Source organism: Gymnodraco acuticeps, unplaced genomic scaffold (assembly GCF_902827175.1).
Source record: "Gymnodraco acuticeps unplaced genomic scaffold, fGymAcu1.1, whole genome shotgun sequence".
NCBI lineage: Eukaryota > Metazoa > Chordata > Actinopteri > Perciformes > Bathydraconidae > Gymnodraco > Gymnodraco acuticeps.
In genome coordinates, this window is record NW_022991154.1 from 4,527,177 (window position 1) to 4,599,265 (window position 72,089).

Consider the following 72,089-nt stretch of genomic DNA (forward strand, 5'->3'; position numbering starts at 1 on the left):
ATTGTACTAATTAGTTTTACTCACGAGCGTTTTTGTCAAGATAAAGGGATTCAGTAGCAGCACTAGCACATCGAAATCGTAACGATTTGTAGTCTGTATGTATGTAATGTCTGTCTTTCAACAGCCAGTCAATTGATCGACAACACAATTGAGGGGTGTCTTGTTGAGGACCAAAGAAAAGTGCCTTAAGAGACATCTAAGAGACATATTTGTTTATAGTACAATACTGTGTAGTGTTTTGAGAGGGGACCAAGCTAAAGTTGCACAATATGTCATATCACAATATGCGCATGCACAATACAGGATTCTGGTCTCAAGTTAAGCAATATTAAATGACTAATCTCCAAGAAGAGTTTGTTTCTAGTGAGGGACATGCAAAAAAAGTGTTGCAATGTCAGTAGTGTGGATATATTGTGCTATAGTTAGGATGATGTTGACAAAAATACCGCAATGTCATCAGCACAAGATAAATGAGGACTCGCCTCAAACACTGTATCAAGTTCTCTTTATACATCTATGGAGGGGACCCCTAATAACTTTAACACTGCCCACCCACACGTCGGGTACAGCTCCCTCTCTTACCCTTGCCACTGTAAATTCAAGATGAGATGAAGAAACAGAGATCTGCGATGTTACTCTGTAGAACAGCAATACAACCGTCTAAACAAACGTTTTGTTTTCAGGAAATAGCCTGGTCATAAGGATCTTTATACTCTAGCAACTATATCATGGCAGTGGACTGCTCAGGGCCAAAATAAGTGCAGTTGGAAGTTCTTTGGAAGAGCGGTTCTCCGGATAAAGTTGCAAGCAGCAATACCACAGGCCAAGCATGTTCTCAAAAGCATAAAGAGTGAACGTCATCGATACACTTCATGTGTCTATTGGCTGCATGTACCGACATGAACCAGGGTCATTGGGAAAATCAGCTTGGCTATCTTTATACTGTACTGACTTGTATGAAATTAGGCTTGTTTACACAGCCTATGTTGCAAAGCAGCCTAGTGGCAGAGCAGCAGCTTCAGTCCTACGACCGGGTCTATACACAATCCATTAAGATGTTTACAAGGGTCTTCTGTGAACCATAAATCCAGTCAGCGTGTCAAATTAAAATCAACAACAGAGAACGAGAAAATAAGTTCTGCATTAAAAAAAACTTTTCCACAGTGCTGACAAAGTAGATCAAATGTCTGTGTTCTGTTAAAAACTGTACTTAAAGACACTGCACAGACCACAGCTAATGAGGTGACTGATGATATGCACGCACATCCTGTACTCATTTTCTGTCTTTGCAACGAAAAAACAATCTGAACGTTTTTTAAAACATCTATGAATTTGTTTCAATGTTGATTCAAGAATATGTTTGTGTGGTAGGCTACTGGCAAGTGAGCGGCCAGACCAAATTGAGGAGGCAGAACGTCCAAATACAACCCGGTGTGGGCATTTATTAATCATTTGGTACATGATTAACCAGGGTATATGCAGGAATCCTGAAGTCAAATTGAATACCTTTTAAGACCTTTTTTAAGACCCTTTCCATTAGGGCTGCACGGTATTAAAAAAACTGACATCGCGGTTTTCCCCCCCCCTGCGGTATATATTGCGTTTTTTTTAACCTGTTAAACCCCAAAGTCCCGGCGGGTACTTTACTTTTTTTTTTCACGACAGTGTCTCAGGGGATCGTAATATTTAAGAACCTTTTAATGTGTTATACCAGATTAACGGAAATAATCTCAGCTAATTGACGATACAAACCATTTTATACCAAAACAAAACACAAGTCTCATAAGAAGCATCTAAATGACCCCTGAGCGAAAAATGCTAACGCACTTTGGCACAGAACTCAAGATAAAAGTACCCTTATTATTACTTATCGTAGCTGCACTTACAAGATATCCGATTAAAGCTGAGGTTCCACAGATTATTTAGGTATATAGTATCATCACTGAGTGATCTGAACTCGGACAGGGGAAGCAAACACAGACATCACAACACGTACCTTTACGTAGCTTCGAGGGGAGATGTCTCACCGTAGCTGTCAATCTGATCAAAAGACGTGTTCAATGGCATTAAAACGAGAAAGAAAAAACGCGGCTGAATCGGTTAATCCATAGGTTTTTAACGTCTCTGTATAAAAAAATGATTTAATTTATAATCCATAATTCCATTTTTATGTAAATATCGCAGAGCAAAAGTTAGCTGCTAATGGTAGCCACCAGAGTGGCTGCTGCTTCCGGTCTTGGCTATGCGGAAGTCTCTCACACACACATTACCAAATAAGGACTGTGTGATTTCCCCTCGATTCCATTGGCTCTGACGGTCAGAAAGAGATGTCACATGACAAAATCCAGCAAGGTGGGCCAGAGATATGGAAAATCCACCCAAATGGCCCCAAAAGAGGGTTTTTTTTGTGCTAAATCTGTCTAAAAAGGTCAAATATCAGGGGAAGTTCTACACACACCAACACATGAACAAATAAGGAGTGAGAGTGACGACGCGTAGCCAAAACCGGAAGCTGCATACCACCAAGGTGGCTACCATTAGCAGCTAACTTTTGTGATCCGATTTTTACATAAAAATGGAATTATGGATTATAAACAATTGCTTCAAAGCCACAGATACATTATCAACCTATGGATCAACCGATTCAGCCGCGTTTTTTCTTTCTCGTTTTAATGCCATTAAACACGTCTTTTGATCAGATTGACAGCTACGGTGAGACGATCTCCCGTAAAAGCTCCGTAAAAGGTACGTGTTGTGATGTCTGTGTTTGCTTCCCCTGTTGCAAGATCGGATCGCTTAGATACTATACTTAAATAATCTGTGAAGTCTCAGCTTTAATCAGATATATTGTATGTGCAGTTTCGATAAGTAATAAGGGTATCTTTATTTTGAATTCTGTGCTAAAGTGCGTTAGCATTTAAAAAAAAATATGAATAAAACCGCACGTCCCTGTGGTGTGAATGCCGCGCATGCGCATACCGCGGTTATCGCCATGACACGGTATATCGTTCAGCCCTACTTTCCATACATTTTAAGACCTCATCGCAACTTCGAGTTCTAACCGGTTACATTGGCGACACACTTTACCTCACATTTACTATATTGATTGTAAGATAGCACAACTAAACAGAGTGCAGACAGACTACTGAAGCCTCCTCTCCACATGAACTTCAACCTCTCTGTGAAGGTCAGGTTTAATGCAGTATGCTGCTTTGTTGCTTCTGTACTCTGTGCTCTTTCATTCCAGTAAAACTCCTCAGAAACCATTAGAAACCAGTATTTGACCAATAAACAAAACAATTGACAAAACTTTGAACTATGAAATATATTAAACTTTGGTGAGCTTCAGCGGGGTAATGCCATATAGGAGCTCCCTCACAAATACCCAGGGGTTAAATTGGGCTGGGGCTGTCCGGGGCTAAGCCCGGCACATAGGACGATGCTCTGACGTCATCACCCTCACACATTTGTCATATGTTTACAAAAAACGATATATATGTTAAGACTTTTCTCGTTCTTAATTTAGACTAAATTTAGGGTCGATATGTGTTGACCTTACTTTAAAATAGCAGATCTCTGTGACCGGATATAGTTTGGCTTAGACCCCGGCCCCGCGAGGACGCATACAGTAAAACGCATACGCAAACGCAAAAAAGTCTTCCGTTCACACGCATTCGATTCATTAACGTGTTCGTTCACACTAGACCGCTGGAAATGCTGGAAACGCTGTAGTACATATGCCAGGCCTGTAAGTGGCGCTGCTGCCGCCACAAAATACACCAAAAGCAGCGAAGAAGACCCCGGAGCATGGTTGTCATGGTTTCCCTTCTGTTTATTCTCCGCGGTGGACGGCGTGTTCTCCTGCTGTATATCTCTCAGGTAGTCCACCAGCAGTCCACCCCCCCCCCCACAGAGCGGAGCAAGGCAACGAAACTTAAAATAATGCCCCTTTCACACCAACGCGTGTTCAGCTCGGAGCTGGAGCCTGAAAAGTACCGGTTTTTCCTGTTCACACCGCAGAGGCGCCGCCTCTTAGCTCCGGAATCCGGTTCACTTCCAACAACCAACAACATCAATGTACACGATATAAAACCACCCCTGCCTCCACCCTGCTCAATAACCCCACCCAGAACGATAAAAGAGGGTTTGCAGTTTCCCCGGGGACTCTTTACGGTGACAGACCTTGGGACCGGAGACTGTGGCCGTTTCTCAATGTCGAGTACACATGCTGCAGAACCACTATTTCAAGTATACTACGTCATAGAGTGGCGCAGAATGCTGGGCATTTAACATGCATTTAAACAGTCCTACTCAATGACGTAGTATACTTGAAATAGTGGCTCTGCAGCAGGTATACTCGATATTGAGAAACGGCCAGGGGGTGTTTCTCAATCTCGAGTAAAGCTGCTCCAGAGCCACTATTTCAAGCATACTACGTCATCGAGTGCCGCCGAAGTACTGTTCTAATATCCAGCATACTTAGAATTCTACCGAGCCCGGCGTACTTCGTTTGGAGACATTTCGAGGCTGCACATGTGTAGACTCCGCGGTCGTAAAATCCCCACAATGCTTTGCGCACGGACCAATTTCCCCAAATCTGTGGTGGAAAATGTAAGGCGGGTCCTCTCATATGACGCACACCTGCACACTTGCTAGCCTGTTCCACCCTTCGTTTTCCGAATGCTAGGAAGTATTCTTGCCTCGCTTCTGAAGCAAGACGCTCGGAAGACATGTGCTACCAAGCAAGCATACTCGACATTGAGAAACGGCCAGAGGGTGTTTCTCAATGTCAAGGAAGGCTGCTCCAGAGCGGCAATGGCCGGCGGTGGCCCAACCCCACATTCCCCTGATAGGTGGAGAGTTGGCCATATAGGCGGAGCACCACTTCTGTGACGGAGAAAATAATTCAAATCTGTATCAGTCTGTATCAGATCCGTTGCAGCCCCGTTTTTAAAGATTTGGGTATGGAGGAAAAGAGAGAGGGTTGTGTTTTCTGACACTTGGTGAGTTCCCTGGAACACCGGGGACACATATTCATGTATAAAAGACATAAAGTGCATTTTGCATGATAGGTCACCTTTAATATAACTCTTCGCGACTCTGGAGTCCTGCAGGAATCCGGAGGACAGTGAACAGGAGTGAGAGGGAGCACACTCCTAAAAAAATCTCCCCCCTTTATTTAAATAAACCTCTTACTGTGTGCGTCACTGTAATCTGAAATCAAACGCACTCAGTGGCTTTCTGAGTGTTACATCCCATCTGTGCTTTTCTTCTTGTGAGATGTAATTGTTTTAAATATTAGTAATAGCCTGCTGTCCTCCAAAGTTATGAATTCTCAAAATATTATATTAATGATATTTTTGTGGAAAGATTATGTATTCATGCTCGTCTCTTGTCCTGGGTGGCAGGGTACGTCACTTCCGCCTAAAACCCAGGAGGTATACGATCTAGCACTAACCGAGAACAGGTGGAGGTGAGTGTTATGATGTTAACTACTGCAGGGATGATATGACAAATATATAACAGAAATGTATATTGCTTAGTCTAAACAGCTTATAAAATACTAGAATCGCTAATCACACTTTGTTCACCCGTGTTGGTGTGCCAATCCAGCCTCCCGACATTAAGGATTCATATGTGTTTCTCATACTGACGTCAACCATTCAATAAAACGGGTTTGAACCATAGGCTGTATATATAAAGGTTTGAACGCCACACAAGCTCTTGTCATCTTTTATACATCAAATGCTTCCTGTGAAATGTTTTACCATGGAACAAATTAATATGCTTCGCCAATACTGAAGCTATATAATACGTAACGGAGACCGAGATCTACGGCCCCAGATATCACCTCCGTTACAGTTTGATAAAAAGGTCCAACTGATACTAGACTTTTTGCCGTTCTTTGCTTTGTGTTGTTTTTTGCGATTTTCAGTATTTTTGCTTGCAGAAAGAGAAATGGAACGTCAAAGGGACAAAGTAGAAAAACCACACAAAATGAGTAAATCAGCAAGTGGTTAGGTCCAGCTACAGCCTAAGTCGTCAGACAGACCGCAAGAACTCCGTGTGATGGTTCACGGCCACAGACGCTCGACTCGGCTTGGTGTACAGGCCCCTAAATAAATCTAGTTGACTCTGGTTTTGAACGGGAGAGCTACAGTAAAGTGGATGAGCCTTTGAATTCAGCCCATAAACATATGTGTCAATAAAGTGAAACTCCAGAGTTTCTCAATGGTTGATCTACCCTAATACTCAATACTCACACACACTTCCAGCCTCTCCGGTTAGTACACCACCAAACACACAATCAGACAATCTGCAGACGTTGCAGCTCTGCCTCTTGGTGTGAACGGCCCGGCTCCGAAGCAACATGTACTTTTGTGGCAGAGAGCGGCACTTTCAACTTAATGAGGCCATGTACTGCCTGATTCATTTACTCTAAAATACATGTTGTGGGGACGGGAGCAGTGTGTCATTAGAAATCACTTGACGGGCACCCAGAAACAGACACTTTTTCTTCTCATCGACACGAGAAAGAGATGAAGACAAAGAGAAACAGGAAGAAGGAGAGAAGAGGAGGAGGATTGAGAGGGGATGAGGGGTGTCAGCAAAAGTGTGAACTCCTGCTCCTTTGTGAACTTTGTTAAATTCACTCAGTGAGCATTCAGGGTCAGCGAGGACGAAGGAGGGAGGGGAATCCGCTCTTTCTCCGCTCGGCAGGGAACAGCTCATGCTTGACTGACTCTTTGTATCCTCACTGAGCCAATTTATATGTTCTTTCTTCTGTATCTGATTCTGAAAGTGTGTCAAAGCCAATCATTATGTTTGTTTCAGATATCATTGACCTCTGTGTGTGTGCGCGATTCCGTGAGTGCGTGGGTTTGGAAGGGAAACCTCTGGGCGTTTTTTCTCATGCACCGGCCGTTCAGCATCATACCCAAACCGCACTGCAGAGCCTCTCTGGGAAGCACAGTGTTGCTCGCCGATGTGTTTGCGCTGCATGCAGCTCCAGAGGTCTAATTATGCTCGGTTTGAAAGCACATACACCCCCATGTCAAAGGCAGACTTATATAAATCACACACAGTCATTAGTGGGAAAATATGCTTTTTTTCTATTCTTTTGAGGGCTTTAAAGCCATGACAAATAAAAGCAATAAACTATTTATTGTCTCAGGGTAGAAATTGTTACATCTCTCCACACATACAGGAATGGCATTTACGCAAACGAATTGGCTGTAAACGCTTTTTATTTGAAACCCAGGATATAATTAGAAACTTGTGGCTTTCCAAGAAAGGATAAGTATGTGCGTTTGAATGTGTGTAGTGCGTGTGTGTAAGCGTGCATGACGCTCTCTCACTCGCTTTCACTCCTTCATTATGTCAAGTAGCTCCCAAATATTTTGTGTCAGAAATAAAGTTCACATGGGGAATTTCACAGGTGGTCGTGGCAAAAATACATTAGACTATATGGTCAGGAAATATGAATCTGACGTGCACCAGTTGTTCAGCACGGACAGAAGCGCTGAGGTTTTCTGAGTGCAAAGTCTGCGTGTGACCTCATCTGAAAGTGCATTTGTAAACAAGACATTGTATTATGCATTTCCTAGGGCAAAATACTTTTTTTATCTGGGTCTTACTTCGATTTCAAGAGTTTTCATGTCGACTTTGACCATTTGTTAACCGTTAATTGAATGCACACCGATACAGGGTGTAAAGAGAAGCCAGAGCATATGCTTATATTACATAATTGCGTAATCTCACAGCTGAAGCAGGGCATTTAACTTAAAGGTCACATGTCATGGCCATTTCCACTGATCATAATTCCATTGTTGAGGTCTACTAGAATAGATTTACATTGTTCAATGTTCCAAACTCACATTGGTTTCGCATTCAGCATCTCTGTATGGTATGTGTATTCACTCTCTCCACTAAACGGCTCGTTGCAGCTCTTGCCCCCCCCCCTCCCTGTGAGCCCAGTGTGCTCCGATTGGTCGGGACCAGTCGGGACGTTGTGAATCGCGCTGAGCTCCGTGGAGGTGTTATTTCCTTGTTTAGCGATACACAGCGAAACACAGCCAAACTCACCCTGAGCACACACAAAGTCACAGCCGAAGTAAAAACAATAAGTGTGGCTTGATATTGAGTAAGAAAAAGGTTGATAAACGCGGTGAGAATGGGTCTGCAGAGAGAATTTCGCCGCGATCCCAACTGTGTGTTATCAGCCTGCAGCCAGGGAGGAGAAATCAGCAGAGCTGCTTGCACTGAGTGTGTGAGGAAGTCCGTGGATTGGTCAATTTGGACCAATCAGCGGGGGCTTAACGTAACGGCTCCGCGGACGTAAAGTAACGGCTCCACGGATTGGTCCATTTCGTTCCGGGGACGACATGACATCATGATGTCCCCGGAAGAATCAAATGGACAGTGACGTATCTCCAACGAGGCGTTTTGGGGAGGTATTTTCTGTTTTAGAGTTTTACTCGCTACATGGTGTACTTTGAGGGTTTTGACTCTGCACACCGTTTACATGCATAAAAACCTTCATAACACACAAGGGGACAGGTAATAACCGGAAAAGCATGACATGTCACCTTTAAGTATTACTGTGACAACGTTGTGTTCTTGTGTCTTGTTTATTAAGAAAACCCGGACACCTATAGTGTTGTATTGCAATACATAGGTTGCTCTTCACTATGTTGCGATTCTGACAGAGTAGCGTGTTTGCTGCCTCCAGTGGCCAATACAGTTTCCCTCAGGTGGAACAGGGACCTTTGAACACAGGTGTTGCTGTAAAGCCCTGAGTGTTTCCAATAAACTTGTTGAATGATCCAAAATGTTACTCTTTTAAAAGAGGCTGAAATTGATGCTTTTCTCAATTTTCATACTTCAAGAAATGACTCTCTCTCATAACGTAACATCAGATTTTTTTTTTTTTTTTTTAACTAAATGCCAAGGGTGAAAAGCAAAAAGATCAGTTGTGGCCATCACAAAAAGCTCAACATTTTGTGGTGTGATATATACGATACAATAACGATATGCTATTAATTTATTGTAAGATCAAGTCTGAAATGTAACCCGATCACAGCAGCTCCATTTGCAACATCAACCAAGGAGAAATATTAAGACACAATACTATACAAATAAACATTATGCACACATCACCATCAATGAAGAGAAACCTCTATCATACATTTGATCCGGAATTTAGCTCTGTATTTAATTTGAGGATTGACTGTTGCTTCAATCTTACTTTATTACGTTATTATATAATATATATATATAGTATCTTCTCCCACTTAATCATTTGAAGGAGTTGAAATGTCTGCAAAACGGGCACTTACTGTATAAGGGTACTTTTGGCTTATCCATATTAACACATTCATAATGTGACGGGAACATTAATCTAGTTGTGTCTCCACTGTGAAAAGTAATATAGTTTGTTCATAGAGCTTTAAGCATTGACATCTCCATCGGAAATCGTTTCATTTTCCACAAGGTTTGTGTGAACACCAGCCTCTCTCCAGCAGCACTGCAGCCTTGTAATGCAAAGCAGGTGGTTTGAGAACATGACCTATAGGAGGCAGCCCTTCAGAGAGACATTGTCCCAGGCGAAGATATTGCTTTCAGTCCCGGCATCTTTATTATAGCTCCCCCTCCCCACAAATCAGTCGATATGATGCACGCACTGAGCCTTTCCTCCCGTCTCCCCCCTGTCATCCCTTTGTCGCCGGACACCCACACAGCGTTCCCGGAACTGCGAGAGAAACCAGGATGTGACCGCGCATGAGTTACTCAAGATGAATCTGCCATTTAATGGGAAACGTGTTGTTCTCAAGGTCTTGCAGGGGAGACAGATTTAAAAGCTGGAGTGAGATTACATTTTCATTATTTTCTCTTTTTCCACTGCTGAAAGAGGAGCACTGTGTATTTACTTTACCAACCTTCACTGCCACCACCACATCACTGCTGCCTCACTCTGCTAAGCGATAAGCAGTGGGGGAGCCATTAATTTCTCCCCCCACACACCCTCACTCTCTTCACTTGAACAATCGGCTGAGCTCCACGTGCCCTTTACAGAATCACTGATGTTACATGTGTTTGAGTGTGAACATACACTAAGCACATACACTGAACAAAAATATAAATGCAACACTTTTGTTTTTGCTCCCATTTTTCATGAGATGAACTCAAAGATCTAAAACATTTTCTATATACACAAAATAACCATTTCTCTCAAATATTGTTCACAAATCTGAAAAAATCTGTGATAGTGAGCACTTCTCCTTTGTCGAGATAATCCATCCCACCTCACAGGTGTGGTATATCAAGATGCTGATTACGTGATTAGACAGCATGATTATTGCACAGGTGTGCCTTAGGCTGGCCACAATAAAAGGCCACTCTGAAACATGCATTTTTGCTTTATTGGGGGGGGTCTGGGGGGGTCCGAAAACCAGTCAGTATCTGGTTTGAGGGGTAGGGTTAGGGTTAGGGTAATGTTGTGAATCGAGTGGCCTGTGTTCGTCGTCAATAACATACGCCTGCCCATACCATAACCCCACCACCACCATGGGCCACTCGATTCACAACATTACCCTAACCCTAACCCTACCCCTCACACCAGATACTGACTGGTTTTCGGACCCCCCCAGACCCCCCCAATAAAGCAAAAATGCACGTTTCAGAGTGGCCTTTTATTGTGGCCAGCCTAAGGCACACCTGTGCAATAATCATGCTGTCTAATCAGCATCTTGATATGCCACACCTGTGAGGTGGGATGGATTATCTCGGCAAAGGAGAAGTGCTCACTATCACAGATTTTTTCAGATTTGTGAACAATATTTGAGAGAAATGGTTATTTTGTGTATATAGAAAATGTTTTAGATCTTTGAGTTCATCTCATAAAAAATGGGAGCAAAAACAAAAGTGTTGCGTTTATATTTTTGTTCAGTGTACATACAATGGGTCAATTAAAGGTCACATGTCATGGCCATTTCCACTGATCATAATTCCATTGTTGAGGTCGACTAGAATAGATTTATACTGTGCAATTTTCCAAACTCACATTGGTTTCGCATACAGCATCTCTGTAAACTACGTGTATTCACTCTCTCCACTAAACGGCTCGTTGCAGCTCGTTGCAGCTCTTGCCCCCTCCCCCTCCCTGTGAGCCCAGTGTGCTCCGATTGGTCGGGACCAGTCGGGACGTTGTGAATCGCGCTAAGCTCCGTGGAGGTGTGATTTTCTTGTTTAGCGATACACAGCGAAACACAGCCAAACTCACCCTGAGCACACACAAAGTCACAGCCGAAGTAAAAACAATAAGTGTGGCTTGATATTGAGTAAGAACAAGGTTGATAAACGCTGTGAGAATGGGTCTGCAGAGAGAATTTCGCCGCGATAACCAACTGTCTGTTATCAGCCTGCAGCCAGGGAGGAGAGATCAGCAGAGCTGCATGCACTGAGTGTGTGAGGAAGTCCGTGGATTGGTCAATTTGGACCAATCAGCGGGGGCTTAACGTAACGGCTCCGCGGACGTAACGTAACAGCTCCACGGATTGGTCCATTTCGTTCCAGCGACGACATGACATCATGATGTCCCCGGAAGAATCAAATGGACAGTGACGTATCTCCAACGAGGCGTTTTGGGGAGGTATTTTCTGTTTTAGAGTTTTACTCACTACATGGTGTACTTTGAGGGTTTTGACTCTGCACACCGTTTACATGCATAAAAACCTTCATAACACACAAGGGGACGGGTACTAACCGGAAAAGCATGACATGTCACCTTTAAAGGAATAATCTAGTGAACACTTATTTTTGGGTGTCAAACAGTCTCCAAAAAGGGTTACTCTGTGTTTCCTTGCTCCTTGATAGAGAGTCACAATTATAGCAACCAACTACGGTGGCCCTGAAGTGCAAGACACTACAGCATTTCAGAAAACACAACAGCATTTCACAAAACACTACAGCATTTCACAAAACGCCACAGCATTTCAGAAAACGCCACAGCATTTCAGAAAACACAACAGCATTTCAGAAAACACCACAGCATTTCACAAAACGCCACAGCATTTCACAAAACACAACAGCATTTCAGAAAACATCACAGCATTTCAGAAAACACCACAGCATTTCAGAAAACACCACAGCATTTCACATTGGACGGAAAGGGTATTCCTTTAGGGAGAACACTTCTTGTTTGTGATTGGACAGAGCCAGCCATAGAAGCACTGCTGTGATTAGTTGTTTTTGCTGCCAGTCAAGAAATGACGCTTCGTGATTGGTCAACACCCGACAGCGAAATATGTCCCAACACATCAGCCGTTAGCACACACTCAGAGCTCACAGCTCCTCATATCTGTTCAGAAACTGGACAAAAGTTAAACATGTACAAACCACAGACTGTCTGTGTCATGGCGAATACAGTCGCTGCTTTATTTATGTCTGTATGACGTTGTTGTGAGTGTGGACGGAGCAGCTACAGGTTAGTTTAGCCCAGGGGTACTCAAATACAAATCTTAAAGGTCCAAAATAAATGTTTCAATAAGACAAAGGTCCGTTTATTACGGTCATTCAAACTTTTAAACAATTGCAACAAGATTCTTAACACGAGGTTGCAAAAACAAAAATAATCTGTATGCAGCAGTTTTCATTGTTATTGTTTCTGTGCTTGATCCCTCAGAGTCGCAGTGTAAGAGCTGCACAGTTAGGAATAAAGGCAGCTGCACCCTTACCTCTTTCATTCAGCATTCCCATTATTGCTTTATAAATGTCTTGCCCCCTTGTGTGTCCACTGAGGTTCGTCAGGCCCAACACATCTTCAACAAACTCCCCCTTTGCCTCATCATAAAAACTCACAAACACCAGCAACTGAGCATTGTCAGTGGTGTCAGTGGACTCACCCACAGCTAAGGAAATGCACTGTGCATTTTTTATTCCATCACAAAGCTGATGAATCAAATCACCAGCCAGTATTTATGTTCTTCTGGTTGCTGTGCAATCTGAGAGGGGATTTGCTTGATTTGACCTGTTATTTCCTCTTTTTGTTTGCCTTCAACATGGTCTCCATCACTTCAGTCATGCATTCTTTTATACTTCAGTTATGATCCAGTGGAAAGTCCTTACCTACTGGCCTAGTTCAATCAAAGTTGTTACTTTTTTTTGGCTGGGCAGTGTAGTTTTAAACACCGTCTTATTTGACTTTCTCAGGACTTAAAACAGTTTTTTGGGGGCAGACCCCCTCAAAGAAAACAATATATTTACACACGTAAGGTCATCATCTTAATAGTTTTGTATGCTCATCCGTGAGCAGAGCATCAAGTTGACATGTCTATTACAGCTGAATGCGGCGATTACCATTTTGTTCAGCGAAACGCCTCACAAACGTATTAAGATCAACAGCTTTAGTGCGTTTTGATTCAATGCTGAGTACAGTCAAACTGACAGTCTCTTCTCTGTCATTGTAGACCGCAAATACCTCATTCCTTCAGTGCTTGGGTCCGAATGCTTCTCGTTTTGCGCCGTCCAGTTAAAAATGAAATCGCCGCCAAATCGTATGTCCACGCTCGCGCCAGGACCGGGGGAGGGGTTACATGACGTGCATCTTGTGCTGCATTCACTTGCACTCGGACATTAGAGACTTTCTCTCATAAATGTCCGATGAGCCACAACTTTTCTTTCAAAACAAAGCTGCCAACTGGGGTGGCAGCTGGGGTGGCAAGGCCTATTTTTAGGGTGTCAGTTGCCACCCCGGTAGGTGAAACTAGGCTACTAGCTACAGTACAGATGGAACTAGATGAGCTGTTAACTCTCGCTCTGAATTTTTTTTTTTTTTAATTCTCGCTCTGACTTAGACAAGTTGAAAGAGACACACACATTTCCCCCCCCCCCCCCGCATTGCGCGAAGACCCGCCCTACTGTGCCTCTGATTCGCAGATTGTTTGGGGGAAAAAAACGCTGACTGGATGCTGAATGTGATTGGACCAAAGCGTTGACACACACAGGTGGAACACAGTGGAACAGTCAGACATGCAGAGCGCTGTTTGCAGTGGACATAGCGGAGAATTTTGACTCGTTGCGAATCCGTTGTGGCGATGTCTCACATATAATACAGAGAGATCATACATATGAAAAGTATAATTTGCTCAGAGTCCGGAGACAGTGCTGGTTCGGTCCGGATCCGGACCAGAGTCCGTAGTTTGAGGATGCCTGGTTTAGCCTGATGGATCCGATTCCATTCAGAAAACACGCATTTTAAAAGCTTTTCGCCTGCCGTCTTATCTGCAGACTTGTCAAAGCGTTAATTTATGGTTTTTTACTAACCGTTATCAGTATGTAGTTACTTCGGCATCACTTTGAAACGTGTATTACAATTAAATCACGGTCAAATATGTTCATTTTGTTGTAGTTGGTATCTCCCATAGGATTTACATGGAGATACGCCCCGCCCCCTCTCAGCGCCTCTTGTTTGAATGACAGGAGCAAACACAGCTGACAGCCGCGGTGAAACTCGAGCGATTAGAGCGATGCGAATATTAGGTGGTCTACCATAGTATTTACATGGAGATAAGCCCCTTAAAAACCATGAATTAATAAAGCATTAATTCTGTGTTTACTCCTGTTATTCAAATAAGACGCTGGAGAGGGGGCGGGCCGTATCTCCATGTAAATCCTATCGGAATCGGATCGATCAGGCTAAACTAACCTGTAGCTGCTCCGTCCACACTCACAACAACGTCATACACAAATAAAGCAGCGACTGTATTCACCATGACATAGACAGTCTGTGTTTTTTATATGTTGAACTTTTGTCCAGTTTCTGAACAGATATGAGGAGCTGTGAGCTCTGAGTGTGTGCTAACAGCTAACGGCTGATGTGTTGGGCCAATCACGAAGCGTCATTTCTTGACTGGCAGCAACAACAACCAATCACAGCAGTGCTTCTATGGCTCTGTCCAATCACAAACAAGAAGTGTTCTCCCTAAGGAATACCCTTTCCGTCCAATGTGAAATGCTGTGATGTTTTCTGAAATGCTGTTGTGTTTTGTGAAATGCTGTAGTGTTTTGTGAAATGCTGTGGTGTTTTCTGAAATGCTGTGGTGTCTTGCACTTCAGGGCCACCGTAACCAACAGCACTAATGATGGATTAAATAGCAATTCCAGTTCCAATAAAAGTATCAAAATGTCCTTGTAAATTTCAAAAACAAATCCCATTTTCGGCTAAATAGGTCTTAATACAGAGTCTCCAATTTAACACTGGCTTGGTTAGGTGTTAACTGTGATCAAAAGCAGTATGTTAACATAAATACATGTATACAATATATTAGGTTTGCTTATTATGTGTTGAACCATTTACTTTGCAAAAATGTCGCTTAGGAGTGTTCACATTTTTTTTTTTAATGTATGTTTTTCTTCTATTCTATTTGACATTAGTGAGTCTGAAACCAACATTACAAATCCACAAGTGGTGAGTCTTTGATTCACAATTCCAAGGCTGACACAATTGATTCATGTGTGCAGATGAACTAATCAACAAACCCGTTTTGATAATCTTATCAAGCAAATATGATAAACAATTGATGGCTTTTGCTTCTCATATTAGATAAACTACTGCTTTAATCTGAGCAGAGAATTATATGCTATGAGTCTCGTGATGTAAGTTGAGTTAAATAAAGCAATAACTCTCGTAACTGATAATGAGCGTCCATTGTTGAACCATTATAGATTGCCTTGTTCATATTGTTTGTTTTGCTAAAAAATCAGGATCTGATAAATTAGGGGTTTAAGAGGTGGCTCCATACACCATCTCGAACGTCGAACATCATTGCCACATCTACATTTTCCTATACAGACTGTCAACCCTTCCACATATACGACACGGAAGCCATCCATTAGGCTATAAGGCTAGGTGCTGCAGGGTGCAGCTGTTAGCCGCCTTGAGTGCAGCAGCTAAGAAGCGTTGTGGTTGAAGGGCTCCACATCACAACCTAATCAGTCACCCACAATCCAAACAGCACATCAGGCGCGCAGGTTTAGCAGGCTGCAGGGTTCAGCCAGAGCCACTCTGCAGCTGGTGTGCAGGACATGTTGCATTTTAGCCCATTCTGGCACACACCTGCTCAGTGTCAGGTCAGGATCCAACGTGTGTCAAAATATACAGGGGTTACATTCATACATAATGGGCTGTGCTCTGGCCTTTTTTGGCTGAACTCTCTGCAGCGCTTACACACCTGTCCCTTTATTAAAGAAAAACAGAGTTTTTTACAGTGCATTGCCTTGTATTTATTGGGCTGCGTCTTTTATCAAAATCGACCTACAATTATTGCATATAATCATGTGGATAAAACCCAAATTGACCCATGATTTGTGCAAGTATGAATTTCCGTGACGTAAACCTACATAACTCGTTTTTTTGCAACTTGGGCGCAGCAAAACGTGCTGCTAACAACACAGTGTCATATTATCACCTAAGGCAGGGCTATTCAATTGGTGATATTTACTGGCCTTTTGAGTATAATGTTAAAAAGTGATTTACTTTTTTAAATAAATGTTTGGGCCAGAGTGCCTTTATTCCAGAGAGGGTGTTAAATTGAGAGATAGAGGGGAAGACAATGCCTGAAAACTTCTGCGGGCTCGGGTTTCGAACCCACCTACTAGCTACTGTAGTGACAACTCCTGTCATTGCATCTCTGCGTGAATGATTAGATAATGTCACCTAAATTAAATCAAATTAAATTATGTTGATGGTTAAATTAGCTTCACATGTAGGCCTACTGAGTTCTGAACTTGCCATTTAGATCTATAAAGGCCTTGGCGCTATGTTGTTTGATTTAACACAATATATGCACTCCACTATGCTGTTGTAGTATTTACATTACATTGCATTTAGCTGACGCTTTTATCCAAAGCGACTTACAATAAGTGCATTCGACCAAGAAGATACAAACCTGAAGAAAACAGAATCATATAAGTATATCAGGTTTCATAGAGCCAAACATTTCAAGTGCTACTCAACTGGCTTTAGATAAGCCAGTCCTTTATTAGTATATAAGTGCTTTGTTAGCAATTCTGTCGCTCGAAGTGGAGTCGAAAGAGATGAGTTTTACTGTATCTGAAGCTCTTAATATGAAGCCATCTTTTTCCCGGCCCTTTGCTTTGGATCATTTTCATCAACCGGCCCCCATTCCAAACTAATTAAATAGCCTTGACCTAAGGTTTTGGCTTCTGGGTCAGTTTGTAAGCAAACTGTTCCCTACTCACAAATCCAGCTGACGTATAGCAACATAAGCATTCATTTGTACCCCTAATGAACGTAAATCAATAGCCCAGCCTCTTTCCACCAGCTGGTTTTTTACTTCGTCTGTTTGCCATTTGATGCAGGGCAAGTAGTGCAAAGTGTCCAGAACAATAAAGTTGGGTACCGTCAAACAACAAGAGATGAAACAGGCTGAGAAATTAAGGGGAATCACATAACAATGTTCTTCAGGTTTGTCTCAGAGAGCGAACTATTCACATCAGATTTAGTTATTTCATCTTTTGTAAAAATAAGAATATTAATAGGATAGGGGTGTAACGGTTCACAGAAGTCACGGTTCGGTTCGTACCTCGGTTTGGAGGTCACGGTTCGGTACGGGTTCGGTACAACAAGAAAAAGCAAAAAACAGTCCCAAATGCATAATTCCAGGTTTGTTGTTATTTATGTTTGAACAGTAGTGCAAGTTTCAGTTTAAAAAGAAAGAACTCTGACATTTTGAATAATGAACTGTATTAAACAGTTAAAAACAAACCATACACAGTACACTCAGATGGCCATATTATCTATAATGGCTGATGTCAAACAAAAAGGTTTCATCAAGCTGTAAAACTAAAAAGAATGTCTTGAAAATATTACATCATAAATAATAAGAAAGTGTTTCAAGAGCGCAAAGTCGTTGTAAAACATATGCCAAAAGCTTCCGTTATTTATTTTGGTCTCTCGGCTCTCATGTCTATTGGCTTCTTAAAAACAGCGGGGATAAGCTGTTGAACTGCTGTTGTCTTTTGCCGGGCTCCGGTGATTGGCAAATCTGGGTGATGCCTTCTGATATGATTTAGCATGTTTGGCGTGTGTTCCCATTAGCATACTGCACTGCTATCGAACAACGCCGACACACCGTCCTCGTCCAATCCACCACTCGCACACTTCATCGTTATTGTAGTCCACAGGGAACCCGAAATGTTCCCACACAGCTGATTTAAAAGAAGCAGGTGGGTTCTAGCTCCTGTGTGTTATCTGAAATCGCCATACTAACTTTTCTTCTTCTTGTATTTTGTTCGTTTTGTTGTTGTGTTTCTTCTTGTTCTTCATTTGTTGTTCAAGGGCGGCTGGCAAACAGCTTTTAGGCGCAATACCGCCCCCTGGATTATATATAGTGTAGTGGATACTGCCCTGAATGACAGACTTTTTTCCCACTCGTAAAAAAAAAGGTGTATTCGTCGTGTGACTGCGTGTGCAGAACCGTGACGTCCGAACCGTGACGGTACGGGACGAATACGGATACCGTTACACTCCTATAATAGGAGGTTTGCCACTATCATAATACAGGATCCATTGACATTCACACACCTCCGGAGGTGACATCACTACACGTGTCCTTGGTTCAAGCCAAGATTAGACACCTCTCTGTGTCTCTATCCCCCCACTGTGTACTGCTTTTCTTCTGGCTGATCTTCTTCCTTCAGTCTTTTTCCATCTCATTTCACAATGCATTCCATCAAATATCATTTTCTAAACAACTCTGTGACCCAGCCACAGCGAATAACCTTGGATAAGCGTGAGAAATTGGATGGATGGATCTATTCTAATCTGTTTGGAGTTGTATGAACCACACAGCTGGCCTTTTCCTGCTGCCTACCTGCAGTTACAGTTAGACTTTGTGAGAGTTAGGTTTAAGATCTCAATCCTCTTAGTGAGTACTTTGCAGCGACACACTCTTTGATCCCATCCACGCTGCAGGGCCGCGTGGCTTTTAGAAAGCGTGAAACAGTGACTAAAGCGGCTGTGCCTGGTGAGCAGCAAGCCTGAAGACTTCTGAGTGGTGCTAGCTGGGTATGTGTGTCAGGACAGGAAGGAAGAAACTGATCCTCTTAGCAACCTGGAATTGGCCGACTCTCAGGAAAGTGTCACTTGAGTTGGTCAACCTGAGAGGGCCAGGCGTGATTGTTAAGCCTTGTATCTCCTTTTCCTCCTTTCGTGCGGCCGGCCGTGGGAGAACTGCTGACCTTAAGACAGTCGATGACTGCGAGCCCGAGACTGTGATCTTTCCTCAGTATGCTGCTAAGTATGCCATACCTGGCCTCCAGGCATGAGTTCAATCCGAGGTGCCACACTGCCTTTTTTGACCAATTAGAGTGAGCTTCTGCTGGGCAGGGCTCAGACCTCCAGCTGGGAGCTGCCAGGCATATCTAACTGCAGCCCAAACAAACGGCACAGACTTCACCACAAACACATCATAACATGTGTTAGAACCCTAACCTCTTTGCTTCTCCTTGCTCCCATATGCAGCTGTCTTGATTAAAAACCTAGATATAGTTAACTTTTTTTTCCTCCCTTCACATTTCTAGCTCTACACATTCCTCTTTCTGTCTTCCTCTTCTTGCCTCCAGATGTTTCTCTAACCATGTCATGCAGACACTGACAGAGAGCGGTCAGGCTGTGTTCATTCCATCCATTTATTGAAAACAGATATAACAGGAAGAGTTCATTCCTGTAGAGCAGCCCCCCATTACAACAATCAATAAACAACGGCTGGTTTTAAAAGCATGTGTGACATTTAACAGATTTCAATAAAAAATGCACCATTACCTCTATAAAAAAGGGTAACAACTTGTGATGTATAACTCTCACATATTATAGAGGGAACACTTATAGTTTCTGGAACATTTAGTCAAAAATCAGCACTTTGCTTTCCAAGAAAGTACAAGTCACTATGACGGCGGATGTGGAAACATTCAGAATTAACCCAGTTGGAAAACACATAAAAACTTAACAGGACTTTATTGACACAGTTGTTTACCTGCCTCATATCCACAGAAAACTTGAAGGGAAATTCTAACAGTTTCAGACACTGTTGGGCCTTGAACTTTCTGGAAAAGGACTCAACTGTCAGTCCTAACCTCAAAACAGCCAAATGAATGGGGTCTGAGGATGGTAGTTAACAAGGCAGATGTCTACCACCCAAGTGGGCATCCTACATATGGTTGTATCCCATCCTCTTTTCTCTACTAAAGTAAAGGAGCAAGCATTAGTATGAATAGTAACATTTCAAAACTGATGATAGAACTCGCAGATTTCCAACATCCATTAACTAATCCTTCAGTTTGTGTAGTGCAAGTTTCCCCATATTTTAAAACATGCTTTAGAGCTTTGTTGTTTATTAAAGGCTCCAAAGCAGTTATCAGCCTTCAGGAATGAACCGGCTTAATAAGCGTATCTTTATGTTCCCCCATGACGGACGAGACCTGTCATCACTGTCAGCACCCCGGCTGAGTTAAGGAGCACCAAATGATTTTCCATAACACGATGCTGGCAGCACATTATTATTTATGCTTTTTTTCACCCCATAAGCCACAGTCAACATCGTTCAACAAAATTGAATTTTAATCGTTCTCCATATAAGAAAAGCAACCCAACTGCACACAATTAAAGCAGTGAGACACAAAGCAGACTATGTTGAAACATTTGGGCTGCATTATGAGGATGTTTACAAAGTTGAAATGGGTTATGTTTATAAGAAAGGCCTTCGTTTGGCTGCTTTAAGGAATGTTTAATTAATTTCAAATCCGTCAATCCTTTGGAATGTGCTCAATCATGTACGAAAAAAGTTTTAAAAGAAAACATATGAGGAAGCAGTCAACAATCTTTTACAAACTAGTTGACAGTAAACATCTATTTAAGGTTTCAGAGAAACTTTTTGAATGAACTTTGTCTGCTACTACTACTACTATTGCACTGAGGAATAATTTTGACCTTTTAGTTGCACTCGTTTTTAGTTTAACCTTCAGATAAAGTGGGTTCATCAAACATCCTTTTAGTCACAATATACTGGCATCTCATAATAAATGACTTATCATTAAGTGAGGAAAAATAATGGAAAAATACATACTTATTTATTATCTCCTGTTCTTCATCAGATAGAGTTTGCTTGGTTGTCTTTTAGGTCTCACCGAGGCCACGTAAACACATGTATGTCTGTGGCAACAGAGCCAGCTTTGTCCATTGATGAAGACTGTAAGATGTGATTAGGCGCTTTCACACCGGAGTACTTTTCCCAGGAATAGTTCTTGAGATTTTGCGTTCACACCAAAAAAATCTGGAACTAGAACTTAGTTCATGCGAACCTTTTCACCCCTTTTCAGTCCCTGCTAGAGAGCAGGTACTTTCCTGGGGAGGAACATTTTCCAATTTCTGATTGGCTGGGCGAATTGCAAACCACGACCCGTAAAACTCCCAAAACATTTTGTGAAGCCGCCATTTTATTTGCTGGAATTAGCATTATTAGCATTAGCCCAGCGCAACAACGGAGAGAGACTAACTTATGGCAACACAAAATAAAACGTGGGAACGGTGGAGTGATGAGGAGGTGTCTGCGCTTCTGGCGATTTGCCCGGGACTTCGGGAGACTCCAGGACTTCGGGTGGCTGTAAACGGCGTGAAGTTGTTTGCGGCCTGCCAGTAAACCCCAAACAGAAGAAGAAAAAGTGACGTCAGCGGCTTTATTTGCCTAATCCTCCCTCAGGAAGTTATTTCGGTGTGAACGCAATTTACTAGGACAGTTCCGGGACTAAAGAGTTCGGCGGGACTAAGTACTGGGAACTAAGTACGGCAAAGTACTTGGTGTGAAAGCGGCCATTGAAAACTCTGGGAAATGCTAGAAGACCCTGACTTACGGCTCAAACGTAGTATCAGGGTCCAAACTTAGTTGTTGAATTGGAAATGATGAGTTAACTGTTTAATGTACAGTATCACACGTAAAAAGAGAAGAAATTCATAATTATGATAAATTATTAGCATTTTTGGGTAATTTTTCATTGAGTTGCAGATTGACCAATGAAGAATGTTGTGCCATGCTCTGAATATAGTGTATTCTATATAATAACTGTTACTCTTACGGTTTAAAAACAGCAGGACAAGACCCTCTTTAAGCGCATTGTGGTAAACGATAAAGTCCAATCGACAAAAAAAACACATAACTGTGCTGTTAAAATTCCTGTTATTTGTAAGATGGGATATGCAGGTCAGAACGTGGTCTGCCAGCGTGATGCGTGCTCATGGTACATGTATGGCTCACATATGAGTACAGCATATGTTGACAGCAAAAACATTTGCTGCTCGAATTACTTGCGGAGGAAGGAAACAAATAAATCTGTCCAGATCCTTGTGTTCCCACAAAACCTCAAGTTATAAAGTGCATTGTGCCAGTGTTATGTCGTGCCGTCAGCGTCTTTGAGTTTGCAATTAATGATTTACGGTCTGAAATGTGCTACATTGTGGCTATGTCATGCAGAGGAATGTTGACTGGGAGAGAGACTCTGTAAAGAAGGACAGATTAATAACTAGATCATATCAGTTTCCTCGAGGGGCTAAAAAACAAAGGTGCACACGCAAGATGAAGACAAGCTTGTTGAGTAAGACAAATAGTATCTCTTATTGCAGTTTGCTGAGACTGCAACAGAGGCAGGTTGAACATGTGGTTCGGGAAATGAGACGTACAGGTTTGTGCCAGCAGTTGTCAGATTTCATTTTGTCTTTTAAACTGTCCCGGGGCAAATTACAATACACTCTGTTTTGGAGGATCCCAACGGATGTGCAAAACAGGGAGAATGTTATATTATCGCCCCATTGGTTGACTTTCATCAAGCTATCTATTCTACGATATCTGATCAAGCAAAAATGTCATAAAACTTGAGAATGTCATATCCATTTAGGCTGTTTATGTATTGTCTGAAGACTGGTTTAGTAGCTGTATTCAGCCAAGGAAACAATAACAGCATATCAGGATGAACCCTATCACAAGGTGTCTTTTTGCTGAATTTGTTAAAACAACAAGGGCGCTTTAGGTAAATCCTACACTGGATACATGGGCAGACAATAAACAAGCCAAAGGTCAGAAACTGAATATTTCAGACAAGGAAAAATGCAGAAATAGAAGAATCAAGTCAAGTAATAAGAAAACTAATATTAGCCGAGTCGTATTCTTGCTATTCCGGGGTGTTTCCTTACCCTCTGCTTGTTTTTCATAATGCAGTCTCAACACTTTTTCTGCTTCTGTGGTGGAAATCACACAATGGCCGATACTGATTGCTTTATTTTCTCAGTGTGTACCCCCCTCTCGCGTTTGTTATTGCAGAACAGGAGGATATGCCGGACAGGGGGGCGATGCTGAGCCTGCAGAATCCGAACACGTATTTTAATATAATAATTTGAAATCCATGGGGTTGAAGGGGGGCACACTGGAGGGAAGGTGCCGGGGGTCTGGATGCTTGCCGGGGGAGAGGGATGGGAGTGAGGTGCCGGATCACCAAGTCTGCTATGTATGTGAAAGGTGAGCACTGCTTCTGAAACTGCTTGAACGAAGGGTTCAGGTATGCAGTCTGGCCTGCACGTGCGCGCTAACTGTGGCCGATGTTGGACATGTGCACCCCAACACTGCAGCTTTTGCAACCCGCAACAGTCAAGCAAATCTCTACGGCTAAACCCACCACTGAGCCAGTGGTGACACAAGTTATATGCAAAGAAATTATTGTTTTAGTGGGTTAATATGGAGGCCACCTACACACCTGCCCAGAGGAATGTTTATCAGTATTGCATGTGGGGGGTTCCACCAATGGCATTCACTACATACCTATGATTCCAGCCGGGGATGTGGCCAGTGGTGCGGAAACCTCCACAGGTTGAGGAACAGTCAACACAGGAGAAATCTTTCCTGGTGCAGCATTTTTTTCTTCTCGTAGAAATCTGCATCTGTGCATTTAATCTGTAACATGTAAAAAAAGAAAGAAATATAACTGCTTTCATGCATGTCATCTGCAGCTCACTTTAGACAAGGATTTTCCAGATTGAAATGAACACCTTTGCTTTTTCTTATCAGAACAGAGTGAGCATGAGAGAAGAAAAGGGATTAAAAGTGTTGAACGTGTGCGCAGCTCTCTCTCTCTCTCTCTCTCTCTCTCTCTCTCTCTCTCTCTCTCTCTCTCTCTCTCTCTCTCTCTCTCTCTCTCTCTCTCTCTCCTCTCTCTCTCTCTCTCTCTCTCTCTCTCTCTCTCTCTCTCTCCTTTCAGACTGGATGTAGCGGTCCCTCACATCGGGGCTCTCCGTTTACATTATTCATACGGAGGAGGGTGTGACTTGTTGGCCCTTTTTTCCGCCTGTATAAAACGAGAAGTTCGCGTAAAAGAAAATACAGATGGAGAAGGCTAGCCGGCTCGCTGTGTCACATAGAGTGCCCTTAAGCCAACGTGACAACTCACATACTGTCCCTTTGTGACCAGCTTCATAGGCAGAATGCCCGGTATCTGCGTGCTTTGTCTGGCCGCCGCTCTGGCTGCGTTCACCCGGCTGGCCGGAACGGTGGGGCCGGTGGTCCGCTGTGAGCCGTGCGAAGCCAGGGCGCTCCTGCAGTGCACGCCGCTGCCCAAGGACTGCACGGAGCGGCTGAGGGAGCCCGGCTGCGGCTGCTGCATGACGTGCGCTCTCGGTGAAGGACAGGCGTGTGGAGTGTACACAGCGCGCTGTAGCTCCGGCTTGACCTGCCAACCCCAGCCGGGGGAGAGCCGACCCCTGCAGGCTCTGCTGCAGGGACGGGGAGTGTGCTCCAGCGCCGCGTCCAAAAAACTCAACAACATTCTTATAACGGAGCAAAAACAAGGTAGGCTATAGGTGTTTTCATTACATTTTTAATAGTTTGGGAATTATATTGTTGTTTTTTTGTGCGTGCGTAATTATTGGGTGTCGTTGACAGCCGCTCTCTCCATGAGGGGTTCTCTGTGCGGAGTTCCATGTGCATGTACAAAAAGAAAGTGCGTAGTATTGATAGTGGATGTGATAAAGACTGGCCTTCTGAAGATGCAAAGCACAAATAAATATGCGCAAAATGCATTCTGTGGGCTGTTTTGCAGCCTGCCACAACGTAAATCACCATTTTAGTCGTGGGGTTTTAGAGGGGAGGCTTGACATTGCACAGTGATGTGTTCGCCTGGGTTTAACAAATCCCATAGGCTCCTGAAAGTTTTAGTGGATAACACCAGCTGGGTTGGACGTTTACGCAGCAATTTATCGTTGCTTTCCCACCAGGAGGAATCTCTTTGTGTACTGATTTTGACAATTATGCGTTATATGTAAAATGAAATGTAAGGTTTTAAAAGATTGTCGTGGAGAATGTTTGTTTAACGGTAAGGATAACACTGTTCTAACACACACACACACACACACACACACACACACACACACACACACACACACACACACACACACACACACACACACACACACACACACACACACACACACAGCCTGGCTCCCTCAAACCAATAGTTAATGCCACATTCAGTAAGCATACCGAATTTAGCTGAGGCTGAGCCCAGACCATGAAGGAAAATAAGGACATTACAGAAGACAATTCTGTAATGTCCTTATTTTCCTTCAAGGAATGCTCATGGATTTTTGTACACGGCATGAAAATATGTGCTGCCTCTTTCCTTGTCCAGGATGTTTGCCAAAACATCTCGACTGTGTGGCAAAAGAGAAAGCGGGGGGGGGGCAGGCAATGTCCCTGAATTCTCTATAAGCAACCAATGCAACAAGACTTAATCATTGAACTCAAAATGTGCACCTGGTCAATGCATGGTTGTTTCTCTAATATTAAGAGATATTTTATATCTGCATAGTGTTTTGTGTGAATGGATGCGTGCTGCTCGCACTGGTGAAACGGCACACATGCCACCTACATGTGAATACACACTGTTGTGTGTATAGGCACTGCTGACGTCAGACCTCCAGGAGCTTCTGTGTGTTTTCTTCTTCCTGGTTATTTGTTTTGGCCATGGTGTGCAAGCACACATTGTCATATACACACACATGCTTATGCATCCACCAGCATACACACAGTTACTGCAGTCCTACTTTTTCACTTCCTGACATGTAGCCTGCATATTTCTCCTCCTCTACTGTCAGTTATTATGCCTTTTGAGTCTTTGATTAAACACACAAATAACATTATTTCCAATTTAAGAGCAAAGAGATGCATCTTATAGCACTGTTATGGCTTGTCAAGAAGAAGACAATAAATATCAGCCATGAGACAGGTTTCAATACAGTCTATGGTCTCAATGCATGCTTATTTCTAGTATCTCCCCTATTGAAGAAATGTAGGAAATGATCCCAAGCGCCCCTGATGGTGAGAGTGTGTAAATGCGGCCCAGTGGTTTCCACCACCATCAGTCCCCAGCTCCAGTGCAGCCTCTCCTCCCAGACATTAACAAGCTCTCCTCACCGCAGTTTGTGGTGTTTACCCCTATGCCATTATACAAACAAATTGCGTAATGTGTTTATCTAAAACGCCCCAGACTTCCTAGAAATGTTATATAAAAGTTTATATTGACAATAAAAATTAATGCTGGCAAGAATCTTAAAAAGGGCTCAATATTGTTGTCCTTGTTTATGGAAGTTTATGGACATTTTTTGAAGGGTTCAGAAAACCCATGTGAAGGTTGTTTTAGGTTAAAAGAGCTGTTGGTTTCTGACGTTGTCTTGTTAGTTGATGCTGTTGTTGACATTCATGTTGTTATTCCAAATCCGAAGAGCCTGGGAGACTATGGAGCCCCACCACCTCACTAATTGATCAGGTGGTCACAGAGAAAGGGTGGGCTGCCAGCCTGCCTGCCCACACGAGCTACACCCCTAAATGTCCGTCCGCCGCCCTCACCGCAGCTCTCAAACACAAAATCTGCTTTGAGTTAACGGTTTAAAACTGTGTTTGGGTGTGTGTGAGCCACTGCATGTGTGTTCCCATCGTGCCTCTGCCTCTTCAGGACGTCTCCAAGCTCAGTTAGCTCCTCCGACTTTGGCCTTGTGGTGAAGTTACCCGGTAGGCGGCACATTGCGTGTAGTTTGGTCAATTCCTATATTAGGTAGGAGTGTATAGAGCCCCCTCCTCTCTTCCCAATTGGTCAGATGGTCCCCCCTCTGTCTTTAACGGTTTGACAGTAATCTTTGCCAAAGGCTAATAATATATCTGCTCCCTCATCTCCCACTTTATCTCTTGCTGCGCTAACCTCCTCCTCTTTTAGCCACAATCCCCTATTTCACCATCCTACACATATAAACGCATACATAACATGTTCTTCTCCCAAGTGACCTTAAAAAGTCTTGTTTACACTCATTGAGCCTCTGCAACTATCTTTTGGTCTGCATGTTGTGGAAATGTGTGGATATTAAATCATCATGTTTCTGTTTATTTTCTCCAACCCACGAAGCAATGAGCTAACTTTTTTTCTCTCTTTTGGATTAAGAGACACAGCCTTTTAACATCCTGTAGAACAATGTTTTATTGGAATAGTAAAGTAAAATCATAGCTGATTTGATGATATTAAGTCACTGTTTTTGCACAAAATAGATATTTATTGTAAGAATTCAAGTTTTTCTGAAACCTTACAATTCAGATTTGTAAAACTTGTATTTTCTGGTGAAACAAGTTATTCTACTTTTCCAGCACACTGTAAATAGGAAATATATGAGTATGTAGGCAGTCTGTGGAGTCCAATGTAGCCTACATTTGAAGAATTTAAGTATATTGGTTTTGGGCACTCGCTCTGAGGTTATGTAGTAAAACTGCCTCAAGGACAGGTCGGATATGTAGCTAAATGTCATAGGATCTGATGCTAACTTGTGCATTGTTCAGTTACAAACATTTTAAAACTGATGACTTGCCTTTACCCCTTCAGATAACGCTGGAAATCAGGTAGTAGGCTGTTCCAACAAGACCACAACGGTGACGATGGGGCCTGGCGTGGTGACCGTGAAGCGTGGGCACAGTCGGGGGTCGATTGACAGCAGGCTTCCGATGCACAACAAGCTGATCCAGAAAGATCAGAACAAGAAGACTCAAAGCTTCAAGTTGGAATCGGTTTCAGGGGGAGCCAACATGGACATGCACAACTTCTCCCTGGAGAACAAGAGGGAGACCGAGTATGTAAGTCACACTAAGAGGCAATGAGATGTCTGTAAAGTGTTATAGTGTTGCTATACTTGTATGATAAACAGTAGAGGTTCTGAGAGACCTGCTACAACCAGTGGCGTTTTTATATGTACAAAAGTGGTGGGGCACAACAAACTTAGATGTCTATAAGCTTTTGCAGTGAGGTTCATGGCTGGTGAGGCACTGGCACTGACTCTTCAGGTTTACAAATATTATATTTTGACCTAAATCAAAATATAATATTATTTTCAAAAGCTTTTTTTGTCTGATGCTTCAATTAATTTTAAACAGACAGTTCAACAGAAGGATACCCAAAAAATATAATTGTATCATTTCAATATTGAATTGTTCTCTCTTAGTAAGATCCCATTTTCAATCAAATTGCAGTCTTACCTTGACTTGAAGATTAAGTCCATTTGCCTATCCTTCTGGACAAAAATCTCTATTACTTTTTTGTAAAAGTCCTCCTTATGTTCTTGTAGTTTCAAAAGTCTATCATAAATCTAATCTAATCAATAGATTTATGATTCGAAAATTATAAAAGTAGGGTAGACATGTGGATATTATCCGGCTGAACAAAACGTGCATTTATCTAACAGGTTTGTTTCCCACAGATCTTATTTGGAGCTATTTTCTAAAATCCTATGGAGAAATCTCATTGCTTTTTTATCGAGGGAAGCCATGCGCAGCTTACTTCCGGGTTTTAGGACGCCTCACTGCAGCTCTCTCGTCTCCTCTTCACACACCACACTTTTCGCGGCACACGTACTTACAGCCAATCAGCTCTGAATTATGTGAGATGACGTATGGTGGGGATGGCAGCTCAGTGCCCCTATGGTCATTATTTTTTTGCCACACACATTAAATAGGAAAATATTCTGAGCATGCGCAGTGTAGTTTTTACAGTCACCATTGACTTAGACAGTGAGAGGGAGGGGCATGATCGGGTTTTGTCCCACATGGCTCTAAACAGCTCAATAGGCACACACTGTAGACACTAATTAGAAGAACACAGACTAAAACAGCAATGTACAGACGAATCAGATGATTAAACATGATCTTAAAATATATTTAATATATATATATATTTTTTTTTTTGCATTTTTTTGTAATCATTATTTGTAATACTTTCTGCTGACACTAGGTGGAGCTGTGCCCCACCTGCCCCTAATGACCAGTCGCCACTGGCTACAACATTTAAAAAGCAGACATTCAAATTTCAACATGATAGTGTTTTGTTTGCCTTTTGAAAACAGAAATCAGGAACATTACGCCAAAAGGTCCAAAAAAAAGCGTCCTTAAAAAATCATTAGCGTTATCTTGCAATGTATTTTGCTAGCAAACTAGTTAGCTCTCATTCTTACGTTACAAAACAATGCTTTGCGTAGCATGCATTTACTTTGAACAAAGTTATATACATTTAAGTGTAGGTGGCAATATGATAACAATAATAAAAACAACATAACGTTACCCCGGGGCAGATAATCGCAGAGGCTGACAGCAGCCCGGTGTTTTGCTAGCTAGTTAGAGTTAGCTCTCGAGCTACTATTTAGCAATATTTATATTTTCACACATTTATAATTAATAAAGTCGGTCGTTACTTTCTTGTTTGCTAGTTAGTAAGCTCACTGACGTTAGCTTGCCGTAATTCGCAAATTCGGCCAATGCAAGCCAGCTAACTAGTGATATTGCTTGTTCAGTTAGGTAGATAGCATGTTGTCTAACTTGTGGCCGACTTTTATCGATTTTCTTTTATATTTGACAAGTTTTAGTTTGTTACCTGAAGTTTTGCCAGCCGCTTTTACCACTTGGCACTACAGCCTAGTGGGCGTTCAGGATAGAGAGACGCAACCACGATAACCCATGCACTGCACTATGTGACATTATTAATATAAAGATAAACCAGATACAATCATAATAAGAAACTGCTTTTGATGTGAAATGTGGTCAGTGCTATTATATTTCATGCAACTAGTCTTTCAATAAAGTAACCAGAGTAGCACTTAAATTGTCCATAAACCTATATTCACAATTGTTCAAGGCTGTCTTTAAACATTTATCAGGTACCCCAAACATTGTCTCAAACATATTTCATACATGTTTAATTTGTATTACTGTAGTAGAAAAACCACAGGTGCAACAAATTACACTAACGACCAAGGGTGCATGATACCAGGAACCTGAAATCAGTAGTTAATAAAAACTATCAATTATTAATTTGATTATTTACACCTATTCATCTTTGGACATTGCATTTTATTTAGGTTATTTAGGTTATTGGGTTATTTTCAAAAAGGTTTCTTGACTTAAAACTATTCCTGATCCAAAATCGATACTCAATTCAATACAGCAGGGTGCTTAATTTACTGTAGGATGTACTAATGAAGGCTGTGTGGAATGAAAGCATAGTAAAAATGTTATAGGACTGCTTTTTTAAATATTTGATAAAGTTGTATGAACTGATTGCAATAATGTAAACACACACATGCAATCCAAGGACAAAAGGTCATGTTTAATCATGCTCAACTTCCACAAATAAACACCTAAATAAATAGTATTTCTAAATCACTGGTGACTTAAAATAACAATAACTAGTTCCAGTTAAAGAAAAATCTTCTCTGCATCTGAAACTCACCAGATTCCAAATAAATGGTGTTTTAAAGTTGATATATGGAAGATCTTCTTGAGAGTCACAGTTCCCCTTTTTAGGACTAACCTCTGTCAATAGGCATTAAACCATATGCTATTTTGGGACAGCAGTCTGCAACATTTGCATTGCATGCCTTGGACTCCACCTGCTGATTAGCAGACCTGGTAAAGAGGGAGAACTCAAAATTACCTGCTGAAGGAATTTATTGGAATTACTGCTGGCTCTTCATAGCATATGGATGCATTTGGCAAGAATGCATACAGCTGTCATCCTGTGGTAGATGATTTGCGTGCACCCTTGAAAAATATACTAACAGTTAGGGGAATCTCAACAAGACCTTGCTCTGCAGACCGATTTGTTTTTAAATACTCCACAGAGTACCTTTATAAGTTATTAACTATCATTTTTAAACAATATTTTCTAGAAATGGTAAGCCTGTACAAAACAATAGGATAATCACTGCAACCCAAAGTCTTATATTTCTCAAATGTTTGTTTGAAAAAGCAGACACCAACATTCTGTTCATCATATACTGTGTAAAAATTATCTTTTTGTTTGACTTAAAATCAACTTAAAGGGAGAGTTAATTGGACATTCTGATGTTAACCATGAACTAGCTATAATTGCATTGTGATGGTGTAAGGATGAGTGTGTAACAGTGGCGTCCCCGGCGTGTGTTTGCCTTGTTGCTAGGGGCCGTGTCGGCGGGAGATGGAGAGCATCCTGAGCGGTCTCAAAATCAGCAACGTGCTCAACCCGAAAGGTTTCCGCATACCCAACTGTGACAGAAAGGGCTTCTACAAGAAAAAACAGGTGAGTGGCTCTCTCTGCTGTTTTATCTCCCCTTTTCACTCACACACTTCAACAAGGACACACACTACTGCTGACATGGAAGTAGACCCACCGCATGCCTGAACACTTCCAAAGAATCCTAAGCGACTCATCCCACCCACCCACACATGCACAATCCCCCTTTCTTTTCTTTTTTTTGCAGCTCAGGTTGCCTTGACAGCCACATCAACACTATATTATCAGAATGGCTAATAACCATGTATTACTCTCCGGTAAATGCACTGCAGCCGTCTGACTCATGCCTCACAGGAAATGAAGTCGGTCAGGTGTGTTTGTGGGTGTGTGGTGTGGGAGAGTGTGGGGGGTAGGGATGTAAGAATGCGGTCTGGGAGTGTGTGTGGCACGGTAGATGTGGCGGCAGGGGAGTGTATGTATGGCGCTTGTTTGATGGCGGTAGTTTTGGTGAGGGTGTGTAGGTGTGGGGTGCTGTTGGTGAGGTAAAAAAAACAAACAGGCTGTCACTGGTTTAGTTTTTCTTGTCCGTTGTACAGCAGATTCAGGCCACCCATGGCCTGCTCATTTGTAAGACTGGAGGAAAAAGAAAACGGGAGGAGGGGATCGTTGGGAAGGTGTAGAGTAGATGGGAGGTGTTGTAGCGGAGTACTTAGACTTAAGGCATGTCAAATTGATACCACTGTCCCATTTCCTGAGATTGGGAGCCTTATCGGAGGGCTTCCGCTGAGATAGAGCCCATTCTGAGAAACGCTAGAGTCACCAAATAAAATAAACCCACAAGCACCATGACTCAGAGACCAACTCGAGCCATAACACACACAAAGACACACACACAAATCCTTACTCTTTTCCAGCCTAAAAAGTTAGGCTTCATTGTTACTTTTATTAAAATCAGTGTATTTTTCTTGTTCTTTTCCTGGATTACATCAACAAATACCTACAAGGAAAGTGTCAGTTCTGTTCTTCTAAGCATGTGTGTGTGTTAATGTGTATGTGTGTGTGCAGCAGTGTGCCAGCTCTTGTCGCCCTTTTCTCAGAGGGTTCGGTGGGGTAGGGGTGTTGCGTTAAATCCATCCGAGGGGATGTGCCTTCACGGTGTGCTGCGGAGATTTATGACCGGAAACACAGCGAAGAGGAGACCGTGTGAACCGTTTAGGGTGACAATACTGTGAAAAGAAGGGAGCAAGGGGGGAAGGGTGGGGGGAGGTCGGAGGGAGGGATGAGCGGGTGGATGGTGGGTGACGGACTTTGCAGAGGAAAAAAGGAGCATGAGCATACACATGATACACAGGATGCCTCAGTATATTAATACTCAGGCACTGTTGAAAGGTGGCTGGTAGGAGACGGTAGTTTCATCTTTCATGGGGACCTTTTTACCCAAATAGTACCAGGAAATAAATTGGGAACTTACCAAGTGGTTCCAGGAAGGAAGGATCAACAGGAATTAAAATGTGAACTATACATAAGTCCCTTTGTGGTTTCCTGATAACAGATTAGATGATGGTAGATAAAGGTTACATATTTCACAGACAAAGAAGATGAAACATAGATTCGTAAGTTGGAAAGCTGTTGCTCGTTTCCTACAGTCAGGAATTTGGATACATTTCTATTACTTTTGCAAAACTTACTCCACATGGTAAAATTAGCATCAGCCTTGTATTGCTTTTACCTTGATGATCATACAGGGAGACCAGTATGTGATATTAAGTACAGCCGACTTTGAAACATTGGTTGCTGGTCCACCAGAAAGCACTAACTTCCACTACAGTACTTTTATAAGATAATAAACTAGAAACAGGTTCATCTGGTCGAAATCCAGAAAACCGCCCAGAGTTCGTAGAAGGTTTTAGGCTTCCTGGAAAAGAAAAGGCCCTATGGTCATATTCGATGAATCATGGATTCAAGTTGTGATATATTTGACCAGTAAATTAAAAGGAAGAAATTGATCATAGAAACCACATCTGCAGCATTATTTGGTAGCCGTCGCTCAGTGTGGATATTGGCTGTCTACCAATCAGGGGGTCAGAGGTTCAATTGTCTGCCCATATGCACTTCATACAATATTGAAGTGAATGTAAGTCGTTTTGGATAAAAGTGTCTGTCAATTGTTGTGACTATGTGCGCATTACCTGCGCATTACCTGGGTTGAATAAGAAAACTTGCCAACCTTTGCGTTGATGCCATTTACCACACTCAAAATCTTAGAACTTTTGACCATCTTTCTCACATTCTCTTCCAAAAATGTTAAGGTTTTCCCTAGGAAACCAAGAGCTTTGGTCCACCATAGAAAAAACTCATGATTTGGTATCAAACATTTTTGACATTTGGAGATTCCTCTAGGAATCGCATTTTCAGTCAATGAATGGCAAGCACTTTTGTTCTGGAAATGCCCCAGAAACCCCCACATCATTAATATGAGCCCAACGTCCTCTGAAAGCCCTCAGTCTTTGGATTGCTGTTCCAGACACTTAAGAAAATCTCAACGCAGCAGACATATTTGTTTTTCACGCCTGCTTCATCAACGGTACACGTCACATTCAATTAAATTATATTTATTTTGGTCCCAAAGGGGCAATTTGAAAAGGCATCTAGAGCATACTGCAACAATAACACAATATAAGAAAAATATAAAGATAAATTAAAAAGCAATCGATGAATTAATAGTATGTTATGAAATAATAATATGTGTCTTATTGGCCTGTTGATGGCAATATTTTATTTTAAAGCCTTTATCTGCCTAAACTGCTAGTGGAGCCTCACAGATGGGGGTGCTGCAGCCCCCTCAGCACCCCCCCCCCCCTTCCCGCGTCCATTTGCGATGTCTCGCTGTCTCGCAGACCCCACGCAGCAACCAAGATTTTCATCGGCATAACTACTCTGTAGCTATGTTCGTATGACTAAATAAAGAACCTTGATGACAGACAGATGTATCAACCTTAAAGAGACACTTTTTTAAGACTTGAGGATATGTACATACTATAAAGATGGATTAGTGGCAGAATATTGTTTTAAGAGGTCAACTATCATGACAAGCATTTACGTGTGTGCTTTCCAGTGTGTACGTTGCTGGTAATATGAGTGCATAGGAGAAGGTTGGCTGAGCAGTGTGAGCCCTACCTCGGCTACAGGGAAAGTATTTTTAGCAACAGTTATATGAATTGGCCCAGTATCCCAGTTCAGGCCATGCATGCCCAACACTGACCCACTCATTACACCTCTCAAAGTCTCACATTCACTCTCACTTCTCCTCCCTCTCATGCACTGTCACTCTCAGGCTCTTATTCATAATTTCACCCACCCATCATTGCCCCCCATTGTGCCTCGCCTACAGTCATTCACCCGTCTTTTCTTCTGCTTCCCTTCTCCCTCATTCTGCCCATCCTGCCTTCTGCCCACCTGGCTTTCCCCTTCCTTGTTTGGCCAGGAATTACCCTGCAGAGGTTTGTGAATGGAACGCCAGTGTCTGTGTTTTGAGAGGAAGAGTAGGAAGAGGAATTGGCAGTGGGTTAAGGATGCTAGCCAGGTGCCTGCATACCCTATGCCTCCTCCCTGCTGACAGTGGCAGGCCCATAAGTAACTTATTGAGCGTGACTCAGAAGGATCTGTGGAAACGTACACACCGACCACAATGGCTATATAATAACTGGCCAACCTTCGGGGACCCAGACAGCTATTTTCACTCTGTCTCTCTCGCTCGCTCTGTTCCCTCCCCGGATTTCTAATCCACATCGGCTTCCTTCTCACTTGGGGATGTGGAGACGCTTTTTTTTGTTCTTTGGTTGTAACATAACATTGAGAGTAGTATGTTGCATCGTCACAATGATTTCACAGACATACTGTATGTCAGTGTATGAGTTGAGTTTTGATACCCCATCCTGAAATGTTGCTTCAGCTAATCATCACTTTTATTATTGCCAGTTTATCATTATTTTCTTACGATCATTAGTCTTAGAATCAATCGAAGATTATATTTTCCAGAAACAAGGGTTATTGTAACAAAATGTCTGTATCTGACAATGTAAAAACTATTAAGGAATATATGACTGTATTTTAGGCCCTAAAGTTTATAAATTGTCAAAGCGATGCCTTTCAAAAGTTGGGAGATTCCTTATTACAGTACAATACGATTGAATTTATTGTCTGTGTAAGGAGATTTGTTCTGGACTTGGTCTACAGTTCCACAAAATATCAACAAAAAAATGTATACATAGTACAGATAGAAACCCACATATACTCAGTTTTCACATACACCTATACACAGACAAACCTACTGACATGGCAAACATTTAAACTATATATTACATTTGTCTGTTGAGAAGCTTAATGGACATTGGCAGGAATGAGTGTTTGTAACTGTTCAGCCTGCTTTAAGGGAACCTACATCTAATTAAATAATATTAATTTTGTGTTTTTTTCCTCAGTTGGTAAAAGTATTCAATACAAAATAATATGAGATTGTGCACATTAGCTAACATTAGAGAAACTTTAACATGCTAATTATAAAAATTGGTAGTTGATTAATGACTTTGATGTTAATCAGATTTTCCATTGAATTATTTAACTCTCATCAAGTCTCCTCTTCTTCCATTCATATTGTACCATCTGTTTTTGCAAGTCTGGTTTATATTGATTCTTTTGGCTCCAATTTGAAAGTTTGTATAGCTCCATTCTTCTAAAACAAACAAATTATTCTGGAGCTTAATTCACTAGGACTCTCAATAAACAATCTTCTTTTTTAGAAAAAGCAATATCCTGCAGCGACTCCCAATGCACTTACATACACACACGCACACAGATGCACCCTATTTTACATACATTCATATATATATATATGCACCCCTACACACACACACACGCTGCATTTTATGAGCTTGTGTTTATCCTGTGGTCAGCCGAGGCTCTTTTTAATGTCTGTGAAGCCCAGCGGTGCTGCTATTAGCTATAAAGGCCGGCATCACAAGAGCACGCATTCATACGCACAACACACACACATACACACCCCATAAAGGTAGCATTATGAATGTGCGCTGTGGATGAAATGGGCTCTTTTAGGGACTGCAATGTGGACAATGCAGGGACAGTGTTGGGGTTGTAAAGATGAGAATATAGGGCCCAAGCCTGAGCTGACCCCTGAGCTGAGGTTAAAAAAACCTGTGTTTCCAGTATCAACTACTAACTTTGCTATGGAAGGTGCTGTGAAAAGATTTGCTTCGTGTTTTCTTATGGAGCACACTAGTTTCACAGCATAAAGAAACAGTATGAAATTATCCATAGAAACATTTAATACATCTATTGTGACTGCAGTATGATTCCTGCGTAATTGTATTGCCAAATAAAATAGTCTGGGAAGTATGTACAAAATTCCAAAGGACGAAGTTTAAATGTAGTTACTTGATTAACGTGTAATCGTTTATCTATTGTGCAATTGGATCAATGTTGGGATTCATTGGTATCCATAAGTTAAACACCAGCATTACTATTGTATGTACATTTAAGAGGCCCTGTTATGCTTTTTGGGGGTTTTCCCTTTCCTGTACTGGGTTATATAGGTTTTGGTGCATGTAAATGGTCTGCAAAGGCTAAAATCCCAAAGTGTCTCTCTTAATAGCGCCCCATTAAAAGGATACCACGCATAAATAATGGTTACAACAAAAATGTCAGTCTTAAGTAGATGTAAAGTGACATATAGTCCTCAAGCGGGCTGTCTTTGTCATTCTTCTTCAGTGTGTGTGTGTGTGTGTGTGTGTGTGTGTGTGTGTCTGTGTGTGTGTGTGTGTGTGTGTGTGTGTGTGTGTGTGTGTGTGTGTGTGTGTGTGTGTGTGTGTGTGTGTGTGTGTGTGTAGATAATGGCAGTAAAGAAAGGATTGCTTGTGATGACTGCTAATAGTTCACAGATGAAAGAGAGTCAGATCGGAAATTCAAAGGTAGCCAAGCAACAGGGGAATGCGAACACTTTGCTCTTCCTCTCCCTTCCGCCTCTCCTTTTGGCTTTTCAACACTCCCACACACACACACACACACACACACTCACACACACACACACACACACACACACACACACACACACACACACACACACACACACACACACACACACACATACACCAGGCAGGACTCCTTCATCATTAACCAGAGCAAAAGGAACACAATGTTAAGCTCCTCTCTGCGGTCGCGTCCACTGGGTCAGGGCTAAAATAGAAGCTGGCCGCAGACTCAGACGATGGCACCGTGCGGGGGAATGGAGGGAGGAGAGGAAAGAGAAAGAAAAACCAAGTTAGACAGAAGAGGAGGAGGAGGAGGAGGAGGAGGAGGAGGAGGAGGAGGAGGAGGAGGAGGAGGAGGAGGAGGAGGAGGAGGAGAGGTAGGAAAAACTGAAATAATCTCTCGATTGATGTTGGTGTGTGAGAATGGGGCGTGTCGGGCTGCGTACTTGCCCCCAGACTGCTGCAGTAGTTGTTGGCGAGGTATTTTAATAGGCCTCTGTTTCTATAAAGCTGCCTTTGATCATGCACTCAAGCTGCACATGGATGTAGACTGCGCCGGAAACAGACACCTGGTCACACTCTAAAGCCTGTCTGTCTGCCTCTGTGTCATTACAATGCTGTCCGAGGGGTTTGGTCTTGGCTCTTTGAATTCCAATACCAAGAATGACTCTGAAAGTTGACTTATTTTGAGGTTGTTAACTTCCACATTTGATAAGCTGTGTAGACATTATAGTCCTTTTTTCAGGTCCTTACACACCGAGCCGATTATCGATGAGCGTCGTGTCGCCCTACTCAGATTGGTGTGTACTGCACCACTGCAGTCCCTAATTTCCACTGGGGACAGGGGGGAGAGAGAGAGAGAGAGAGAGAGAGAGAGAGAGAGAGAGAGAGAGAGAGAGAGAGAGAGAGAGAGAGAGAGAGAGCACCTTTATCTATTTGATATAGCATAGTTGTAAAAAATAAGAAAAGTAAGAAATCATTCCAATGTGAAATCATTCCAATGTGTACTATAGGACAGTAAAACAATTGTTTAAAAGGGGGGTGATTTGTAAAATATGCATAAATGAAAAAAAAGAATGCTAACTGGATAAGAATAAACAAGTTTAAATGATTTGTTATTGGTTGTGATCGTATTCTAAAGATGTTTGGATCATTGAAAAGTATACATCTCCCTTTCATATGAGTGTTGAGAGCTGTATCCATAAATTCATTTTGTGCTCAAAGTGCACCAGATTGATGCATTTAACTACAACATTTAAAAACATATCTTTCCGGGGGTGCATGCCCCCGGACCCCCTAGAGCAGGGCTATTCAACTGGGGGCCCGCGGGCCAAATCCGGCCCCCGGGTGATATTTACTGGCCCTTTGAGTATAATGTTAAAAAGTAAAAAAAAAAGTTTAATTAAAAAAAATAAAAGTAATAAAAAGTATTTTAAATATTTTTTTTTGGACCAGAGTGCCTTTATTCCTGAGAGGGTGTTACATTGAGAGATAGAGGGGAAGACATTGCCTGAAAACTTTGGCGGACTCGGGTTTCGAACCCACCTACTACCAACTCCTGTCATTTATTGCGTCTCTGCGCGCGTCCTCGCGGCTCGTGCTGCCCTTCTCTACTAGCTCGCGCACCTTCGACGGTTTCGCGCCAATGGAACGATTAATCAAACCTGGTCAGCATAGTTGGATATCAAAATGTCTCTTTCTACGTTAAAAAAACGAAAGGTTGACACCGAAAACCGGCAATTCAACAGCGAGTGGAAAGAGAAGTAGCCTACTTGTGTGTAAATGTCAGTGGGAGGCCCGTGTGTTTAATCTGCAATGAGTGTTTATCGGTGTGTAAAGAGTACAACTTGAGAAGGCATTTTAAGACAGCTCACGCCAACTTTGACGCCACTTTTCCAGCGGGCTCTGATGCTCACCGCCAGAAGATTTTGGGGCTAACTTCGTGCTATGACCAAAGACGTAGCTCCCTGTTTTGGGCTTGCACTGACCAAGAGAGAGCTACCGCAGCGTCCCTACGTGTGGCCTGGATATTAGGCAAAAAGAAAAGGCCTTTTACGGACGCAGAGACAGTCAAAGAGTGTATGCTTGCATCAATTGAGGAAGTGGTTGCAGATGAGAAAATCAGAAAAAGTGTTATTGACTCAATTAAGAACATTCCGATTTCTGACACGTCAACATCAAGGAGAGTGGAGACCCTTGCATCGGACGTTTTTGAGATTCTCTTGGACAAACTGAGAAAGGCGGAGGATATGTCGCTAGCTATTGATGAATCCACTGACAGCAGCGATGTTGCACAGCTGTGCCTCTATGTTAGATTATTTGATGGTGAGTGCTTTCGGGAGGATCTACTTGGATTAATTCCTTTGGATGGACACACGACCGGTGAGGTGATGTTCCACAAAGTGGTTTCGTTTTTCAAGGAGCACAAGTTGGGATTGGATCGTATTAACATGCTTGTAACGGATGGGGCCCCTGCGATGTCGGGCCGAACACAGGGACTGTCCGCTAGGCTGGCAGATGTGGCTCCACAGCTGAGATCGCTGCATTGCCTCATCCACCAAAGCCTCCTTTGCGCAAAACTGAGTGGTGAGTTAAAAAACACAATGGACTCTGTCATGGCGATTATTAACTTTATTCGTTGTAACTCCAGTTTACAGCACCGCCTTTTCCGCCGGATGTTGTCATGTCAGCTCAATATAATGATTTGCTCATGCACAGTGCCATTAGATGGCTAAGCAAAGGAAACGTCTTGAAACGATTTTGTGAATTTAAGGAGGAGATCATGGCGTTTCTCCGCAATTCAAAACATAAAAAAGCCAACGCCTTTCTGTGTCTGATAGAGAATGATGAGTTTTACGCTGCTGTTTGCTTTTTGAGCAACATTTTCCAACATCTGAACCAACTCAATTTGGAGCTGCAGGGCAGAGATAAAATGGTTACACAACTTGTGGAGAGACTCCATGCGTTTCAAAAAAAGCTCACACTTTTTTTTGCGGATTTATGTCCAGGCAAAATGCTCCATTTTCCAACACTGCAGGTTTACAAATCACCGAGGTGATGACTGGATTTATGGACGCATTGAAAACCAACTTTGCCGCGAGGTTTGAACATTTCAGTTTCCCGACTGAAGTGATGAGATTTGTGAAGGACCCTTTCTCTGTGAATGTAGAGGGGGAGTTTGCACTGAAAGCAAAGGAGTTGATTGTGACATTAAATGAGGCGTCTTCACAACTCGAACTCATTGACATTCAGTCATCAGATGACCTGCAACAGTCATTTCAGCTGGCAGGTTCTGAAAAGTTCTGGACTCATGAAGGCAGCCACGAGAAATTCCCTCATTCAAGGGGTCTTGCACTTTTTGTCCTCACAATGTTTGGCTCGACTTACACGTGCGAATCGGCATTCTCACACATGAATGCCATAAAAACTAATAATCGCGCATCCCTCTCCGACCAGCATCTGCATCACTGTATGCGTATTGCCATGACAACGTACTCCCGACTTCCCTGCTCTTGCTAAATCGAAAAAATGCCATTTCTCTCATTAGATGGCACATATCTGCCAAGTTGGTTGCATACAGTTATCACTATGTTAATCAAAAAAGGTTTGAGTTTTAAAAGGCTGTGTGTTGTGGTTTGGTAATTAATACAAGTCTTTTGACAATTGTTTTTGCTTTTAATTAAGCAATTGATGTGGTATGGCTCACTTGTCTTTATTGTTATTATACCATAATGCACTGTTGTTTGTGTATGGCCCTAAATTGCTATTTTGTGTGCATTATTAGATCATTTAATCTAAATCTAATGATGTTGATGGTTATATTAGCTTCACATGTACTGAGTTCTGAACTTGCCATTTATAAAGGCCTTGGGGCTATGTTTGATTTAATTAAACAAAATATATGCACTCCACTATGCTGTTGTAGTCATTTAATTTAATTTCAAACCTTTATTTATGCAGGTGAATCCCATTGAGATCATTGATCTCTTTTTCAAGGGTGACCTGCTGTAGTATTTACTGTATCTGAAGCTCTTAATATGATTGCTCATATTTCAAGTGCATACATGTTCTTTTAGTAAACACTGAAAACGGGTCCCACAGACCCAAACAGCACACAAAGGTTAAAGGTATATAATAATGTTAAAATGTGCTAAATATATACACTGCAAAAAACAACAAAAGAGGAGTAAAAGTAGCTCACGACTTGTTTTCATTTTTTAAAGTAGCTCTCATCCTAAAAGAGGTTGGTGACCCCTGCCCTAGATGCATCAGTCCCACTTCTGTGCAGTCGGTATGTGAGTTGTTAACCTGTCGAACCCCATCCCCCCGGGGGGAAAAACGCATCATCTGCAGGAAACAGCGTCTGAGGGCTTCTTAATATTTAATAAACTATGAATATTTTATATCCATGTAACGGGAAGAAACTCAGCTAACTTTTTTTTTAAAACCACAAAGCTAGCGCTGAGTCTCTAAATTAGCCACGAGCGGAAAAATGCTAACGCATTACTGCACAGAAACTCACTCATATCCAGTGCTGGAATTGGGCCGGTACTCACCGGTACGCAGTACCGGCACTTCTGGTTCTGACCCATGGAGTACCGGCACTTCTTGCTCAGTACCGGCATGCTGGCGATACTCCGGTACTCATGCACCGTGCCAGTACTCAACACTCTCCCGCCGTTCTTATTATACATCCATATATATATATATACAGCCGCCCGGTACTCAGTAGATGCGTCATGAGGTGCCGAACGGACATTCTCATCGCTCTAACCGCTGGAGTTTCACAGCGGCTGTCAGCTGTTTACTCCTGTCATTCAAACAGAACGTGCTGGAGAGGGGGCGGGGCTTATATTATCCATGTAAATACTGTGGTGGAAACGACTATGTCAAAATTAACCTATTTGACCGTGATTTAATAGTAATACACGTTTCAAAATAATAATAATAATAATGCCGAAGTAACAACATACTGAAAACTGTTAGTAAAACCATGTTTTAATGCTTTACAATTTACATACCTAGATGCACGTGTGTTGTGTTTATGCAGTGCAACTCCCACCCAGTGGGTGGCTATGTAGAGTGATAGAACAGAGCAGGCACGCCCCCGAGAGAAGGAAAGCAAGTCACGTCACAAATTAGCATTTCTAAAATGTTAGCGTGGATTAATAAAAGTGCAAAAAGACAGCGGTTGTCGCCGGAAGAAACTTCAAATACAGAGAATGCTGTGCCTGTGTTGGAAATTGTGTCTGATGGGGAGCTTTCTTTGGTTGATCCTCCTGCTCCAAGTTCTAGTGCATTAGCATTAGCACTAGCTCCGCCGCCTCCTCCAGAGCCTCTAACGTTAGCTGCTGCTGGCGCAACTGCCACCACCAACACCGGGCAAAGCGATGCACCTGACTGCTGGACAACGGACCAGGTGCAATATTTTTGCAAGACCAATGCATGGCTCCTTCTTAAAGATAAGAAGCTAGGATGTCGGATATGCAGAGATGTCAAATCTTTGGGAATACACACTGGACAAGGACTGAAACTGTCAACTGAATGGGGTGAGTGTGCAGTGTCTCATTTCGGTGTTGACAAGGGCAAACAACAAGCTAGCCTGAGAAAAAAAATCAAAGAACATAAAGAATCACAAGCCCATGTAAAAGCTGCTGACATCCTTACATCTGCTTCACGTGAAACTATTCAACATCAAGTGCAGTCTATGCATAAATCTGAATTAGACACCACTATCAGAGTTTTTCGAACGGCATATAAAATTGGCAAACATAGCCGGCCATTCACAGACATGCCAATTGATTTGAATGTACAGAAACTGAATGGGCTGAACGTGGGCAGGGTTTTGCACTCCAATAAAACCTGTGGCGAAATCATCGACCACATAGCTCATGAGCTGAAGAAAAAAATGGCAAAAGACATTACAGAAAACCAAAGAAAACTCTGTGTTTTGGTCGATGAATCTACCACTATTAGTGGTAAAACGGTGCTTGTTGTGTGTCTACGCTCAGCATTAGCTGATGCTGAGCCCGAAACGTTTTTTTGGGAGCTGATCGAGTTGGATGGAACAACGGCTGATGACATCACAAAGGCGTTAATGGAGTGTCTTGGAAGAGATTTTAACGAGGACTTTTTAGGTCAGTGTTTCGTTTCTTTTGCATGTGATGGGGCTTCAGTCATGCTAGGGAAGAGAACAGGCGTTGCTACCCAGTTGTGTAGTAAATTCCCAAGCCTGTTTGTGTGGCACTGCTCCAATCATCGTCTAGAGCTGGCAGTTGGGGATGTGGTCAAGGAGGTCTCAGGGATCAATCATTTCCAGATCTTTTTTGACAAACTCTATTCCTTGTTCCATGCCTCCCCCAAAAATCAGAGGCAGTTAGCGCAGTGTGCGCAAGCAGTCGGACAGCGTCTCCTGGTGATAGGGCGTGTTTTGTCCATCTGCTGGGTGGCTTCAAGTGAAAGGAGCGTCAGAGCAGTCTGGGAAAACTACCGAGTGCTTCATGATCACTTCACAAATGCTGCAAACGACACGAGCAGGGATTCCAGAGACAGAGCAAAGTACAAGGGCCTGGATGATGTGCTCACATCTGCAACGTTTGTCAGCAATCTGGGACTGATGTACGATGCGCTCACAGAGCTCAGCGACCTCTCTCTGCAACTCCAAAAAAGAGAGATGACACTGCCTACAGCAGATAGGCTCTTAACTCGAGAAATACGAGTTTTTGAATCCATGGTCACCATGCCTGGCCCACACATGACTACAGTTCATACAGCTCTAGCTGAGAAGTCCTTCAAGGGTGTTGCCCTGCGTGAGAATGGCAGGCTTGTACAGATTCATGCAGGTCAGTTTTTCCGCAGTATGGTAGAGAATCTGAGACACAGAATGACTTCCACAACCTCCTCTCATGTCAGCACAAGAGAAATCCCATTACATGGCCGGGAGGCCCGGGACAATCAGCTAATCCAGGACATGAAAGTTATCCATCCTGGAAGTTGGCCTGAAAAGGAGTTAGACGTACAGTATGGGGACGTAGAGGTGCTACGTTTGTGCGAAGTGCTGAAAGTGGACAGAAGAGAGACTGTTCAGGGCTTTCGCGAATACAAGGAAACCAGGGCATCCCGTACACCTGCTGCCATGGAGCCTCTACTGAAAGCAGTCCGAACCATCGCTGTCTCCACTAGTGAGTGTGAGCGGGCATTCAGCTGCATGAACGATATCCTTACTGCAAAAAGGAATGCTCTCTCTGTCAGCCTGACTGTCCAGCCTGGTTTTCATTAAATGTAATGGACCATCACTAGGACAGTTCAATCCGGAACAGTATGTGAGGTCCTGGCTGGCAAAGGGAAGGAGAAGTGCTGATGAAAGAGCCTGTCCAGCTCCAGCCCCTGATACTGATGTCCCCAAGGCCTTCTGGAGCCTTTTCTAACAATGTGAAGTATATTGCAAAGCAGCTCACCCAGTGAGAAGACTTTTGGCATAATGTGCCGATTTGTACAGATCCTGGAGATAGAAGGACTTCAGACCAACCAGGGAGTTATCTGATCAGCTTGGTGTTCAATGTAACTCTTTACCATGGCTCAGACTTTGTTACTTGCAGTTACAGTTTCTCATTTTAGATTGTGCACATTTTGCATTTGTTTTTACATGTTCTTTGTTCATGCTCTTTATCATTTTTCTGAGTTGGAAAGTTAGATTGCATCATAGTTTACTTTATACATATTTGTATTCTTCAGTGGTGAAGTATATTGCAAAGCAGCTCAGCCATGTGAGAAGACTTTTGGCACTTTTTCGTTTTTCGTTTTCTGAGTTGGAAAGTTAGATTGCATTCAAAATGTACAGAAATACTTAATTTTGTTAAAGCTTTTTATAAAAAATGCTTCTGACCAGAGCTTTGTTTCCTTGTCATTAATGTTGAACACCACCAGAGGGGCTCTCACCTGAAAGGTCTCTGCTTCATGTGTCTTCAGCAGAAGATCTAGACTTTGATTGCTATATTTTCAGTTAATATTGACCTTACTGAGCTTTAGCCATATCCGCTGCCTATCATAAAAATTTTTAAGTACAGTGAACCTTTCTAAAATATACAGTAGTAAAGAGACAAATCCACCAGCATTATAGTAGCCAAATTCTTGTTTGTGGGCTGTATATATAAAATTGACTTGAAAAAGTTGCTGATTTTAGAGTACTGGCACCTTTTTCATTCCAATTCAAGCACTGCTCATAACACCTGTATTAGTTATCGTAGCTGCATGTCCAACCCATCGATTAGCATCGTGAGATGACACAGAATCGATTGGTACCTATATTATCACTCCATGATAAGAACTCGCGACTTCATAAACAAAAACAGACATCAAAACATGTGGCGCTAGGTAGCTAAAACGGCAAAATGTCTTACCTTGGTCATTGTCTGGTCAAAAGTGGTCTTCAATGGCATTACAACGATAAAAACGCTGCTGAAGGTTAATCCAATGTGTCTGTGTCCCTTTGAAATGATTTCTGATAATCCATAAGCAATAAACCGACTTTCCCGTTTTCAGATGTCTGAGCGTGAGAGAGGTTCGCTCTGGCCAAAACTGCATGCACGAAGCCCCCACTTTTTTTTGTTAACGTTGGTGTGTAGCCCTATGTGAAAATGCCCCTTCGATTTTATTGGCTCTAACGGTTAATAATATTTTTTAAGAGAGGTTTGCTAAACCTCTCTAAAAAGGTCAAATGTCACTTGTTTTGCATCAATCTTGATACAGGGTACTTATTATATGTTGTACTTTGGATTCCTAAAGCTTTTATTCTACCATCCCATCATTCAAGGGTGGTTTTCACTATAAGTAAAAAATAATGTTTGGACGGACACTAAAATGTTCAATCTGAATTTTCTTTTTTAAAAAACCATCTATATTGATTCTGACTTTTCTACATCCAACTCACAGGTTTGTCATTGCTTTGAGAAAAAAGATTATTAATTTTCCCCTTTTAGAAGTGTAGTTATAGTAATTTGTTCTGGAAATGTCATTATCTAGCCTGAGACCTGAAAAACAGGCTTGGGGGTTAACAGGTTAATCGCTCTGTTATTTGATTTACTCCACGTGGAACCTCAAATTGTTTTATACTTTGCCTTGCCTTGCCTTGCCTATACATTAAACCACATCACCAGTGGCGTATTGACACATCATCGCAAATTGCGAGTCGTTGGTAAAAACAACAAAAAAGCAAGCAGTTGATTTAAGACCTTTGCAACTCAACTCATCATAGATTGACTGTGCAGTTCCAGCAAGTGTTAAATGAAGAAACGCAGCCGTTTGTTTTGTACTTATGCAAACATTGTTGTGCTACTTCCGAGCTGGTTTGTGGTCTGATTCCTGAATCCTTCTGCCCACAGGAAGTTTCCTTAAGCAAGACACTGAACCACATTGCTCCCAATGCATGTAAACAACAAAATGTAAAGGAAGCACTATAGCCAAAGCATCTTCCAAATCAATGTAACGCAAGGATCAGACATTATTCACACAACCGCAAGGGGTATTTGAGAAAACATGTTGTAACGACTACCAGTCTAGATACTGATTTGTCTTCATTTCTGTACGTTATGAAAATGAAAGGCACCCGATCAACTAGCTTGAACTGATCCATCGCATTGACCAATAAGTCTGCATTAGTTCTGGTCAGTGTTAGAAAGTTATTGCATGGTAATGCATATTATATTAAGATCCCTCCACTGCTTTACCTCACAGCAATTATGTAACGTGGACAAAGGGCAGAGTAGTGTGAGCATTCAGAACAACTCAAGCCAGTTTCAAGAGTCTGCTAATTGATTGTCAAACAGAAATGAATGGCTGCTTGTTAGGGCAAGTGGTTTTTAGTACATTGGCTTGAATGGGTCCTTTATACCTCAAAGTAAGCACTTAAACCCCATAGCCATTGTTGTGATTGAAATGCAGTGTTGTTGTTTACAGAGCCAAACAAACAGTACTGTATAAACACTTGGACTGCCCCCTGTGGGACATGTGATATTACTGCACACTTGTATGTGCTCCTGGGGGTATACATACAGTAGATACAACTGTTGTTTGTGTGCGTCGACATGTTTGCTAATGTGTGTTTATTCGTGCACATGCACCCGCGCTCGTGCACGTGCAGCCAATAATCAGCGCCAGATGATGTTGAGTGTCTGCCAGTTTCCCAGAATAGCAGCGATGGTTTCCTTGCAGCCGTCCGACTGGCCTTGGCAAATATTTTAGCAACTGCTTGTTTGCCTTCACACTCTTTCACTCTCACTCACTGAGTGCGTTCCTCATTGCCCCGCGCCGCTCTATCGAAAATAATCTGCTTTTTCATAGTTTACCCCCACTGGTCAGAAGCACATGGGCCTGATAAATAAACAACTCACAGAGGGGACAAAGTTGCCCCACGTGGACGCCTAGCAGAGGCTCTATCACTTCATATCTTGATATATGTATTATCATATTCTACATTATGAGCAGCTGCATCACCTGGACTTTATAGTTCCTGCACATAAAAGCTGGGAGGCAGCTCCAGACAGCAGGGCATTCCTCACCATGATCGATGAGATCTCTACTTATTAAAGTTCTTCTGAGGCACGACTTGGCCCCTTGACCCACATCCAAAACCTTAAAAGCCAACACAGAGAGAGATATAGTCTTATTATAGTAGCCACGTTGAAGCCTGCGTTGATAAAGCTGTGTCAGCGTAATTCCTCACCTTGGAAACGCTAATCTGTTTTCACAATGTGTCTCAAAGTGATAAATCCTCTGCTTCTTGCCAGTTCTTTCTCTCCCTGCACTCTCAAAACTAAAGATAAAAGTAATGTTTTTCCATGCCGGTGCCAGCTGTGTGTGCAAACCTTCTTGTTCAAGAAGCGCTAATTCTTCTCCCTCCTCTTTATTTTGCAGTGCCGTCCATCCAAAGGCAGGAGGCGGGGCTACTGCTGGTGCGTGGACAAATACGGGCAGCCTCTTCCCGGCTACGATGGCAGGGAGCGGGGCGAGACGCAGTGCTACAACCTGGAGAGCAAGTGAGAGGACGGAGGGACGACGAGTGGACGGAGGGAGAAAGACAGAGAACAAGCAGGGGGGGGGGGGGGTGGGTGGAGAAAGAGCCTAGTTTACTCGTGCATGTAGTTTTATGTAAACATTTGGAAGGGGGCTCTGGACCTTTTTTTGATTTTAGGTCCCATTTCTGTCAGAGAGATCGGGGGAGGGGAAAGGCTTCTGTCCATCACAGCTATCTGTCCTGTGCTTTTTAAGGAACCTTAATTGTTTTCTTTAAAGCAAAAAAGCTGAGAGAGTAGGGGGAGGAAGAGAGAATCCTTCCATCTGCACTATTCTTTTAGAGAGAGGAAGGAGGGACTTTTCCACTCACTTTAAAGAGGACTTGTTTGTGACTGTGCCCCGAAAAAAAAAATTCACAAACTATTGTGTGTCTGTGAGCGTGAGTCAGTGTGTGTCTTAATGTGTGAGCACCCGCATAACATATGTGCACAGCTGCATGTCTGTGGCGTGTGAGTATGCTCGTTCCCAAAAGTGTTTTATTTCTGTAAATACCGTATGTCACTACGATCCGTCTCGAGATCCTAGCCCCCAATGCTCCATTATACACTGCAGAAGGAAAAATAACGCTCTCTGGCTCAGGGTCCATTTTGAAGTGAAGGATTATGGGATGGGAAGGCTTTGGCTTCTTATCTAGCAGCGAGGGCCCTTCTTGTTGCCTTTGACTTGCCCTGCTATTGGGAAGAGAATACAGGCAAACCATGCAATTACAGTGCCTTGCAAACTGACCTTCCCATGCCTCCCCTCCCCTTCACCCTGTAGTCCTCCAATAAAGGAACACTTCACTGAACATCTACCTTTTGAGTATCAAATACTCCTTCACCACAGGATAACAGCAGACTTGATGGATGATCCTATATGAAGAAATCAGTAGAAAGAATCTGGAACATACTGAGGGATCCCATCAACAAGTGGATTAAGATGCAAAATGTGCCAAAATATAAGCCCGGTTACAGACTTCTCTGATATTCTTTTGGTTAGATTCCCAAATAAGGTCTGTGGCCTACAAATATACGAGATCACTCAAGTATTTAAAACTAAAAGGATAGATTGTTGGTGAAGTGTTCACATGCCGCCCTGCAGGGATCAGTCTCATGTCTCTTTCCCACCACCCACTGTCCAGTCCCTGTCCCATTGTTCCTCTAACCTTGTGTCCCGTGTTCTTCCTCGCCCTTGTCCCGTGTCCATCATTCAGCTACGGTGCTGAGTTCCTCCCATCATAGATGTCTTTACCCCCATGTAAAACGTTGTCCTTGTCTGTGTGCCTGATCCCTTCTCCAACCCCACTATCCCGAGCTGTTAGTCCCCACTCCAGCCCCCTGCCCCACCTCTTCCTGTCAGTGGTGCATAGTCTTGTTTAAACGGGGCGAGCCCGGTGTGACCGGCCCGCCCCCCGCAGGTGCCAGCTGCCCCTATGCTTCAAGCACAAGCACTTAAAGCACTTTAGCTGTGCCGCTACTCGTCAATGCATGCCGTTAAAGACAATTGGACCTATCTGCATCTGCATACCTTTCCTTCGAGGTAATGTCAGATGAATCAGTGTGATACTGTAAGAAAACAATAATAACCCAGGGAGGAAGGGGGGGGAATAAGACAAAAAAAAGCTACACCAGGACTTCTGACAGCAAACACCCCTTCAGAGTTTTTTCCATTCAATGCAACTATTCTTTTGTTGTTGTTGTTGTTTTTGTTTCTTTGGAGAAAAAAAAACATGCTTGTATGATCGTATGCCAACAAATCTCCACAAGGTGGACACAGCACCAAATATGCATTCACACAAGTGGTAGGGGGTCTGAGGGAGGAGGCAAGGTCCTCCCGAGGAGCTTCCTGCATGATGCTCTCCCACATCCTGTGTAAAGACTTGAAAAGTGGAGAGAGTGCTGACAAAGAATGCTCGCCCAGTAGCTTGGTAGCATTACATCGGCCGCACACCTCCTTTGATAGAGCGCAGCAACTTAACAACCAACTGTTGGTGCTATATCCCACCTATTCAAAGACGTGATGTAGGGGAGGAACATACATACAAATATGTTTAAGCTATTCCCTCCCTAATATTTGTAAGTGTGTCTTTTTATATATTATTATTATTATTTCTTGGCCAGCTAATGTGTCGGACTAGACATCATGTACAGTACTTAAAAATACAAATTATTTATCTAAGAAAGAATTATAAGCTGATCCAAACTAGGTTTTCTTATGAACAATTCAGTGACTCACCGATTGCACAGCAAAGTCTATTTGATTCAGTGTATTTTGGGGAATATAATCACTAATGACTGTTTTATTTTGTTATGAACCTTTTTTCCTTCTGTTGCTCTGCAGGGTCATTTGTAAGCTCTGTGCCCAGCAGGCGAGTTTCAGCCACAGGCAGAATCTGTTCAGGCACTCAGGTCTCTGGTTCACGGCTTCTTTAGGCCAGTGAACCTCTCACCTCTCCGTCAGTCACTTCTCTCCATGCACACCCAGCCATCCCGCCTCAGTCTGTCAGTGCAGAGCCAGGCTCACACTTCTGTAACGTCACTTTCTTTATCATCATTTATTTGCTCCCTGCTGGTCACGTTAAGAATCTCTCTGTTCACGGGTAAATGTAATTGTTTTGTTTTTCATTTCAAGTTTATCCTTCAAAGAATTTTTTTGATTCAAGCTTTTCATGATACTAAACTAGAAATCACACAGCTATTGTTTTCTGAGAAAGAAAATGATTTTGATTCAAGATATAATTTGTATTTAATGTCTTTTTTTAAATAAAAAGTGAACACATTTTAAGATGCCGTCTCAGATGTTTGTTTTTGTCCTTGCATGACTTGTTTAATCTCTAAAAGGGTCGATCATCAGAACTCAAATTTGCTCCTGTTGAAGTCCTTGAATGGAATGTGTCAATAAGGATAAAGCAGAGGTTCAATTTGTAAAAAAATCTAAATAAATCTGGTGGTGCCATGCAGGCTGGCAGTGGGCACGAGAGGTTGAGACGAATTCCTGTGCCCGACCAAGGCAAACAGAGAGCAGGTCAAAAGGCAGCGCGGTGCTGCACGTCCCCGCGAACTGCCTAAAGTTAGACAAAGACCTCCACTTTAGATCCCCGTGATAAGACTGCACAAAAACACCCAATATAGAAATATGTGGTGCATGGGTGCATCTGAACGCAGACTTTCATAATCATGTCCTGATGGAACTATTGTGATGTTTATGTTTTTGCCACCTATGGATGTTTGTGCAACCTGCCTGAGGTGAAAGAGAGGCCACATAGCTGAGGTTAATGTTTTTATTAAATATATCACCTTTTTTTCTTCTTACATTACATCTCAATTACAAAAGTGTACATATGAGCAGTTAGTCACTTTGGAATAGACTCACATAAACAATAATTATCTCTCCAACAGCAGCATGTAGGTCGAGCGGACGCGCTCTTTGTGGTCATGTGTTCTTTGTCAGAGAGAACAGCGACATGAAAAGTAAAATAGCAAGTCTTTTTTTGACATATACATCAACACAACTGACAACAGACACATAAATATCGGAGGTAGGTTAATGTAGAAATACCCGTGTGAGAAGCGGTGCATGGGTGGCACCGCCTGTCGTGCTAACTGTAACCCCATGGAACCATGGGAAATGTTTTCTGAGTACTGTTTAAGGACTGAGAGTTTTGCATTCACTTACAAGAGCTGATCGTGTGCCACATGAGAAAATAAAAAAACACAATAATAACAACAAAAAAGTCCATAACAATGGCAACAATGTGAAAATGAATCATAAAAACAACATTTAGAAATACTTCTAAATGACTTTTGGTCACTCAGTGCTTTTGTTCTTGCTTGGTTTGTCACAAACCAAACCTCCAGACAACTCCTTTAAGGGTAGAGCGAGCTCAACTCAGCAGTGGAGTTCCTCAGGGACAAGATACATATATACACTTTATACACCCATCAAAAATAATAATATAATAATAACAATAACGCAAAAAAAAAAGATATAAATACTCATAAAATAATTACAAATAACAAATGAAATAATGTTGAAATAAATAAGGCTAAAGAGTAGAAGTAAATGCAACAATATTAAAATCTTTCAGAAAACAAAAATAGATTTTCTTTTTCTCTTTTGGACGGGTGTTTGAAGAGGAGGGAGGGGGGAGGGGTTTTTGGGTGGCTTGGACCCAGAAACCCCACAATGACAGTGTACCTGAATTAAACACCACCATGGACAGGATCAATAAATAAACAGCTATCAAAAAAATAGAAAGAAAATCAGTGGCTTGCTTCTTCTTTTTTGTTTGTGAGATCTTCATCAGAGGGTGATCTCTTTAAGGGCACTCGGCTTCTGCAGGCAGGTCGGTGGAACCTAACATCTTCTTTCCGTTCCAGGAGCTCACACACCAGCATCGACCACTCTGTCCATCAAGAGAGGATTCACACTGCAGGAGAAACACAAAATCATTTTTTAATTCAACTGCCCATGTGTCACACACATGTACAGTCATGCAACTGGGTGACACCACACTCCAACAAAACACACATTGTGGAGGTGCCAAACACATCCCTACCTGCATCACACACTCATTTGCTAAACTGTGGTTGACATAATATTGGCTCACATGCAACTTAATGCTGTCATGGAGTCATACACACACTCAGAGCACATTTTGCTGAATGTACCAACCTGTTTGGGTTTGTAGAGCCCGTGTTTGTCACAGTTGGGGAGGTAGAATCTGGTTAATTTGTCTCCTAACTTCTGCTGGGATTTGGCAATTGTATCCAAGGCTCTCTGCAGCTCAACATGACAGGGCCCCTGTGGAGATGAAACAGACAAGGGATGGGTTAACTGAGTGCCAACACAGAAATAATACTGCTTTATTATCAGCAAGCACGTGGGCTGACATCAATATAAAACTTGTAATACCATGCCCCCTCCCCCTCTCTCTCTACACCATATCCTCAAATAGCACACGAGCTCCCTCTTGTGGTGCACGAGTCATTTCCCCCCTTTAAACCTCCCCAAAAACTTTTAGCAACATTTTGCACTCAGGGGAATCTCACAGAATTCACACAATGGTACTGGTGCAGGGTTCTGGCTCTCACCTGTTCCACCAGTTTCTTGCGGATGGCTACGAGTTTGGCTTTCATGCTCTCCTGAGCGTCGAGAGCAACCCTCGGGTCGAAGGGGTTACTGTGGCCGGGGAGGTAGTGGCTGGAGCCGGGGTCCGAGACGATGGCTACGTTGTCCATCTCTGCCTCTGGCTCTCCCTGATCTGAGGAAGAAAATAGAATAAATCAAGCGGCACTGACTGGATGTAACTGTTATCAGACTTTGGGGATTGTGAGAATGAGGATTTTTGATGTGGGTGCTGGATCATATAGGCCTACCTTGTGTCTGGGGCTCGGGGATCAGCTCCTGCTCAGTGCTCTCCGTGCACACGGCTTGTCCCCGGGTGAGGGAGTGCAGCGGCCGGGGGTCGCCGGGTCTCGGGGTGCACCTCAGTCCGGAGCCGCACGGCGCCGTGTAGATCCCGCACAGCTCCTCAGCCTTCAGGGCGCAGGCGAGGCAGCATCCACAGCCGGGTTCCCGCAACACCTCGGCGCATCCGGGTGCCACCGCTGGACACTGGCTCAGCTTCTCCGGAGAACACGGGGCGCATCGGATCGGCTCTGGCCCCACCACCGGGAACCCCAGCGTCCCTGTGGCCAGCACGGAGCACAGCGCTGCCACCACGACGTGCTTCAAATATAATCCACCCATGGTCAACACAGTGAGCTGGATATTAAATATAGAATATAAAAATGTAGAGCAAGGTAGAGAGGTTGAATCAAAGGTAAAGAAGCCGGATTCCCACGGTTCTTGCTCAGTTGCGTCTTGCGTTTGATTTTGGGAAAATGTCTAACTGTGCGTTGCGCGCAGCCGTATTTATAGCCGGGTGAGTGTTTGACGCATCCGCGTTATGAATGATTTCTGAAAAGAAGGTGTGATGATACGATGGGCTGTGATTGGCCCGCCTATGTCCGGTCGGGCAGCTCATTTGAATACAACACTCACGTCAATATTTATTTTGGAATAGGCAGTGCTTGCACGTATCGCAAGCAAGTGACGACACCACTGTTTGATGTTGCAGTCAAGGACCCCCTTTTCTCACCCGGGTGATACCCCAAACTACTTTACCCCTCTCTGCCAGTTTACAGTAACAACTCAGCACTTTCTTTCTGTTTGTTTTCAGCAGTGGCAACGGGAATACGTGCACACAGCGTTACTCGGGGGGTTTAATCGATAACAGAAGTGAAGCAGATCCTTGTTTTCCCTGCGGACACAAACGAGCTCCTCTCTTTAGGAACAACGTTATCCATTCATGGCGGGTTTGTTCTGCACGAACTTCTTCCACAACTTTGGGGGAAACTAGTTATGAGCGCAAATTACGCACGCCCACGCTGAGAGCCCGCTGAGACACCGCTGAGATCGCCCTCTAAATGCATTCGTGCATTACAGAGGGAATTATGAAACCAACTTTCTTAGAAAAACTGCATAAATGAGGAGCCCTCTCTGTCCCACGCGTGCGCGCTCGGTCAGAAGCCGGCTTTGGACTCAGTCCAGGAGATGTCCCGTTGTAATTACCCGTTTCCTGGGATAATAATAGACCAGAGCTATGAATGGGGGCTGCGCTGACATGACCACAGACACGTCCCTATGGCCACTCTGGGGGCTTTAATGGTCCCTCCGCGCGGGACAACATGCACGTTGTTACGGTCTGCTGCAAAGCATTTGGTGTCCTGATACTCCTGACCCTATCCCTTCGTTCACACAATGACGCAAAACAGAAATAAACTATAATATGAAAGCAAACTACTCATTCTATTTTCACTTTTTCGTTAATTAGAGCCTTTAAAAAAAATATACTATTGCGATCGGCTCCATGCAATTGCTTTATAGTATTGCATCATCTGTCAACTGGTGTTAACAGTCACTCTCACGTGATGCCCAGATTTGTATTCTTCAAAGCCCCGGGCTAAATAAAGCCTATATTGTAATCTAATGTGGCGTGAGAGCATTTTCTAGTCCCACTGCCCCCCATAACACATTTGCATCTGTCTGTTAGGGTGAATTCAGTCCAATAACACAGTATCAATTATTAGACCTTATAGTCACGTACATTTGGCTAGAGTATGCACACGTTCTGCAACTGTGTACTTTTATTTCACCATGAATCATAGGAAAACATTGTATTGTTTAGTGTGCTTTAAATGTTCAAAAATAAATCAAGCCTAAGATGTGCTTCCCCTATACTTTATTTAGTCTTTCAACACATATGATTAAACACTTCATTATATCTTGGGAACAACAGGCTAAATCAAGTATGATAAGTAAGTGTCAGACACCACAAGGAACACAATCTAGTGATTGTGTGACTTCATACAAAGTTCAATATCAAAAGACAGTGTGTAAAATAATATTTCATATGGAAGACATTTTAAAAGTGGTGTTTCCTGAAATGCTGTGGTGTTTTCTGAAATTCTGTTTTGACTTGCACTTCAGGGCCACTGTATTTAATATAAAAAAAGACAAACTTTGTCCATGAATCATTTATCAGTTTATCTTAAGGGAACTATAATTTCCACCACATATACTAAAGTGAAATGTAGTGTACAGTAGAAGAATAGATGCATGAAATAAAAATGCCCTTTAGTACTTGAACTAATTAATGTACTGTTACATTATGGCATATGCACATTGGGTGCTAATTACTACACACATACTTTTGATGATACTTGTAGACTTCCAGTTAGGTAGGATTGAGATAGTATGTATACCTGTTTTTTAATACTTAAGTCAAAAACATGTTGACTTCTTCTACCACTGGTTTAAAGGGCTAAAGATCAATAGCATATCTGTCTGTTGTAAAAGAAAAAAGTCTGTGGAAATAATGTGGAAGATGAGGTTGTTGCTTAGCTTTAGCACGTGTTCTGAAATACCTGACATTCCATCACAGGTGTGCCTTTATGGCTTTACCATTCCATCAAAGGGGAATATTTTATACACGTTGTCCCCAAAATTGTCTGTCTGTGCAACATGTACTGAGCCAATCAGCTAAACATCTTAGGTCGAAGTGTTTTTTATTAATCCCATCTATTTATAATACTTGTGATGAATGCACATGTGCAGCCAATACAGCATGTCCAACAGGATGTCCCCATGTTTGTTTTTTATCACTCTCACTGAACAGGAAGTCCACAATGGCCTCATTCTCATCGTGAAAAAAAACCTGACAGCGGAAGGAAGAGGTACTTCTGTGCACTTACATGTAAATACTCCATTACATTTCAGAAATCAATGTTAATATTGTACATTTTGCCGCCTTTTTTTAATTGGTTTTTGTACCGTAGTATAAAACGTTAATATGACAATGGTGAAGGAAGTATTTGGATCCCTAAACTTGGGTAACATTTGAATAATTCTATTATTTATTTAAAATTCAGAGTACAAGGCTGTACTCAAAATATTTATCTTAACGTACAATGTGAAAGAGACTGCAAGATCTAAATACATATTTCAGAATTGAACAAATGTAAAGTGAAAAAGACTACTTAAGTCATACTTAAGAATAATACTTTAGTAAATGTGATAAGTTACTTAAAGCCATTCAAAGGGCTGTTGGGGGATTTACCATGTGTTTGTAATAATTAACGTCAGATATACTAATGTCAAACAATGAATTATGCACACGTAGTACACTGGCACTTTGTACTGCAAACTGCATACTTTTACGGAGTGTGAAATGAATTTTGGTGTGATATAACACAGTAAACATTGAAATACTTCTACCAGTAAAGACATATAGTTCATATTTTGAATGTACCTTCTCATATCTGTATTGCATTTTTGTAATGTTTGATTTTTGTACCTGCTTTTTCATGTTCTGCACCAAAACACCAAAGCATTCTCTAAATATTAAACAATTTAACACGATTCTGATAGTAATTTTGAAATACTTTGAAGTTGAAAGTTAAAATTGTATAACTACATTGATGTGTTTTCCTGACGCAGTGTGTTTGTCTTAATCTGTCCTGAGATTAACTGTTTTTATAGGACCTATCTGCGTCCTTGTGAGGGTAATGTTGACTCCAGCGCTGCTGGGAGCTAAACAATTATATTTAATTGCACCCAATGTTCAGCTCCATTTTTATAGACATTACTCCCTTACTGTGTAAAGTATGTCATGATATGACCTTACATAGCCGGTGACTGACTGCTGATGTATCATCTTTGTAATAAGCAGGTCTACGCAAAGACGGGGGGGGCATGAGGTGTTAAAACATGTGTTCCCATCGAGGAGCCACATGTGGGAGCTGCAGTCAGATCAGAGGCAGAGTTATCTGAGGTCAGGGGCAGACCTACTTTTACCTAAAAACATGTACACAGCGGGATCAATCAGAACACTGAGACCCAAACAGGAGATCCACAGAGCTCTTGAATGGCTGCTGAAGGGTTTGTGTTTGGGAGAGTGATGATAAGGGAGGGGGGTGGGGGTTGTTTCCATCCCTTTCAGATGTCACATGATGGAGATCAAACAGTGCTTGGCATTGAACGTCCCAACGCTGGAATGTTTACCTTTGACAAGAGCTCCGGGAAAAACAGTCTTGTTGTCTCAGGAGCGGCTCACACCCACGCACACACACACTCAAAATCCCACCCTCGATGTTCCATCTATGGGGATTTAAACCTTGCCTTTTGGAGGGCGTCAAAAGGGGGGGCATCTAGGACAGACAAGCTCAGAAAAACAGGGTTGTTTGAAATCACACCCACCTAAAGAATGCACACCTGCGTTAATACTACACAGGCCCAGAGGTTCTCTGAGGTTAACGGATGAACGTATGTCGTAAGGGGAGGTTCAACTTCTAGCGTTACACTAGACCGAGGTGAGTCAGGTGATACATATGTTATTAGTTAGCTAAATGGAATTGAGCCTCATTCATTTAAATTGTACTATCTGTGCTACCGTGAGAAGTCAAAGGTATTTAGAAAAAAGGCCTATGGCAGGGAAGAGGGTTACTGAAGGACAGGAGGGAGTGGCTGGATAAAGGAGTCATGTGACTGGGACAGGTGGAAAAGTGGAGGGCATCAGGTGGACAGGTAGAGAATAGCAATAAAGGGAGAAGTGGAAGAGGATCGCTCAAGACTTGATTTTACCTTTCATCTAAACGAAAAAACTAAACTAAATAAACTTTCACCAGACACTTTGAAGGAAAACATTCACATACAATTATCATGCATCAGGACACACATGAGACAGCTGGTGGAAGTTAATTCAGAATAGCAGCAAAAAAACAGTGAAGAAGAACACTGCATTATCTATAATATCCACTAGGGGGCGACTTCTCTGGTTACAAGTTTAAATCAGATTTTATAGAAGTTGATGAAAAGATGACCCTTCTTCTTACTTAATTGACTACCTCAGTAAAAAAAAAAAAAACGAATTGGTTTAAGTTTTCTTCAGTACATTAGCGTGTTCATTTTTCTAAATGATGGTCCCATTTAGAAGAAAATAGAGAATAAAGAAGAAAATGCTTTTAGGCGGGGTTAACTTATTAATTTCAAGTCGAGACGTGTTTTCAGTTCTCTTGGGTTTATTGAAACATTTTGTACATCTAAAAATGGCTTCGCCCCGTCTTGACACTTCTGGTTACGATACACCAAGACGGCGTTAAAATCTAAATGGTTATCCACAACTGAACCCATTATGGGATCTACAATGTTTAGTGAGGAAGGAAATGCATTCGACATGTTTGTTTTGCCTTATGGAACACTGAACTTAAACATAGCTTTGTGTGTTTACAGGAAGAGTCTACAGCGCATGTTTAACGGTCGGCATTCAATACCTCACTAAGCTTGCTCAGAGAGACTATAGACTTCTGACTTGGATTCAACCTACCATAGTCATTTATAAATGTTCGAATGTCACAAATAAAGATTCCTCTGCCACTGGTGGATGAGCAACCCAAAAGGCAACTGTATTATAACTTGTTGATGATCTACAAAGTTTTATAATTGTTATACTAAAGGTCTTAATTATTAGACAGTAAGGCAAGGCAAGGCAAGTTTATTTATATAGCACCTTTCAACACAAGGCAATTCAAAGTGCTTTACAAAAAACGAAAGACATTAAGAAAATGGCATTTAAAATCAGTCATTAAAAAGAAAAGATAATAAAATAAATACCAAGGATGACATCACAAGGTTTGTTAGTGAATACAATCTTCTCAAAGGGTATGGGTTTAAATGTGAGGAAAGGAAACCAAGCATAGTTTGAACATCTTAACGTTAAAGGACTTAATAAACATTGAAAAACATCACGTAGAGTGAGATTGATGTACATGTGAAGCTGGGAGCTCGGAGTCAAGCACTGTCGTCTCCGGTCCCGGGACACATATGAGGTCTGGGAGAAGAACACTGAAACATATTCATGGTCAATAAAGGTGGAAGAGTCTCAAAACAGTCTTTGGAATTGTGACACCAGCGTCTTTACATGTATGGGCTCAGAACAGTCTCATAATACACACATGCACACAGAAGGATTCAAACTTGTATTTCCGGATCCACACTTGTGTTTTTCAATGCACACACAAATGTGTTCCGTTTCATATACATGTAAATAAAATCCAAATACAGAAACAAGTTTTACATATGTATTTTTGATCCTCACTTATTAGTTTCCCGTTTAAATCCCCTGAACCTGCAAACACAAACAGCTTTCTGTGCACGGATCGCTTTGCATTCGTGTGTGGGTTTTTTGAGACTCCCCTGACGGTGATTCGTACTTGTAATTTTTTCTATCTATAGCCAATCAGATGTCTCCTTCATTCTAAGCCAATCACATGAGCGCGCCCCCACGAGGGTAAGATTACTTCATATACGCATTTTGCGCAGTCCGGTCAGCTCGCTAAACAGAGGGCGGAGCATCAGGTGATCATGCGTGTCTCAATCAGACTCAGCAGCTGATCTGATCTCTCTCTTGCGTCCGGTTATACTTCACTCGCGTTTATGTCCATATCGATCAGATCCAGCTTTCCTGATCGGCCTTTATAGAGAGCACCGATCAAACTATTAAGAGTGAATATCGGCCGATAATGACCGGCGGGGCTCCCCCCGTTAACAGGTCACTGTCTAGCACTGGCTTCGTAGTGCACTGATCGATTAGGCTAAACTAACCTGTAGCTGCTCCCTCCACACTCACAACAACTTCATACAGACATAAATAAAGCAGCTGTATTCGCCATACATACATACATTCAAAACGGTGTACACAAGCATTCATCAATGGTTTGGAAAGTGGCGCTGTACCTTAATAATATAAAGGCTTGTATTTGCGTGCATTTCCTGTTCGGAAAGTGGCGCTGTACTGAGAGTGGAGGGTGTCCTGAGATTAGCGCCTGCAGGCAGGCTCCATGGAGCTGTCATCTCCGGACTGCGCAAAATGCGTACATGAAGCGCTACGTCATGAACGCAATAAATCTACCCTCGTGGGGGCGCGCTCATGTGATTGGCTTAGAATTGAGGAGACATCTGATTGGCTATATATAGAAAAGATTACAAGTACGAACCGGCTGACCGTCAGGGGAGTCTCAAAAAACCCACACACGAATGCACAGCGATCCGTGCACAGAAAGCTGTTTGTGTTTGCAGGTTCAGAGGTTTTAAACAGAAAACAAATATGTGAGGATCAAAAATACACATGTAAAACTTTTTTCTGTATTTGGATTGTATTTACATGTATATGAAACGGAATACATTTGTGTGTGCATTGAAAAACACAAGTGTGGATCCGAAAATACAAGTGTGAATCCTTTTGCGGATCATGAAATACAACTGTGAATCCTTCTGTGCGCATGTGTGTATTATGAGACTGTTCTGAGCCCATATGCATGCTGCATGATGCTTCACGTGTGTCTGTGTGTTTTTGGAATAATATGTTTGTGCGCTTGTGATTGTACACGTGTGTGTGGGAAACCCAGGAAATCCAGGCTCCCATGCGCCAGCATCTATTGTGTTTAGTTTCCTCCTCTCTTTTTCTAAATGTTTGTGTGTGTGTGTGTGTGTGTGTGTGTGTGTGTGTGTGTGTGTGTGTGTGGGTGTGTGTGTGTGTGTGTGTGTGTGTGTGTGTGTGTGTGTGTGTGTGTGTGTGTGTGTGTGTGTTTAGCTGCAGTGCTTCCCTCTCTCATTGTGGCTCTAATGAGAAATAGGAGGAAGTCCAAGCCAGATTGCACTTGGCAAGGTTAACTGGAAACAATCTGGTGATTAGGTCAAGGGAGATGTGTTGGTAGGGATTACCATTATTATGTACCATGCAGGAAAATTACGTTTTCTATTCATTCACACTGTTACTCCCCCCTCCTTCCTCCTCCCCTTCCCTCCCATCACATGTGTGTCTGAAGATCCTTTCCTTGCTTACAATAGAACAGTATGTCCAGAACATCCACATCAAAGGATTCTCTGCAGTAAATGAAAGCTGAAGGCTTAAGTCACCACTCTGTAATGTTTACTGAATGGACTCTCTTTGGCTTCACTTCACTTCATTTTCAACTTCATTGTCCCCAAGAGGGGCAGATAACTGTGCAGCATGAATTACAGTACATGCAGAAGGAGTGCATTGTTGTGTTGAAGAGTATATTTTTGCACCGATCCTAACAAGCACATAATGAGCTTCAGATGAGCATTTTTAAGGAACCATAAAGGTCAGGTCTTTTGGAAACATAAACGTAACAAAACATTGCAAAGTAGAGCAACATAATGCAGTGTTATGGGGAACACTATAAATACGGTCTGCATGCATGTGTGTGTTTTTGGGTGTATCAGAATGTCAACCTAGGTATTTGAAATGTGGAAATCTGTTTTGTCTATTTATTTATTTTCAAATTGTTTTATTTAGTTTGCATTGTTTTATGAAATTATTGTAATATGTCATCATACTATTGTGTCTGCTATGTTTTTTATCAGTATAAATAAAAAATATATCCTCCTTGAATTAGAAAACCAAATAAAAATAAATTCTCTAGTTCATAAAGTTTGTGTGAGAGCAGCGGAGGTGAATATAATTAGTTTTTGTACTTCACAGAAATCACATTTTAACATAAAATGGTATGTCGCCTTTAAATACTTTGAATTCCTCAGATAGCCTTTGCCACCATTGTAATTGGATGGAAGTGGATATCTCAAACCGGGACAAATAAACCCGTAACTATGTATGTGATGAAAAATGCATTTATGTCATTTTTGCAAAGGAACATCCAATGTCTGCCTACACATATCAGTCTGTAGGTCAAAGCATTGTTCTGTTTGTATGTTTTTCAAAGGGTTTATCACTTTACCTAAGGTCACCTTGATCTGCTCTGCTGAGGAGGTTATTATGCCTTTTTTTCCTGCGTGTTTTAAGGTGTTTTCTCTCAGCACGTCACATTCCATCTGCATGGACGTTCAGAAGAGACCAAACAGGCAGAAGCTGTAGCAGGCGGTTATTAAGGGTCACTGCTGTTAATGCAAAACATGGAGTTCATTGACCCTGTGTGTGTCTGTGCTGACGTACAAGATCGAGAATAACACTCTTCCACTGGGGAAATCTTTGAGGAGAAACAATCTTATGGGAGAATCTTTTTTCTCCACTAATCAGAAAACAGCAGTTTTTGTTTTTGGCTATGTTGGAGATCTCCAGGAGATATAATGTGTTGACTTCACTTTTGCATGAACTCTGTTGCGAAACCAAATTTCTCGGAACAACATTTTGGGTTCTGTATTCTGGAAGCATTTGAGTGCTTAATCCATGCATATGGATTTGATCAAATCTAAAGTGAAATACTTCAGGATGAATCGTGATTTGTTCATAAACTATGTTCTGCACCTGACAGTGTGATAGTTCTGGGAGCCAAAAGTGAAGCCAATACGCGGAAACCTACGTATAACCAGTGCTTGAATTGGAATAAAAAAGGTGCCAGTACTCTAAATCAGCAACTGTTTCAAGTCAATTTATTTATACAGCCCAAAAACAAGTATTTGGATCAAAGTCATAGTATATCCTATAATGCTAGGTTTGTCTCTTTACTGTATCTTTTAGAAAGGCTCACTGTACTTAAACAAAATGACTCAGGGTGCATCTGAGATTAGAGGGGGTGCAGTGGTAAAGTGCTATTTTTATAAGTGGGGAGTGGACCTGACACCCTAGGGGGGTCTGGGGGCATGTTCCCCCGGGAAGATTTTTTTTTTAAATATTGAAGTTAGATGCATCAATCTGGTGCACTTTGAGAGCAACATGAAAAGATAATGGATACCTCTCAACATCCATATGAAACAACTGTAAACAGATTTACTTTTTCTTTATGGATATAAAAGAAAGTAAAGCCTGACTCCTACTGGCGGCTGGTTAAATGACTCCTCGTCCCTGAGTACACTCACCATCTTTCAGCAGGAAAGGAGAGAGGGAATCTTTGTCCGGCGACAACCGCTGTCTTTCGCACTATTATTAAGCCACGCCAACATTTTCAAAATGCTAACGTTATGTGATGTCTTTTCTGCTCTAATCTATCGCTGCGGCGCGTCATATACGCTGGGCATATTTGTTGTCATGCGCCAATCAGGTCCGGACTGGGATAATAAGTCAGGCCGGGAATTATACACCCAGCCAGGCCACTACCAGTTTTTTGTGCCATTTTGCTGGATTTATTTGTCAATATTTACAGCGTTGCTGCCCATAGTGATAGCCCTCTAGTTTAAATCTATTACCCAAAAATAAATGTATGGAGATGGGTTAATATTTTAAAAAAATTGCAAATCTATTTAGGAACCTGTCCATGTGAACATATTTTAAGTGGGGGTGGACCTCGAATCCTATAGAGTGGCGAAGTCCCTCCCCTTCCGGGGGACCTCCATGTGACCTTATTTCGAAAAAAGTATGTATTGAAGTCAATGGAGAGAAAAAGATTATCTTTTGATCCCGTTTGAATTGTGCAACGAATTACACATATGATGTTTGTCAAGTCAAAAAAATACAAATGTGCCGTAAAACTGTGAAGTAACACATTTGTTTGTGTGAAGCGCTCAATGAACTACAACTCTGGTCTTGCATACGTCACCAACACCAAGATGGCCGTTACGTTAGCATATTTCACCTCTTTCTTTCAGAATGAATCGAAAAGTTTTAAAAGAGGTGAAAATCACAACAAGTCTGGCCATGTTGAGAACTGTACATACACAAAAGGGGAGTTAGTCGGTTCCAGCATGCAGGACCGGCTTTACAAGGTTTCGGTGAGTAACACGAGTGTAATGTGTAACGTTAATGTCAGCTAGCTAAATTCACTTACGCGACTCTGGGATTTGTAGTCTTTCTAGTTGCGTATTTTTCATAGTCTTATATTTCAACAGTTTTACGACAAACTGTGACTTTTTTGACATGTAAATTATTTTTTAAGATTGACAAACATCATATGTGTAATTCGTGGCACAATTCAAATGGGATCGAAAGATAATCCTTCTCTCCCCATTGACTTCAATACATAAGTAGTAGTACTAATGCCCCTTTCGTGCCATTAGTATGCAAGAAAAGTGACAGGTGGTGTGACAGGTCACACCTCTCCCTACTTATGTTAATGAGCTAAGTCCCGCCTCCCTTTGTTCGAGGTGGATGTCACACCTAGGTGTGAATTCACACGTAGGTGTGAGATCCTTTGATGTGAGGGGTGAGGTATCATCACACGTAGGTGTGAAATGCCCCCCTGTGTAGTGTCTTTGTTAGAGATCCTTTTGTGTCATGTGAAAAGCCCCGGGCTAGCGCCTTTGTTGTCTAATTCTTTGATGTGTTGATTAAGTCTCTTTGTGTTGTCTGGCCCCTGTCCCCTCAGAGTTGTATAATCTAACTATGAAGTCTAGTCCTTTGACGGGAGGTGTTATAGCAGGTATGTGTGACTTCACACTGGTGTGTTATAAGCCTCTGATGTTAATTTAGGTGTTGATTAAAGCAGTCTCTTTATGCTGTCTGGCCCCTGTCCCCTCAGAGTTGTATAATCTAATTATGAAGTCTAATCTATGAGGTGTTATAAACCTCTGATGTTAATTTAGGTGTCTCTTGAAGTTAGGTCAGACTGTCTACCAGCCCCCTCCTAGCCTCTCCCCCCTTCCGGGCTATGACGCAGGCAGATAGTGGGTGGTGGAATTAGGTAGAAATATGCGCAAACTAAATAAAAAGACAGCAATTCCATTTACCCACCTTTTCAAAAAAGAAAAATGGCCAAGAGACGCCTCGAATGGGGGTTAATCAGTCAGCTTACCGCATCCGTCCGGAGCGTCAGTCAAACGAATGCATCAGCAGCAATGCGGGGGTCTGTGCACAAACTTATCTCGCGCCCTCTTTTGGTCATGCGTGTTCATGTGTGTTGGAGGAGGGGCTCTGTGAGGAAGTGGCAGATTTCCCCCGGTTTGACTGCAAAATACTTTTTTTTACAGAGGGCTCCGCCTCCTCCCTTAACATAACAAGCCCCGCCTTTTCCTCACCAGATCATTTAAAAGTAAGGGGGTGGAAATAGATGAAAAATAAATACGCTCAAACTAAATACAAGCCAGTCATTTCCATTTACCCAGTCACTTTTCAAAAAAGAAAAATGGCCAAGAGAACCCTAGATATGGGTTTAATCAGTGAGACTCCAGTGACAACTTACCGCCACCAGTCCGGAGCGCCAATCAAGAAACGAATGCAGTATCTGGGCCGGGTTCAGACGCCTCCAGCCGAAGAACTTCATGAAGAATGGACTCTGAAAAATGGTGATGTTTGGGGTTATGTATTCAACTATATGGCAAATGAACTGCATTTCTACAATCTGAAGAATGGAGAAACGTATGGACCCCGTAGTGTTAAAGCGACACTGACCTCAACAGATTGGGCTGTGTTAACTCTGGTGTCCTCCAGAGATCTCCACGCAACCACTGTATCGGAAGAAGTAGTGCATCAAGAAACAGGCGTGGAACCAGCGGTGTACAAGATATTTGCAAAGAAAAGCAAAGAAACGCAGACAGCATGCGAGATCAAAGAAGAGTTTGCACCGCTGCCCCTCAAGGTGGAGGAAGAAGAAGGAGATATTTCCCCGCCGCCAGAAGTGAGAAGAGTCCTGACAAGCACCGTCTGGGAAACTAAAAGCGGACCATCGGGGCGATGGTATTACCGCGCAAGCCGGATGGCATGCAGGGTTTTTCAGACATTCTTGCGGGTGCCTCTGACTGCTTGGCTGAAAATGATTGATGGAAAAGCTACAAAGCTTAAAGAACTTTTTAAACAGAGTCAGACATCGATCGACATTATACTGGTGAAAAAGACTCTCACTTTTGCAGAGGCCTCAGCCTCCCAATCAACATAACAAGTCACACCCTCCTCACCAGATAATTTAAAACTATGGACCCCTCAAAGAAAAGCAGTGTGTTACCAATGTAAAAAGAGCGTCGAGGGTTGTCTTACGAAAATGTGTTATCTCTGTATCAAGATGATGTGTTTTAAAAATGAATTTTGTGAAAAATACCAACTCATAAAGACACTCATTTTAACCTCAGTGTTTGTTCTCTACAAATGTTTAAAGATTGTTACAAAATGTAAAAATAAAAGGTCTGGAGACTAAATTAATTCAGGACTTAATAGTCTAACAAAATACTTTATCTGAATCAATTTTTTCTTTTGGGGAATCAACAACTTGGCGTTCATTCGGTTCAATACAGACATTGGGGACGCTCTACAACCGATATTTGCAGTAAAAAGCAAAGAAAACGCAGACAGCATGCGAGATCAAAGAATTAGACAACAAAGGCTATACATTGTGTTACTAAGATACTTTTAGACACACTTTGGCGTATGCAACACTTGTCCAGTTAAACAAGGTTTTTTCTTTTCTGATAACCTTACATATTTTAGTTATTTTCTGCTACCAAGATACTTTAAGATACACCTTGATGTACGCAACACTTAACAAAAGTGGTATAATATGAAGTACTTGGTAAGGAAGGGGTTTTTTCTTTAAGGGGTGCAAAAACTTTTAGAACAGGGTAAAATATTCATTAATTTGTAATGAATTGAGTTTCCTTTCTTTTGATTTTCAACATACTATTTGTACACAATGACTTTTCCATATTTCTGACAAACTATACTTTTTGACTTTTTCCGTAAAATCTTGACAAACTATTACTTATTCTTAAATGCTGCTTGGTTGGAGATGATTGATGAAAAAGCTACAACGCTTAAAGAACTTATTTTTTAAACTCTCAATTCTATAAATGACTCCCCCCATTCAACGCAATAAACCCCACCCTCCACTCAGCAAATCATCTAAAACGAAGGACCCCACTAAGACGACCGCTGTAAACTAGACATGGAGCTGAGAGAGACCAAGACTCCCCCCGCGAGTTGTAGCCAGGAACAGACGCCTGTAGGACTACCACCATCATCACCACCATTTTGGACACCCGAATCTTGCAATACTACTGCTGCTGATTTTGCTCCTTGGGCCAAAACGTCTCTGTTTATGGACACAGTGAAATCGGTGTTGGTTGATATTGTGGAGAGGGTGATACATCGGTACAGAGAAGAAATATGCAATGGATGCCGAGTCAGTCACCCCGACCAGAGGCAACACGATTTCCTGAATGACATGTCCGATTTTTACTTCAGAAACAATTACAACGCGTTAATGAAAAGACTCTGGCTCACCGACTTCATTACTGAGATCGACCAGACTCTTATTGATAAAGACATTTTCACGGATGATTGGAGGATCCAAGGCGCTTCGGAGGCTTTTCTTCACAATCTCAAAAACTGCAGACGCCTCAAGGAGAGACTTGAAAAGATCCATGCAGAGTTGGATGGAGAAGAAGAAGACTAATAACCAGCAGTTGACTGAAGCCAGGGACTTGTTCGATACATTGACTTTTTTCTTTAAAGTAAAATAAAAATGGGAAACTACTATGCAAAACGCTCTGTATATATTGATCAGAATGTAGTCAATACCCTTTTAATAAGTGTGGTGATGAGGACGATTGAAAACAGAACGAGTAGTGACCCCTGTGTAAAAAGATTGGCTGAAGTTTGTAAACTGGATGACATTTTGGATATCGTTCGTTCTGGCAGTACTATTCCGGGTCATTGGGAAACGATTGTAAACGAAACATTTAAAGTGGTCCTGGAATCTTCATTTTCCGAAACATTCTGTAACATTATCTCAGAAATGAAACAAACATCAAAAGTGTATCATGTGCTCTCATTGTATGCTCTGTTTGTAGATGTAATGCATCTCTGTGTAGAAAGCAGCATACACATGAATATTCTGACTGAAGTGAAAAAACTCCATCACGATATCTCCAGTAATATGGGGAATTCTAAGCTGGAGACGGTCCTGCGGATGTTGCAATCAGTATAACTATTTGATTTTTGTGTGTGAAAAAATAAAAAAGTGGTTTTTTACATTTAAAAACTGTTGTCTTCATTATAGCAAGGGGGAGCGTGTCTGATACATGTGTATTACAGTCCTTCGTTTTTGTGTTTTTCAGTGTTTTTCTGTGTGTCTGCACACACACACACACACAAAGCACAAATCATTTAAAACAAACCCCTGAATCAGATTTAGAGAGGACCATTAAGAGTCAGAATCTTAACGAAATATACTAATACAAAGTACTTCATTATCTACTTTTCAGCTTTTATACACAAAAGTGTATCTTTCAGTAACTTTCTCAGAGAATTTAAGCATAAATCAGTCAAATGTTCAAAACAGTCTTGCTTCACTGAAATAGCCTCAAAATCACAAAATGCCATTAAGAGTCAGATGCTTTACGGAATCTAATAAAAACAGAGTGCTTTCATGGTAGTGGTCAGCTTTTAAACATAAAGTGTATCTTGCAGTAACTTTCTCAGAGAATTTAAGCATAAATCTGTCAAATGTTCAAAACAGCCTTGCTTCACTGAAATAGCCTCAAAATCACAAACTGCCATTAAGAGTCAGATGCTTTTACAAAATCTAATAGAAACAGAGTATTTTCTACAGATGACTCCTCCCACTCAACGCAATAAGTCCCATCCCACTCAGCAATTCATATAAAACTAAGGACCCCCACTAAGACGACCGTTGAAAAGTAGCCATGAATCTGAGAAAACCCAAATCTGATGTAGCCTCCCCTTATTATCACCAGGATAACGGATATGGGCTTAATGACTGGATGTTACAAAGTAGGGGAGAGGATGTTCCCGAAGAAGAGCTCTCCTCTATATCATATCCATGTAAGGTCTTTAGGACAAAAGAGGACCACGATAACATGACATATGAAGAATATATTTCTTTAAAAGATGGTATTATAGATAACCTTTATAGAAACAGTATATCTCATACCACTAGCCAAGATCGCAAACGACAATTAGCAGAAAAGAAAAGAAAAAGTAAAGAAAAACGAAGAAAAATGAAAAGGAGAAGAAAAATGAAAAGCAAACGCAGAATGCGAATGAAAAGAAAAGGGGGCATAGGACGGAAAACCAAAAAGACAAATCGAAGGAAGGTGAAAAGAAAAAGGAACAAAGTGAAGAAATTTAAACTAGAGGATGCTCATGGTGTTGTAGAGCCATTACCGGATCATAATAATCTTATAGAGCATCTACCGCTAACCGACTGCTGCGAATGTGTTGAACAAATACCAAAAGCAATGGCAGAGCTTTGCTTCAATATAATGAGAGAAAAAGCACGATACTGTGGAATTGCCCAAATTGGCGACAGTGCCAGAACATGCATTGGACTGTTGGAGGATCTCTATTCTAGTATCGGTTGTCATTACATCGAAGGATATGCCAAAACGTGTGACGACATAGACAAAGCTTTTGAAGACAATTATATGGTACCTGTCCTTACAGCTAAACAAATCCTACGCCAGGTATTCAACAGACCACAAGAAGCACAAGAAGCCCCAGAAAGGATTACATTCAGAGCTAATAACGGTGAAACCGAAGAAGAAGCAAAGCAGATTATAATCGTTGCGGGTGAAAGGATAGAGAATTTGCATGTGATGTTAATGCATTTATCTGATATAAAAAATGCATTTGTATACTTCCAAGAAACCCCTAAACATCTACTTGGGCAATGTGAATTGAACGATAAACCGATCACTGTCAATGAAACGCGGAGAGAAGCAGCAGTGCAAATCGTTAAGTCTATTACCTTGTATGCACTACGACATTAACTTGGTAAAATGTAATGTGTTTTTTATTAAATGTGTTGAATGTTGTGTTTTTCAATTAAACAACCATTACAAAATGAAAATGTGTTTTATTTTGCTCTCATATATAGTAATAGTATTGTAAACGAAACATTTATAATAAATCTGTTGGTGTCTTCGACAGGCAGCCTGCAGTCCGTTGACTACTTTCACTCTATGCCGCACAGGCGCTGAGCTTAACAACCAACAGGGGCCCTGCATGCATAGCAAAGAGGAAAGAGCATTAACAGGGGTATGGGTGACCCCAGAATTCACCAAAGCCCTGGACATGGGGTACAAGATGACTCAGATCACAGAGGTGTGGCATTTTGAGAAGAAAAGTGACAGCATTTTTGTAGACTATATACACACATTTTTGAAGGGTAAACAAGAAGCATCAGGCTACCCTTCAGAGGCAGCAACTGTAAACATACTTGCACTGTAGAGACCAACTGAATTTACAGTCATTCAATCTGAGTTTACACACCATGAGACATAGTGAGAGACAGGAGAAACATTCAAAACCGTTATTCATCTGTATGATCAGATTCTTTGACAAACATGAATCACAGTAACCACAACCTTTCAAGTGGCAATAACAGAGTGATATGGACTTTTTAGTGATTTTTTTTATTATGCACTTTTTTCCTGCAGGTGTGGCTTGAGCCTCATCTCGCATAACATTTTTTGGGCAGATGGATTTAGAGGCACTCAGGTTGTCCATCATCACCAATGCCCTGACGCTCCGTGGCGGGGGGAGACGTGATGGCAGCTTATAGCAGCACTGGTTGATTATACTGCTGGACAACATATACACAAGTTTCAATTCAACATACCAAGTTGTATTGACATACTGTATGCACAACAGTTGTGCATACAGTATGTCAATACAACTTGGTATGTTGAATTGAAATTTGTGTATATGTTGTTCTCTTTGAGGCAGCAGCAAAGACTAGTTTTCTCTCAACAAGTTTATCTTACCTTTTTTCACCTAGTTAACATTTTATTTGTATTATTCATGCATATTTTACTAATCACTACCCCCTCAAATGGAAATATGTGTTTACATAAATGGTGACCGAACCGTTTGAGACTCACTGAGATAACCTAGACTAAGTT

The 72,089-nt window shown here is 42.0% G+C and overlaps 2 protein-coding genes across 2 annotated transcripts; one reads left to right on the forward strand and one right to left on the reverse strand.

Moving 5' to 3' along the window:
* Positions 1 to 24,342: 24,342 nt before the first annotated feature.
* Positions 24,343 to 51,491, forward strand: igfbp3 (insulin-like growth factor binding protein 3). Its single transcript, XM_034237462.1, has 4 exons — positions 24,343 to 24,905; positions 27,979 to 28,226; positions 31,576 to 31,695; positions 48,585 to 51,491. The coding sequence occupies exons 1-4, from the start codon at positions 24,542 to 24,544 to the stop codon at positions 48,708 to 48,710; spliced, it is 858 nt and encodes a 285-aa protein (XP_034093353.1). The 5' UTR covers positions 24,343 to 24,541; the 3' UTR covers positions 48,711 to 51,491.
* Positions 51,492 to 51,988: 497 nt separating this feature from the next.
* On the reverse strand, positions 51,989 to 54,691 carry igfbp1a (insulin-like growth factor binding protein 1a). The gene is made up of 4 exons (XM_034237316.1): positions 54,101 to 54,691; positions 53,816 to 53,985; positions 53,397 to 53,525; positions 51,989 to 53,151 (listed from the first exon to the last, which is right to left on the reverse strand). Exons 1-4 carry the CDS (start codon positions 54,471 to 54,473, stop codon positions 53,041 to 53,043), a joined length of 783 nt encoding a protein of 260 aa, XP_034093207.1. The 5' UTR covers positions 54,474 to 54,691; the 3' UTR covers positions 51,989 to 53,040.
* Positions 54,692 to 72,089: the final 17,398 nt, after the last annotated feature.

Bases quoted from the DNA above. Each gene is read 5' to 3' on its own strand.
- igfbp3 (XM_034237462.1), top strand. From the start codon at position 24,542: ATGCCCGGTATCTGCGTGCTTTGTCTGGCCGCCGCTCTGGCTGCGTTC. The intron at 24,906-27,978 runs GTAGGCTATAGG...TTACCCCTTCAG, and splicing joins TATAACGGAGCAAAAACAAG to ATAACGCTGGAAATCAGGTA. The intron at 31,696-48,584 runs GTGAGTGGCTCT...TTTATTTTGCAG, and splicing joins GCTTCTACAAGAAAAAACAG to TGCCGTCCATCCAAAGGCAG.
- igfbp1a (XM_034237316.1), bottom strand. From the start codon at position 54,473: ATGGGTGGATTATATTTGAAGCACGTCGTGGTGGCAGCGCTGTGCTCC. The intron at 53,986-54,100 runs GTAGGCCTATAT...TTTCTTCCTCAG, and splicing joins CCCCGAGCCCCAGACACAAG to ATCAGGGAGAGCCAGAGGCA. The intron at 53,526-53,815 runs GTGAGAGCCAGA...TCATCTCCACAG, and splicing joins GCAAGAAACTGGTGGAACAG to GGGCCCTGTCATGTTGAGCT.